Genomic DNA, 55,869 nt, shown 5'->3' with positions numbered 1-55,869 from the left:
GCCGGGCCGCTGTCGCCCGGAGCCGCCGCCACTGCCCGCTGCCCGCACCGCCGTTGCCCCACGCCACGCCGCCCCTCGCCGAAGCCCCGTCGTGCCGGACTTCGCCGGAGGTTAGCGTCGTTCGGTTTTTTTTAGAAAACCGGTTCGGTTTTCGTTAGAAAACCCTAGACATTTTTTTTTGGTTTGCCGGTTTTTCTTTTCAGTTTTTCTTTTTAGCGGACGTTCGTCCGGACGTTCGTTTTAATGAACGGTTTTCGCTTGTTAGTTACAGAAAACGAACGCTCGTTCGTTAGCCTGTTCGTCAGTTTTCTTTTATCGGATTAATCTGCGATTATTTCTGATCGCGATTTCTGGTCCGATTTTCATTTTAGTTTTCTTTTCGCTCATTAGTCGGAATCACGCGATTCAAGCACCTAGATCTTCGTCTTGAGACCCTCTTTTTGTTTAACCAACTTGCACAAGCTTTTGCTACTGTAAAATTTGACTTAGGTCCAGATTAGTAAACGGATCTTGTTTCTTTCGCCGTTTGAGTTTCATTGCTCCGTTTGATTTGATTCTTTTTGCAAACCGGAGTTCTTAAGTTGAACTTTCTGGTTAGATCTTCTTATTTGAGTTTTACCCGTGTTTCTTAGTTTGATTGCTTATGTATGCTATTGTTTGTTTGCGATAGAATTCCCGGAGTGCGAAGCGTGTTATTTGGAGTCTCTAGGTTACGCGGATCGTCAGCAAGGCAAGTAACACTTTGATCATATCCCTTTATCACCCAGTTTTTATGCATTAGTTCCAATCCTCAAACATTGCATGGTTAGGATGTCATTAACATGTGGGTTGGGAATTAGTTGATGAGGTAGAACCTATTGCCCTGTTATATTCAAACCCTTGGGAGTTACTTCTACGTGATGCTTATATTGCTATGGTATGCTCGTAGACGTGGTTTGGGTGAGTGAAATCCATGACAGATGTGAGATTGTTAATTAATGGTTCAACTTTAGGTGACAACTTACATACACATCTGGGTGGATTGAGGCACCTGGAGTACCCAGTGTTGCCTGTATTTTTGGAAATCCCGGAGTACCCGTGTGATTTTCCTATGGACCGCCACCCAGGCTCAAAGGGAACTGAGATTTTTCATGCTAGAAACTTTCGTGTGCAGCCACAAGATATTATGGGCTCTAGCATAGTTGAGTAAGTTACATGAAGCCCTTGAAGAGGTGGATCAGCAGGTAGTGTGTTTGTAGGTTTGGTATGGTCTGCCCGGAGTAGAGAGTTAATGTTTATGAAAGACTGTGTCTCGGTCATCCGTTTTTCAAACACCATGTAGTGCGAGAAAACCAACGGAGGAGATCGAGTCTTGTGGGGAAAAGTGCGCAAACCTCTACAGAGTGTATAAACTAATCATGGTTAGCCGTGTCCCCGGTTATGGACAATCTTGAGTATCTAGTACTTGGAGTATCTTAAGTATCTCATCACTCTAAAAATTAATATTGTTGGGTTGATAATTACTTTAATTGGGATTGAGTTGGAGGAACCTTCTCAATGATGTTTCAACTACCATGATAGTTAAAATTAAAATCTATCCCTTTGTTGTAGGGAAAATTGGCTTTTCACAAAACTGTAACCATAGAGCTTTCCACCAGCCAAATATGCATGTAGTGATAGCATTATTCTGTTTTTGCTCTACTGTGTTATTTTGCCAGCATATTCCATGTGTTGACCCGTTTTCGGGCTGCAACGTATTATGTTGCAGACTTTTCAGACGAGGAGTAAGGTTCGTTAGGTCGTTGCCGTGCAGCTCAGCTATGCCGTTGGAGTTGATGGACTCACTTTATCTTCCAAGGCTTCCGCCGTTATCGTATTAGATGGCCTTAAGCCATATTTATTGTAGTAAGTTCTCTTTGGAGACATTCGATGTAATAAGTGTGTGATTTCTACTCTATTATAAATCCTCGAGTACTGTGTGTGTCAGCATTACCAATCTAGGGATGACACTGAAGCATAGAGACTTGACCGTCTGAGGTCGGGTCGCTACATTTCTCATCTCTTCTGGGACTACAAAAATAAGCTTTTTTCCTCAGGTTGGTACCGGCCTAAGGCCTTCATCCATATTAGTTTGCTGTCATCCTTATTTTTATCGTGCTACTATCATGAGAAACTCCTTTATCTTTGCACGTTAAAGTTTTGCAACCTATGATACATGGCAATGCTTTGAGTGTTGAGATAATTGGCACTGATTAAATAAACTAATACCTCTCTTTAAGGAAGACTACTATGTTCCTAACTTTACCCATTAAGATAATGAGGGTGCTTCTATTTGTTAGTGTATGTTTCATCAACTAGTCCCACTATTACAGTAATCTCACTCTCTCAATATATGTGCCAACAGGGATGCTCGATTTTGGTGGAACTGCACAAAAACTTCGGGTGCTTCATTGCCTCGACTGCTTCCTTCCTTTCCTATCAGTCACTTATCTCGGCTTCCTTCCTTCCTTTGTTGTCAGTAGCTTCGCTTATCTCGGCTTCCAGTCAAAGGAAATAGTAATTGATATGCTACCTCACACAGGTTGGTACTGGTCTTTATCCTGATTATTGTGCTTGTCATATGTATTGGTAATTTGGTATTGTGCTACTGTTTGCCGATTTCATAAAGGAGTAACTTGGAGCATGAACTCGCTGGCAAATCATTACATTGGGCGATTTTAGTAGAACTGCACAAAAATATCAGATGGACAGATACTTATGTTGCTGCTATGTACTCCAAAGTTCACTCAGACAAGCATCGATGTTGACAAGAAGTGCATATATTCATTCGAGTATCAACCGGCGTCAACCAGTTGTCAAACTCCAAGTATTAGGAGTGAACCCCAAAAATATTGCTTGGCGCATAGCCCAGAAAAACGCAGTCCAGTCTTTGGTCCCAACTTGTGCCTTTTGGTTATCGGCACATATGGTAGCGAACAGTATGGCATGGAGTCTAAAGATTCCAGACAAGTTGGTTGACGTGTATATTCATCTGGCACTTAATCAGTCTGCATGCCAGGGATGCTCCATTTCAGTTGAACTGCACAAAAAATTAGGTGGTTCATTTTCTCAACCGCCTCCTTTCTTGTGTGCAATGTAGAATTTTGGCGAGCTACAGGAACAAGATGAGCCAGTAAACTAGTTGGATGAAAGTAGTGGCCAAGTTGCTCAAACCTCCCTCGGCACGAGGCCACTATTTGAGGATAAACCTACAAGCAAAGTTTAGATTCTCTGTGCTGCCTCTTATGTACTCGAAATTTTACTCGTACAAGCATTAATTTTAGCAAGAAGTACCTCCGACTGAACACCATTTATCAGTCTGTACCCTAGGTAATTAAAGTTCGTCCATGGATGATATTGGCTGTGATCGCAATCATTTGGATGCATAAACATACTAAACATGTGTATATCTGAATCCTTTTGTGAATTATCTATGAATATTGTCTTGTGATCTGTCAATCATTTGGATGCATAGACATGCTGAACTTGTGTATATATGAATCTTTTGAGTTGTTGATTGTGAATGTTAGCTATGAATATGAATGTGTCATGTGAACCTGAGTTTGATACGAATGTTTACCTTTTCTGTTGTACTTGTGTGTGAACTTGTTAGTATGTCTACTATGAGATTTGTGACGTGTGGGTGTCAACAGCACACCTTCTTCGTGAGAAGAATTGCACCTGCTTTGTTAGGGTAGTAATGGCGCATCAGCTCTTTTTAATCTTTTTGCTCTGTCTTCCCCCTCCCCCGCTCAACCCCTGTCGTAATGTTTTCGGCCTCAAAACAATCATAGTACTGCGTTGTTTTTTGGGGCTTGATGAAAAATCGAGTGCTGGTTTCTATAGGTTGGTCCACCCAGCAAATGTGATGTTGGTCCACCATGAACTGGGAGGCTAAAAATACAAGTTGTATGGTGCATAGGCAAGTAAAAAATGCCATCGAGAGCCATCCACTGGAAAAAAATTGCGTCTGATGTGCTTCTTCAGTCACGCCGCCGGCCCCCTCTTTAATCCAGTTTGCTCCATTCCCCAACCGGAAGCATGGGACGGAAGTTTATTTCCCCCTCACGCCTGCTGGGGGATTCAAGAAGCACGGCATCGAATCCAACATCGGTGATGGCTGCTTGTTCAAGTGATTTTTAGATAAGAAACTGCATGTTTCAGAGGCAGAGCATTTAAATCAACAGGCACTTTTCAAACATGGATAACAGAATGTTGGAAATTTTATTCATGGTAAAAAATGGAACTAACAACAAGTTAACATCATGCTGATCAACATTCATGTATAGCACATCTTCATATGATGCAAAGTCAAAAAGATATGCTATTTTCAAAATGGCAAGACAATGTCTTTTTTTGAAACTGGGAATGGCAAGACAATGTTGAATGTGTGAAAAACTGGGTAAACTAGGGACAAAATTTTGGCAAGTATTAGATATTTTTCAACTGCACCAGTTGGAATCGAACTCGGGCAGTACAGCTTTTGGGTGAGAGGGCTGCAGCCACCGGGCTAGTGCGGTTTGTTCGAAAGAATGAAGGCGTCTTCCCCAGCTCTGGTTCTTTCCCGTTTGTGTGCGCTCGCCGTGGCGCCGCCATATGTCGTTGTCAACATGCTCAACAAACGAGAGGAATCCAGAGAGGACAGTATGCCGAGAGACTGACAGTGGGGACCCACCAGGTCCAAGCTGTACCCAAGCAAGTGCCCCATTGGAAAAAAAACCTTCCTCCTAATTGTATACTAATGTTTGGGCCCATGGGTTTGTCAACCTTAGTCAATAAACGAAATAAATTTCCAATGATGACTATCATCGGGGAGCTTTTTTCAGGGGTATCGGGTATCTTTTTTTTTTGTTGTTGTTGTTGCGGGAAAGGGGTGTCGGGGATCTAGATGGTATCATTTTTTTTCCAGAGGGAAAACAAGTATCAGCTAGGCCTAGGTTTGTTTTTTAACATGCATAGCCCTTGACATACGGAGATAGTGGTTTCAACTTATTTTTTGAGGTCCATACCGGCCTATGGGCCTCCCAGCATAGGTTTTACTTTTTCTTAAAGATCGGCAGCCCAATGTATTTTTTTTAATAAAACGCAGATCTCTGTTCTGTTTACCTATATATAAGAATAATAATGTTGTGTCCAATTTATGTTTTCCCTAACCACATTATATATATATTTATATTATTACTATTATCGTATATTTTATAGAGACTTATATATAGATTATAAAACATCCCACGTGTTATTAACTTATAGAAGTAAATGTTTAACAGAAGTTGGCAAGGAAAATCCTGGTTCTTTCTGACTCACGGGCAAGGAAAATCCAGGTGATTGCCTACAAAAGCATGCGAAGATTTTAAGGACCAATGTAATAATAACATGCTCATTTTTGTTTTTGAGCAATAACTCGCTAATTTGTTAATTTTATACAGAAAAAATGTGTCACTCAGGTTTATTTTTTGATATTAATTGCTCCTTCTAACCTAACATTACATATAGAACGAGCCCAGCTAATTCGTGAATTTCAAGAAAGTGCAAATGGGTTGGGATTTCTTAAAAAATATTAAATGGGCCGCATTGACGCGAAATTATTGTTTCACCCAGCCCAGCAAATGGACTGTAAATTCTAGAAAACATGGGTTAAATATATGCCACATTTTTGCAGGCTGGCATGTGGGCCAATAGGTCGAACCGTACGCAAGGCGTTGTCAACTTGGTCAACAAATGATTATGACATCCACAGCCATTGTATTTATATCTAACGGCCAGTATGCACCTTCAATCTCTCGTCTTCTTCCTCCAGCGTCGCCGGGACCGCCTGGTCCGGCCTTCGGCGGCTAGCGGCTCTGCTTAGCACGCATCGCTGTGACACGCTACCCCACCGCCGGCCAGGCTATCCCTCCACACCTCCTGTTATTCTCCACCGACTGCAGCCCCACGCTGTACCAGAACCAGTTATAACCCTTGTACTCCTATCAATATGCGACTCCACTGCCGCGTCTTCCCATCTCCAGGTCGTTCCCGTCCGGGACCTCACCCTCGTCCACCGCCTCCCTGCGCTCGGCGCGGCGTGGTCAACAAACGAGAGTCATCGGAAGAGGACTGTACATGGAGAGCCTGACGACTGGGACCCACGAGGTCCATGGTCGCACGCAAGGAAAGTTCCTCCTTATTAAGCTGAAAAAAATGTTCCCCCCCTGACAGCTGGGACCCACCGGTTGTATCTTCGCACAGAAGGAAGTGCCTCCTTGTTATGCAAAAAAACTATTCCTCCCGTTGACAGCTGGAACCCGTCAGATTTGGTGGCTGACTTGTGGGCCTACTAAGCGGACGTGTAAGCAGGGCTTTGTCAACTTAATCAACAAATGATTCTAGCAGCTAGTCCGTTGGATGTTAATCCAACAGCTGTGTTCCTTCTTCAACCTCTGTTCTTACTCCTGTCTCCCGTGGGCGGCACCGTGGTAGTGCTGCCGCACACCCGAACCAGTCAAGTTTCCCACTCCTCTCCATCTGCGACTCCACTGCCGCGTCTTTCCCATCTCTGGGTCATTCCAGTCTGGGGCCTCGCCGTCGTCCACCGTCCTTGGTGCGCTCGGCACGGTGTGGTCAATGTGGTCAACAAACGAGAGTCATCGGAAGATGACTGTACGTGAGAGGCTGACAGTGGGGCCGCACCACGCCCATGGACGCATGCATGCAACTGCATACTTTTTACCCTAGAAAATAATGTTTTCTCCCCCTGACTGCTGGGACCCACCAGCTATATCTTCGCACGCAAGGAAATGTGTCCTTATTACAGGCAAAAAAATAGATTCACCCCTGACAGCTGGGACCCAGCAGCTATATCTTCGCACGCAAGGAAGTGCTCCTTATCCTCCCTGACAGCTGGGACCCACTCGGTCGAAGCGCACGTACTGTTGTCTGTCTTGTCGTGAACATGTACGTACATACTGGTCGATCGGTCGCTCTGCAACGATGAACCGTGGTCGAGTAAGTAGCAGCACATGTCATAGTAGAGCCCCCCACGTAGTAGTTCAGGTTGTCTCGTATAAACCGTGTACACGTACATACAGCTACACACCAAAAAATATGGCCACGCACGTACATATGGGCGGGGTCTCGAATGCCTACTCGCGCATACGTACGGCCAGGGCTCGTGTACATGGCTGGGTCAGAACAAAGAAACTGCGTCGTCGTGTTCATCGGGAGTCAACCGGTTTGGACGGAACCGACGATCGAAACAAGACCTGGCATACCGCAGAACGGAGGAAACGGCCTTGTGTTCGACCGGCCACGGTCAAAACGGGATCCTGTTCGTGGGAGGGGTCTGGCGTACCGCAAAATGGAGGAAACGGACTTCTCTTGGACCTCCTACGGTCGAAACGGGGTCCTATTGATCGGGAGGGGTGTGGCGTACCGCAAAAGGAGGAAACGGACTTGTGTTGGAGCGCTAAGGTCGAAACGGGGGTCCTGTTCATCGGGAAGGGTGTAGCGTACCGCAAAATGGGACTCCACGGGATACTGTTTATCTCCACCGCCGACTGCCTCCACGGGCTACTGTTCATCTACCATTGACCTCCTCCAGCCTCCACATGTGATTGTTCATCCACGGCGTCTCCCCTCTTGCCTCCACCAGCCACTGTTCATCCACGGGCTCCTGTTCATCCAGTCTCCACCGCTCCTCCACTGGCTACTGTTCAACCAGCCCTCTCCACGGGGTCCTGTTCAACCACCCCTCCACGGGCTACTATTCATCCAGCCCTCCACCGGCTACTGTTCAACCAGCCCTCCATGGGGTCCTGTTCATCCAGCCCTCCACGAGGTCCTGTTCATCCACCCCCAACCAGCTCGATCGGGGTCCTGTTCATCCAGCGGCAATGACCTCTACTACCACGGGGTCCTGTTCATCCACCCCCCACCGGAGACTGTTCATCCAACCCCCCTCCCCAGCAACGCTCACTGTTCATCAAGAGGCAGCATCGATCGGCTTCAGTCAGCAGCAGTAGCGAAGGAATCACTCGGGTTCAGTTAATAGCAAGGGATCGAACGGGGTTCAGTAACGTAGCTAGTGCAATCGCTCGGGTTCAGTTAGAGCGCAATGCCTCACACACACACGCATACGTGTACGAGAGAAACGCGCAAACCTCCATTCATCGCTCGGCCCCGACCACCCACTGTAACTGGGAACTTCTAGATATTTTCCTCGCCCTTGCTTCTACCATGTTTTTTCCATCATGGATGGCCCAAAGAATGTCATGCAGCTGCGTCTCCAGCCCGCCCAGGACGAAAAGCCCATTTTCTGTCATGATTTTTTGTCATAGAAGTAGGAGCCCACCACATCTATGATGATATCGGGTTTTGTCACAATTATCGTCATAGAAGTTTCATAAGGATGACAGGAAAAAAATTCATTTGGCCCAAAATCTCACGGGTGTGTCTTTTTTTGTAGTGTCACCAGCGACGGTTAAATCCTAAGATGAAAGAAGTGGTGAGAAATGAAATATTAAAGCTTCTGCAAGCAGGTATAATTTATCCTATTGCTGATAGTAGATGGGTAAGTCCTATTCATTATGTCCCTAAGAAGGGAGGTATTACTGTTGTTCCCAATGATAAGAATGAATTGATCCCACAAAGAATTGTTACAGGTTATAGAATGGTAATTGATTTTAGAAAACTAAATAAATCTACTAGGAAATATCGTTATCCTCTACCTTTCATTGATCAAATGCTAGAAAGACTATCAAAACATACACACTTTTGCTTTCTAGATGGTTATTCTAGTTTTTCTCAAATACCTGAAATCAGAAACTTTGGACACAGCTTGGTGGCACTAGAACTGTACAAAAAATCTAAGCAAAGCATGACTGCAGTACAAGATATTACAATGTTACACCAAAAAACCTGAGAAAATAATTGATGGTGTGTGATACATACAAGGACCAGTTGTACCAAATATATACATGATAATCAAATTTCTGGATATTTTTCCTCCTAAACGTATGACCATGAAATTTTACACGCCAGCATAGAGTTTAGTACTACATTGTTTCTAATTTGTCATTGAATTTTCCGTACACCTTGCAAAACCCTGTTTGTATTGAAATTGGAATTTGCTACCATATCTGTAAATATCTTGGTTGCATGCTTAGAGATCAAGCTAAAATATCCAGTTGGAACATATGAAGGACTGGTAAGCTGAAGGATACATATAAGCTAAAATATTGGACAACACATGCATACTATTTATATAAATCATTTGTGATGTAACTACCCAGATGTATACCATTTATGTCCGCCAACTTCAAATGTAGGAGAACTGACGAAGTGCTTCAAGTCCAATTCAAGAAAATTGTCCATGGTCCAAGTGTATGTCCCTTTAATGAACCCCTTCTTCTGGACAAAGATATTCTGAACTGTGGTAGCCTTCTTATGAACCACAACAGCCTTCTTTTCAGGAGAAGAGACATCAATTTTTAGTATCTCCACACCAAAAACACAGCTATCATCAACTAGGAAAGCAGATGATTTAAGTAGATCCTGAAGAGGAATCAAGCAATGTTGCTTCGAGTAGGTATTCTTGAAACCAAAGTTGTAGCTAGCTGCATTTAGGTAAAGGTTAGAACTTAGAAGATTAGAGAACGAAGAAACTAGCTGTGTTTAGGTAAAAGTTAGAAAATTAGAGAAAGAAGAACTTTTATGTAAGATGAAAATATCCCAAATAACATATAATCAACTTTTCCACGAAAAAAAACATGTAATCAGCTTTCACCCCAGTTAGCATTTAAGGAGAGATCAAAGTAGTTAAATCCATCAGAATAAAAAAACAAAGTAAAAGAGTACATGCATATGTACTCTGGAATATTGTTCGAATCAGAAGAGTCTCAAGTGTGACAACAATACAGAAGGTCGACGGACAAACTTAACAGCAAAAAAATATCAAGCGACTTGTTAATGGGAAAGTAATTGATTATGTTACGAAATTTGTAGGTATTGATTTGTAATGATGGTATCTTGGTATCTATAGCTCAAATTTGTGATGCACACAAGACTTTGTATGGACTCCCAGCTAATAGGATGGATGCACCTTTTTGCAGTGAAATTGGATGGATGTAGTTGAAAAAACACATTCACGAGTCTACCTTTGCATCCACAGTACTCTTCTTTTGAATGGTTGAATATTGACAACTCAAACACTGCATGCACCGTGTGACCTAGCTCCAAGCATCCGTTTGATATCTTAAGAGAAAGAGCCACATATGGATTTCCCATAAGACCTTATTTGTGCTTTGGAGTCGCTTGCAGGAACCTGGGATGGGAATTAAAGGAATCCAGGTAAGTCTACAAGTCATAACTGAATCAAGCCTAATTTCTTCACTTCATGCATCCTATCAAGCTTCATGACTGACTGAAACATGATTTCTGAGCACTTCCAACACTCTAAATTACTCCATCAGACAAACCAGGCAGTTACTTTATACGCTAGAAAAAACCGGATGATATTTATACATCTAATATGTTAATTTTGCTACAGCGGTTATGATGCGTACCACTTGTACCCAGAGCAGTCAAAAGTGTGTGATAGCTGGAAACGTCTTAGCCTGTTGAGGCCGACAGGTTCGTGTTATATAGAGTTGGGGCGCACCTCCCAACCATAGCGCATACATTGTTGAGATCACATAAGAGAGGGAGATATTCAAGGAAGAGATAGAACTTGGAGAGAAAGGAAAATAATCTATCTCTATCTACCTGTCTATCCTAACTACCTCATGCGCCGGGTGCACCATAGCATGTTTAACACCCTCCCTTAATCCCAGCTTCATTAAGTTGATATTATACTTGAATTCTTCAAAACTCCTTGTGGGCAAAGGCTTTGTAAATCCATGTGCAGTCTGATCCTTTGAATGCACAAAGCGAATGTCAAGTTGCTTTTGAGCAACTCTCTCTCTCTCTGACAAAATGAAAGTCTATCTCTATTTGCTTTGTTCTGGCATGGAACACAGGATTAGCAGAAAGATAAGTAGCACCGAGGTTGTCACACCACAGGCATGGAGCTTGTTTACTCTTCACCCCAAGCTCTTTCAACATAAACTGAACCCATATGATTTCAGCTGTAGCATTTGCTAATGCTTTGTACTCTGCCTTAGTGCTTGACCTAGATACAGTAGCCTGTTTGCGTGCACACCATGATATTAAGTTAGGCCCAAAAAAGACTGCAAAACCACCTGTTGAGCGCCTGTCATCCAGGCATCCTGCCCAGTCAGAATCAGAAAAGGCACCGATAAGGGTAGAAGATGACTTGCTGAAATTTAGACCTATGTTGAGAGTATGTTTAACATATCTGACTATATGCTTGGCAGCTGTCAAGTGAACATCAGTAGGTGCATGCAAAAACTGGCAGACTTTGTTGACAGCAAAAGATAGATCGGGCCTGGTAAGAGTTAGATACTGAAGAGCTCCTACGAGGCTTCTATATTTTGTGCTATCTTCCTGACTCAAAGGTTTACCTTTTGCAAGAGACAATTTTTCTGAGCTGGATAATGGAGTGAGTGAGGGTGTGCAACCTTGCAATCCTGCCTTTTTAATCAGATCAGTTGCATATTTTGCTTGAGAGAGATGAAGTCCATTATGATGCTTCTTTACGTCAATCCCAAGAAAGAAGTGCAAGTCTCCAAGATCCTTTAACGCAAACTCTGCACTCAAGTCTTTTAAGAGACCTCTGATTGCTTCATCGGATGAGCTGGTCACAATAATATCATCAACATAGATGAGAACAAATATGCATGTATTGGATCTGTTATAAATAAATAATGATGTGTCTGATCTAGAAGGAACAAATCCAAGTTTTTGCATCTTGTAACAGAGACGAGAGTACCACGCCCTTGGAGCTTGTTTTAATCCATATAGAGCTTTATCAAGCTTGCACACATAAGAGGGAGCATTCTTACTTTCAAACCCAGGAGGTTGTTTCATGTACACATCCTCTTCCAGAACACCATGAAGAAACGCGTTCTGTACATCAAGCTGCCTGAGACTCCAACCTCTGGAAACAACAATGGACAAGACAAGGCGAATAGTGGCAGCTTTTACCACAGGACTAAAAGTATCCTCATAGTCTATGCCATATCGCTGTTTCAAGCCTTTTGCAACGAGCCTAGCCTTATAGCGATCAATGGTTCCATCAGATCTCCTCTTAATTTTGAAAACCCACTTGCAATCAATTAAATTTTTACCTTGCTGTGGGGGAACTAGGTGCCATGTTTTGTTTTTCTTTAGTGCCATGTACTCCTCATTCATTGCCTCCTTCCACTTATCATCACAAAGTGCTGCATCAAGGATTTTGGGCTCATCTGGTTCTCCTGTGCAACAGACCAAACCATATTTAGTTATATGTTTGTAATTTACGGGTTGAGTTACCCCTTGTTGCAGCCGTGTACGTCGCGATGGTGGAGCAGCAGAATCTGTGGCCGCAGAGGATCCAGGAAGCTGCACAGGATCATCAGCTGCAGCTGCAACTGATCCCGAGGAGGATCCTGTCGCAGCAGCAGTTTCGGCGCCCGCAGGGTTGACCGGATCTTCTGTGGCCAATGGCTGAAGCACTGCGTCTACGGTTGGCGCAGAGAATCCCGAGCCCCGCGCCTCTGCGTGCGCACCGGTCGGTCGACCGCTCGTGGGGGGACCCACTGGGTCCGCGTCCTCCCTGGCGCGTGCCGCGTCCCGCCGCTTGTACGTGACTGGTTGGGCACCGTACCGCGCGCCACTCGGAGGAGCCCGCGTGTCAGGCGCGGAGACATCGCGGCGTGAGTCCGGCGCAGAGGCGCGTGCGCCTGCGCCTGTCCCCTCTGCGGTGGCTGATCCCGAGGACGATCCAATCTCCTGCGCCGTTAGCGATCCCGAGGCGGATCCGATCGTCTGCGATCCCGAGACTGAATTATTTGTATATACAGTGCAATCACAGAGACTGATTTGACTGGAGTACGACATTCCCAAATATGCAAGGGGAGCCCACTGATTCAAATGGAGTAACATCGACCACTTCTGAGAATCTTGCTCCATTGAAATTTGTGCATAATATTCAGAACAAGTGCTCTTTGTATGCAAGGCACGACAGATAGTATCAAGGCAAATATGTTCATGACGCTCACCCGTATATTGGTCTCACAAGAGGCCTTGAGGTGGATACCATGACTTTCGCTTGTCAGTTCTAAATGTGCATGGCCACTTAGTCTGTCCAGGAAAATGCAATTGGCGAACCTGATGTCGCATGCATTGTGTCAACCTGTGATGAAGCCTCATTGACTCATGGCTGGAGAAGACTGTACATGACACAGGAATAGCAGCAGCAAATGACACCAAATGGTCAAACCGAGTATACACACCGAGAAATTCTAACTCAATTAATCCTTTAATATCAGATGGTGCCTGATCCAGTGGACGCCCGGACTGCAATTGTGCGCCTAAGAAACAACTGAAAGGATAGCCTGCAACTGAATGGACAGAGAGTTCCTCCAAGGATGTCTGACTGAAATCTACAGAAATATCCAACACCCATTGCTGCACGGATGAGGTGAAGTGTTTCTCGGTGTTCTGTACTAGTGCACGTTTGGTTGCACAATCCGGTCGATATGAAGACTTGTTTGATTGAGGGGATGCCATTTTTCTGATCAGGGACAGAACAAGCCCATAGCTGACCCAATTTTACACTCAAGCTGCATCTCTGGAGCTGGAAAACAATGGCTAGGCTCCTCCAGGGGAACATCTCTGAACATCAACCTAATTAACCAAGGACTGAAGCAGGGACCTCCATGTGATTGACGATGTATACCTGAACATGGTCTTTCCGGGTAGGTTGTGTTTGACAGAGGTGTGAACGACGGCCACGGACTTGGCCTGAAGAGGTGTCCCGCGTGATTGATCTGCACTTGTATAGGCGGTGGCCATGGTCGATGTTCGAAGGAAGGCGGGTGCAGGTGTTCGGTGGTGGTGTCATATGTCTCGTCGACACTATCGATGGTGGCGATCAGAGGCTGCACCCAGACACTCGCATGGGCAGGAGCTTCTGCCGAGCACTTGGTTGGAGCTGGTTTGGTTGCCATGGGGATGGTGTCGGTGGTGGTTGCCGTTGAGGAAATGACCTCGGCAGAGCAGGTGCTGATGTCGATGGAGAGCGTTGCCTGCACCGGTATGAGCTGCGTGACCTTCGTGTAGTTGACGATGTCCGCGTGCTCGTGGTGGACGGTGGTGGCGGCGTCTTGGGTCTCATCGACATTGGCGACGGCGTCGACCTGGGTCGAGCCATTCGTCGAACAGGTCATGGGCATCGGGTTGATGGAGTCCAAAAATGCACCATGGGGGGACGCCATGAACCCCTTGGAATTGGTGGTGGAGGAGAAGGCGTCGGGGATGACCGTGGGGACTTTTGCGTCGTCGGTGAGGCCGCCATCGGCTGCCGTGCCCATGGGACGCACCGGCTGTGGAGTCAAGACGCCCGCGAGGACTTGGTTCGAGCAATCTGTCGAACAGGTGACGGGCGCCCTCGCGATGCACGCGGGGGACGCATCGGTGATGAGCTCGAGGACCTCCTGGGCTTTGCTGGTGGAAGAGGGGGCGGAGAAGACGTCGAGGACGACACCGGGAACAAGGGTATTGTGGATGAGGCCGCCATCGGAGGCCATGACCTCGGAGCGCGCCGGCTGAGGGGTCGAAGCTCCCGTGATGAGCTTGCAGAACAACGCGTCGAACAGCCTGGCACTGGCGTCGTGGCGTGCCTGGGCCTTCGCCTCGAACTCGTCAAGGTAAGCTTTCAACTCAGGATGCATGGTTGGGGAAAAAAATGGCAAAAATTGAACGAACTCGAGAGGATTTGTGGCAAGTCAGAAGGATGGAGGAAGGCTTTGATACCACGATGTTAGGTTCCACTCATGGATTACTTCATTACAGGGGAATCAAGGTCTGATACAAGGCAATTTGGAAGGGGAGGAAGAAGGAAGTACAAGAGGTAGGAGAAGGAGGGAGCCGCCGTGCCGTTTGCCTGATCCAAGCCCGGATGAATCTTCACTGTGCTCTACGTTGATACTTGTAGTCAGGCCCCCCTTGGTGTGGCACTCAGCCAGGCCAGGCCCATGGCCTGCTGTGGCTGTAATTGGGTCGCTGACAGTGAGGGTTTATGCTTTTATCGAGACTACCTATCCTAACGACTAAGGACATGTACAATGATGTTATTTTAGAAGTGCCACGTAGGATAAATGATGATGTAGAAGAAAGAGAACTCATAAGAAAAAAATTGTCTTCTCTTATTTAAGATAAGACAAGAGATGATCTCTTAGCACAATTTGTCTCACCATATTTTAAGGAATTGCTAGTTATTGAAGATAAGGCCAAGATATAACTCATTATAGACATATTTTTTTGTCATCTCTAAATTGCATGCAATACTTAAGATAAGATTATTTTATCAACTATTGTACATGCCCTAACCAAAACTCGTGGACTCCGGGATTTTAGGGAACTATATGTCCAGGGGGAGAGGACTCGAATAGAAAGAAAAAAAACAGACAACTAGCAATCTCCAATACGTAGAGGGAGGACTTTTGACTAACTAATCAATTTTACCCCAAAAAAAAAACTAACTAATCAACCTAGCCCTGATTACTCTGCGACTCAAACTTGGCAGAGCTTGCGACGGTGTGTTGGAGTTCATAGGGCAGACGATGATGTTTTCCTTGGAGGACAGGACCTGGAGCAGAGGATCGTCGACCACTTCGTCAAGCTGATCAAGCATGACTTGTTCCTTAAAGGCATGGCATTGGTGGAGAGTGCCATGAGAGAGGCTCAACTAGACAGGAGCAAGGAGCTGATTGATGACGTTGTGCTACTTGGTGGAAGCACCATGATCCCCAAGATTCAGAGACTCCTCACCGATTTTTTCATCGGAGGAAACTAAGAAATACCAATGCCTTGGTCGGTGATGCCAGCACAAACTGTCACTCTCGGAGCTGCGCTTCTTACGGCAAATGGTTAGAGCATCTTCAACAGGCGCTGAACGTGCCGCGCGCAAAAAATAGCTTTGTCACGCGCCTATCGTCTGGTTTGGCGCGGCGCGCAGCGCTCCAGCAGCGCGCAAAAATGCAGCGCGCGCGATTCTCGCACAAACAACATATGCATTCCAGAACAGAAAAGATCAAACACAAACAAAAATAAATCAAAATAAATAGTTAAATTTCGTTATTACAACTCAAACAAACAGTTTATCGTTCAATACAACAAATAGTGCAATTCAACACAACAAATAGTTCAACAATACAATATCGAACGCACAAATCATGATGCTCTTTGTCGTCCATTCCATGCCCACCACTCCTCAATGAGATCTTTCTGAAGATCATTATGTGCTGTGGGGCGTCGAATGGCATGATAGGAGGCAACAAAACGGGCCACCCTTTCAGCCCTCCGTCGCACTCGCACGGGATATCCCAAGAGCTCATACTGAGAGTAGTCTACATCTTGGCCACGCTCATTCTCGATGATCATGTTATGCATGATCACACAAGCGTGCATGATGTACCAAAGCATTTTCTGATTCCAAAATCTAGCCGGTCCTCTCACAATAGCAAATTGGGCTTGCAAAATTCCAGAAGTTCTCTCCACATCTTTTTTAGCCGCCGCCTAAGCATTGTGGAAATCAAGTTCTTTCTTACCTTCTGGCTTTTTCAACGGCTTGACAAAGGTTTGCCACTTTGGATAGATGTCGTCCACTAGATAATAGCCATAGTTATATGTACGGCCATTTGCTACAAACTGCACCGGTGGCAACTCACCATTTGCAATCTTATTCATCAATGGTGACCGGTTGACAACATTGATGTCATTCAAAGATCCAGGCATTCCAAAGAATGCATGCCAAATCCAACTCTCTTGATCGGCCACCGCTTCAAGGATTATAGTGGAACCCTTTTTTTGACCGTGGAATTGCCCATGTCATGCTTTTGGACAATTCTTCCAACTCCAATGCATGCAATGTATTGAGCCAAGTATGCCAGGAAAGCCGCGAGCTCTGTTCATCGCCAATAGCCTTGCGACGTCTTCAGCATTGGGAGATCTCAAATACTCCTCGCCAAACACTTGCACAATTCCGACTGCGAAGCGCTTGACACACATGATGACTTGGCTCTCGCCCATAGCCAAGTGATCATCAACTATATCAGCCGGTATACCGTATGCCAACATACGCAAAGCGGCTGTCACCTTCTGAAAGGTGCTATGCCCGAGCTCTCCGGCGGCATTCCTCCTTTGCTGAAAAAAGCGGTCATGGCTCGCTAGTTTCTCTGCAATGCGCCTGAACAACTCGGTGCTCATCCTAAACCGGCGACGAAAATACGACTCGGGGTATGTGGGATTCTCCGCAAAATAATGCCTGATCAATCTGTTGTGGGCATCGATCCTATCCCTCCAAATTTTCTGCCGACCCATAACTGAACCACCGTGCTTCCGTTTTTTATTGATATGCATAGCTAGGATCATTGCAAGATCCTCCTCCTCTTCCATATCAAATTCTTCTTCGGAAGAATCATACGACGAACTCATCTACAATGTTCAATACTATACTATAAAAAACTACAATCAACATGCACGAAATTCATGGCTTTTGAGCAATACATACCTTCTAGGCGTTTTGTCGAACACCTTGCGGGCGCCGAGCGGCAGCGAGCGCGCGCGCTGTTCGTCGGAGGACGGACGCGCGCGAGGGGCGGCGGGACTAGAGGGGGGTCGGAGAAGCCGCCGCGGGGCGGGGATAGGCCGGGGAAGCGCCGGAACGGTCGCCGGGTGGCGCGGTCGGCGGCGGCGGCGCGGCTGGATGGGGGGTGGGAGGTGCAAGCGAGCGCGCGAGAGTCCAGCGCGCGGGAGCGGGCGCAGCAAATAAGCGACGCGTGATTGAGTTTCGGCCCGCGCGCTGAACTACATATGCCGCACGCGCGCCCGCTGAAGCAACTATTCCGGTTGTGCGTGCGCTAAAACGGGAAATTTTATGGCGCGGCGCTAGTTTGGTGCGGTTGTTGGAGATGCTCTTACCCATACATGGGAGGCGATAGGCTTCTGCAGGGATACCCCACTGGTGTTTTGCTTACCCAACTTCGGGTTAACCTAAGCATGGCCTTGAATGCTTGCAGTGAGCAAATCATACTCCTAAGTATCAAGGAAAATTCATAGATGTTGACATTTTCCTCGGAAACTATCAACGTTAGAATAGTTTGACTTAGGACAACATCAAGAATTGGTGGCCATGGGAGAATCAACACCATGGTATGCCTTGTGCTACGCTCCATCTGGCTTGAGCGCAATAAACGAGTGTTTGATAAAGTTGCTACCATGCCTCATGTGGTAATTCGGCGTGTCCAAGAGGAATTTCAAATGTGGATTAGAGCCAAGCTAGGTGGGCTATCGAGAGGAGTGACTTAGCGTTTAATAGTTTCTATCCGTGAATTGTGCTGTTTCGTCAGCGCTGCTGTAACATCTTGTAAATGTTTTCCCTCTCCTTAATATAAAAAACACGCAATTCTCTTGTGTGTGCTTGAAAAAAAGGACAACAAAATATGCCTTCTAAACCCAGCCCAAGGGAATACCAAAAATGCTGCAGAGTATTGGTTTTAGGCCCCAATAACACTTTCCTATATGATAATTTTGTCATTGAACATTTGCTTGTCTCTAAGCAACTTCTTTTTTTATTCATTTTGATGACAAGTATTTTCGGATGGAGGAGTACGAATTGCCTGGTGAAGTTCTACCAAGAAAATTTTCTACGGACACACTACCGTAACCGGAGGTCCAATGCGACTTTGAAACCTCCAGGACCAGGACTCCTAGAACACCAGGAACAAGGCAGCAGCACGACCAGGCCATCCTGTCTGTCACAGTGAGATCCAAGCGGAACATGTATATAAATTCAAAAAATCTGCCACTTTAGTTACGGAATGAATACAATGCAACTCGAAATCACCCTTCTACTTCTTCGCCCTTTTCATATGTGCCCGAATAGTGCTGCTGGTTATGTTTTGATACTGAGTAACAACTGACTATGTCAGATACGGAGTACTACAAAGCAAAGAATGTATACTTCAAACTATCCATTGGATGTTTTTTTATACAACAATACAACACGCAAAATCTGCCCCTCTAAACAAGATCCAAAAATGGGACGACATAGATACTATTTTTCCACTTAACTAAGCAGAATATTCTGCACCGCGCCACGCCACGGCTAGATGCATATGCTTCTCCTTTCCTTGTTCCTGCTAGCAAGATTCGTTGCTCGGAGGAGCTTCTCTCCTGTTGCTGAGCCGTAGATCCAACTTTATGTTCATAGCCGCCAGCTCGGCCGCCAGATACCTGAAGACGTACGGCATCGCCACCGTCTCCATCCCTTTGTTTGTCTGGCAGGCCTGGCACGCAAAGTTCTTCGCGGGCCTCACCGTGTTGAGGCCCAGCATGTGGCGCTTGGATTTCTTCTGCGTGTCCGAATTTATTACCGTCGCCGACAGGAGACTCCCGCAAAGGGAGCACACGTCCGCCACGTGATAGTCCGAGCAGGTATGGAGCCTGTCGTGCAAGAGATATGAAGCGCCGTGAGCAAGGAGCGCGTCACGCTCCATCTCACCGAACCGAATCCCTCCGCCGTGTTTCCTTCCTCCTATTGGCTGTTTCGTTACTTGGTCTATACGACCTGTGGTGCGAACCTACAAAAAAATAGCACGTCAGTGACAGTCTACAAAAGGAATGGCAACGAAACCGTTATGAAGGTAAACACTTGTCAGGTTATGCTTGAGAACCATGTGTTATTTTCAGTATAAAACAGTTGCACACCTGAAATTTGTCTGAGACCATATGACGAAGGCGTTGGTAGTAAACAGGTCCAATGAAAATCTCAAATTGAAGTTCGGTGCCAAAAAGCCCACTGTACAGGACCTCGGTTCCATGATGATTAAATCCATAAGATGCTAGCATGGGACCTAGTTCATCCACAATAGAATCATATTTACAACGATTTTCACCGTCCTCTTTGACTGAGCTTGCAAAAGGTGTGGCATCAATGAACTTCCCATGTGCACTTCCAGCCTATGGAGAGACAAATGTCAGTCACTGAAGGTGCAACGACGCATTCTCTACTAAAATAGTCAAGCTAACATGTTATCCATCATTATACGAAGTTTATTCTTAGACAAAAAGTAATCCCAGCATCAGATATGTACTTCTCTTAATACTCTATCAGAAATCAGAACAACGATTTTGTAGGACATGTGAATTTTCTTACTGGCAACGACGAAATTTATTTCGAAGTGTTTCAATGTGTCAAAGTAAGTAGGGGCATTTTCGCAGCAAAACAAGGGCCTGATTAGAAACAACCCATCACCCCAAATATTAATACGGTTATTTCTGCATTGATGCAATTTCGAGTTTGGTGGCACAGAAGCATTACTCTTCTTTAGGGAACTCCAAATAGATGAAAAGCTAAAGTTGCCACAAAGTGATAAAACACAAGGCCTGCAGGGATACATAATAATTCAAAGCACCAAACATGCCAAGCATTATCATTATAGAAGGTACATCAATACACCAAACTCATTCTATAGTTTTGTGTGTATCAGGAGGGGAATAATTTAGATATGAAAAGCAAAGCTTACGTGGCATCAGTTCTACTTGATTTTAGCAATTCATTTTCCCTATGGATTAACCCAGTTGTTATTTATTTAAACATGCAATACGATATTGGGTTATCTCAATCTAAGAACACAAAGCAAATATCACCTTTGCTGCTATGGACTCTATAAGCATTGCAATTGTCATTCTTGAAGGAAAAGCATGAGGATTAATGATGAGATCTGGTCTCATGCCGGTATTTGCAGAGAACGGCATATCAATGTCAGGCCACAACTGTGAACAAACTCCCTTTTGCCCATGTCTACTGCTGAACTTGTCACCAATTATAGGATTCCTCTTGCGACGCAGACGAATATTTACCTGATAAACACATAAAGGAGAAAAGCACGCGAGATAAGAAAAAACAACTCTGAACACTTCTCAGAAACTATTTTCATGTAAGCATTTGAGAAATTCAATGTACAAAATACTACTCCCTCCGATCCATAATAAGTGTCGCAATTTTGAACTAAGGTTGAACTAACCTTAGTTCAAAACTGTGACGCTTGTTTTGGATCAGAGGGAGTACTGAAGTTCATTGGTTCATAAGAAGTCATAGGTTTTAAGTGGTCTGGAGAAACTAAGAGTTTTTCCTCTTGTAGCATTTAAGCATACACAAAGTGCCACTGTCATACAAGCGTTTGAGAAATCCATTGGTTTACAAAATCTAATCCTAGAAATAATTTAAGCAACAGCTTTTTTAACTTGAGGTGGAGGTGCACTCACCTTCTGCAGGGAACCTTTTGAATTTGTTCCGTTGAGAGCAACATAGTCAATAACTGCTGGCTCTGTCCCCTTTAGTCTGACTGGCCTTATTGCACCGGTGAGTGTATTATAGATACTGTAGTACTGCTCATATGGAACTACTGTCTGTTCACAGAAAATACATCTCAGAGTAAGGACAATACCATAAGAAGAAACTTGACCACTTCTCCTTCCTCTTGAAACGGGAAAGACTTAATTCATACAAATAGATCATTACCTCTCCAACCCGAGGAAGGCCATCTGAATCAATTACATTGTTCGTGTCCCTCGAAAGAGGGCTTTTGGCAAAGATTTCTGGGACATTTTCTGTCCTTTTTGCTGACAAGTCAATGCACTCTGTCTGCAGGAAGAGTTCGCAGAAAAGTACTTACAAAATTTTGAGAAGTCAAGGCTCATACTTTCGAATTCTCCTACGATCTATTTGTATATGCAATTAAAATAGCATTAAATAATCTCAATGTAGCTCATCTAAATATAAATATACAACAAGATACACTGTGTATGCTAAGAAAACTACAATTGTTCTTAGTGAAAATAAGGTGTATACAACATGTACAATTTCAAGTTCTACACGTTTCACACTGAAAATAAGGTGGAATAAGAGTACAGCACTTATGTTCTAGTTTTTCAGAGTCTAGAAGATGAAATGAGAGTGGTAATTTTGTTCCACTTTCTTCAGAGTTTACTGTATGATGTCTAAAATTTGGAGTTCATTCTATGTTACTTCAAAGGAGACAAATCTGATAAATTACCAGAGAAAAAAGGAAAACCAAAGGACAAACGCTACTATTCACAGCAAACTGATCGTTTGTGATTCTTCAAACACATGACGAATCTGAGGTTGTAATTATAAAAGGGAGCCAGACAAACATTCCACAGAGAAAATCAGAATTTTTCTTATGTATATAGCGGCACAACTAAAGTAGACTTTGTTAGTGGACTACTCATATGTTGCCAGAGAGAACCATTGACTGGTCATAGAAAAAAAAAAACTACATCCCATACATTGCGAAAGGTGGGGAAAGCAAAAACTGCTTACAGCTGTTTAGGCTCTATAAAGCATGCTTTGAGACTCCATAGATATTGTATGAAAGAAAAGGTTCTAAACTAGACAGCACGAATTTATGCATGACTAGTGAAGTTCTTGTAGATAAAAGAACAGCTCACAGCCTCACAGGCCATAATTACCTGGAAGATATCTCCACGGAACATCCCACGGTCAACGGCTGATTTATTTAAAATCATGGCATCCTCCATGTCATAACTAGATTACAAGAACAATTTATCATGTCCAGAAAATTTTCACAAATAATCATACTGCCGTAGCATGATAGAAGGCTTACCCTGTATATGATAGCACCGCAACAATGGCATTTGTTCCTGATGGAAATTCATCCATATGATATTTTTTATATGTAGCTGTTCGAACAATTGGTGACTGAGGAGTCTGCAAGCCAAGAAAGATGGTTTATAAGGAGACAATAATTTACAACAAGTGGTGTTAATTGTGTATGCAGGGAAGGGGCAGGGGAGCAGACGAAGTGTAAGCAAGAGAAAAATTAATAGAGTTACTCGGAAATCTATCCTATTGTAATAATAGAGATAGATAGATGACATCATATTGGTAGAGCGGCGCATGAAGGCTGTGTGTGTTCATGCTTAATTTTCCTTTTTTAGCTCTTTCATGGCAAATTCTCAATCACAAAGAGATGAACCTTCTGTCATCCATGGAAAATATTAACCCTTCAACTTGGTCTCAAGAAATCCCGACAAAACTTAATTCTGTATTTGAACAACGAGCCACTTGAGGAGCTCCGAAGTCTGAGTGATTTTTACTCTACCTACTTTTACCAACTATTTCATACTCCCTCCGTTCCCAAATATTTGTCTTTCTAGACATTTCAAATGGTAACAATATACGGATGTATGTAGACATATTTTAGAGTGTAGATTCACTCATTTTGCTTCATATGTAATACAACAACAACAACAACAACAAAGCCTTTAGTCCCAAACAAGTTGGGGTAGGCTAGAGGTGAAACCCATAAGATCTCGCAACCAACTTTGCTTCATATGTAGTCATTTGTTGAAATCTCTAGAAAGACAAATATTTGGGAACAGAGGGAGTATATTTTAAGAAAACTATTGAAGGCTTTAGAAAGGCACTGGATCACCAAATTCTGCTGGGGCCTGGATGAGATACAGTTGGTGCGGATACATGACCAAATATTACGTTATGCACTAGAGTAATAAACAGCCAAATTATAGCTCTACCTAGTGACATCTGATAACTGTCTGCTACAAATTCACAAAACCCAGGCTTTAGATGTATGCTCATAGGCAGTTCAAATTATCATTTCCTTAAGAAACATATAAAGCTGATTAAGCAAGTATAATACATGTATAAAATTTAAACAAAGACAACTCATGAATGCACTGGTCATTTGAATATGAAACAGGCAAAACAAACCTGTAGATGGAATGCCTTGACATCTGTACGATATTTTAAAGCTTGGCCACAAAAACCCATAGTTTGCTTTGCCATCTACAGAGAATAGGCAGGAGGGTTAGTCAGTCCAAAAGAGAAGAGCCTCGCCCTTATTTAATCATTATGCATGATCAATTGATCATCACATAGGCAATATAAGACTATTGACCTGGCATTGGTACATGTTCCGAGGACTTTGGTTGTGATCAGACCAAGGAGTCAGATTTGCAACTACACTGAGAATGGCAGTAGGGTGAATTTCTTCATGAGTCGCAGGAAACTCCTTTTTTCTCCCACCGTCCCCACCATCAGGACATCGTATCTCCATAAATGCCTAAAATATAATTAAAAATCAGTTCTCATAATATTAGTGGCAAGTGAACTGATATGAGATTGAAAGAATTGATCAAAGGAGACCTGTTCAAATGGTCCAATAAGCTCAATACGTGGCTCTCCATCAGGTAGGCTAACCAGATTTTTCACTGGTCGAACAAATCTTGCAGGACTTGTAAAAAGATAGAGCCCAGGATAAGCCCCACCAAGACTTAAGGGAACATAGCCCACTTCTAAATCCTCCGGAGTCTAATGCAGAATTTGGAACATGATCCTCTGAGTTAGTGCTTTACAACAAAATATGTCGCTCACATGAAAAAACAAAAAAACTACAAATATGTAAGAGAACAAACCGCTGGGTGTGCCAGTAGCTTTAATCTTCGAAGATAGTTAACTACTTCCTCAATCTTAGCAGAAGCAATAGAACCGACAATGCATCCATCCAAATGGACATGTAGGATCTCCGGGGGACCAGTATGCTCCATCTTCGGCAACAATGGGATCATTCCACCACGAACCAATTCAACTAAAAGCTTATCCTTTATTTTCTGAAAATCTTTAATTGCCCCTTCTGAGTTGTAGCAGGATGAAATACCTGGAAGTACCGACGATTAACTAATGGTAAAAAGTATAATACGCTGACATTCTTAGCAGCACTACTCCCAATCCCAAGAAGCTTTGCACACGCATGCATCATGTTGGCAAAGACAACAGAGAAGATACAAAATTCAATCCAAAAGAATGACAACTTGTGAATATCTTACGGCATATGGAAGTCATATGGTTCAGTAAGCCACAAGGCTCTCCATCCGGTGTATGAACTGGACACAGGAAACCCCAGGACCTACATAGAAATTCTCAGAACAAGCAATGTTGGATGCAAGAAAACAATAATATAATAACGCGTGAGGATCACATACTCTGGAAGTAACTTTCTAACAGTTGTTGTACGCATTTTAGCAAAAGAAGAACCCCTATGAACAGAACGAAAATGTGAGATATAGCGATGAAAGTTGAGTCGCTCAGCTTGAATGGTCATCCCTTCTCTCTGAAATTTAACAAAGAAATGCATATTATTTCTCAAAGTGGCATGGAATAAACATATAAACACTGACAACATAAGAACAGAAGCGGCTTGGAAAAGATCGATGCCGTCAGCATTGACATCAAAATTCCAACAGAAAAATGGATCAGAATTCATAATCTTTGTCAAGTACCGTCTTTCTCATAATCAGAAGAAAAGGAATCAATTGCGTCAATAAAATTCCAGGGAAATGATGTCTTACAAGCTAAAACTATTATGTGTCCTATAATAAATGAAGTAAATGAAGTAGGCGCTGCGTTTTCTTTTTAAGCAAAGAAGTAGGCATCCCAAGGGGCACACCTGTGGAAGATCCAACATTGATTGTGAATTCGCTCTGCCAACCTTTATCAAGGTCTCAATAGCTCTGCCTACAGATGTTGTATATTTACTAAGAAATTTCCTAATCTCCAGTGCTGCACAAATCAACACATACGATTAGTGAAACATAAAACATGCCAATGTACTGAAAAAATAACTCAGCTAACAAAATCCAACAACCACATCTCAACCTAAAAACTGGTGCAAAAGGGCCATTAAATGGTGAGTAAATGTAAATATACTAGAGAAATGAACACCAATTGACCCAAATCTGGCCAATTTAGACTGCTTTATTGAGCTAGTTTTTTGTTTGCTGAGTGCAATCATGCTACTTCATTATTCGGTGTTCAGCTTGTCTGGCTTGTGGTATTATCTAACTGGTCAGAATAACCAAAACATACAACAGTGTTCATCTCCTTTAAGCCCTAGGATCCAAATCCAAAGTACATCACCATGTCGGCACACATCCTTAACAATATTTTATAAGCTGGGGCCATTTCACAATTTTAGTGCATGCATTAGTGATTTATAAATTGCGATCTGTCCTAATTAAAAAATGCCCCGCCTACACTCACATCCAGATTCCCCGGCCTTCCAAAATAGGACTTCTCGATACCACTGAAAAGGTACATGATAAAATTGTCGATTTGGTCTATAAAGCAGCTACCAATTGACTAAAAGGAAGATTCTCTTCTCCATACCAATCATATTTCAACAGAAGGGATAAAAGAGTGAAGACAGAATTCACATGCTTGTGTTACCCTGAAGTTATCTCCATGGCATTTTATATACTCACGAGAAATAGTATTAGATTATCTCTCAATAACTTGAAGCTAACTAGAGATCCTCATTACAGAGTTCAAGCAAGCATCACCATGAGATCTTGAACTGAATATACTTAAACAATTCAAGGATATGCAACACACCCTCCATTCCAACATATAAGGTGTAATTAGTTTTTTCAAAAGTCAAACATGTGCATGTTTGACCAAGTTTCTAGAAAAATATATCAATATCTACAATACCAAATTTATATCATTTGATCCATCATGTAAAGTATCTTCGTAGTTTATCTATTAGTTGCAGATGTTGATGTTTTATTCTCTAATCTTTGTCAAACATACAAATGTTTGACTTGCACAAAAATTGATACACCTTATATTCTTTAATGGAGGGAGTATTATTTATAGCTGTGAGTGCAAATTCCAGTTGCTATCCCAGCCCTCTGAAATGGTTATTTTCGTGGTCCGGTTAAACATTATTCTAGATATTGGTCAATGAATTGTGTGGTTTCACCTCAGAGCACAACTCCAGAGAATTAGGATACTTGCAGCAGATCACACTTCCCTTAAGAGAGCTAGTTGGGCGAGTGTGTCAGGCAAGGTGTGCTTGTTATTGCATGATCATTAATGCATCAGTAGAAAATTCATTGTACTCCTCTGAAAAAGAACCAAAAGAAGAATCTCGGAAATGAACCAAACTAAATTAAGTGCACACAACACATGCTTCATATTGTAACCAGTAAATAAAATAAATTTATAATTCAAAAAATGTTTCATATATCAACCTATATATTATCACGACAGGATCTTGATATTCCAAGAGATCAAAATAACTATGGTACACTTCTACACAGATCCAAGTGTTATGGAACCATACGATCAGCAATTAGATCCTCATGTGGAAAAAAATTGCAGGCATATACACATAAACTAATGCTTTTTGGTATAAAACTTGAGTAGAATAAACATACAGTTATTGAGTTGAAAGCTTTTATTCTTCGTAATCTCTTCCATAATTAAACGCTTAGACTTTTGCAACCAATCTTGAATCCTATCCTGCAGATATAAAAGAAAACTTCAAGAAATATGGGAGATAGAAGAATCAAAAATTGCCCCAAGGAATTAATGGCACTAACATCAACATAAGACACACCAAAACAACAACATAAATCATGTGTAACACTTTTGTGTTGTATAAAAGTGTTGTTATGGGCATGTGAGACGCAAGTATGGACCTCTAAACTCTGGTAAATATGGTTTTGCTCCTCCTCTTAATGAAGGATGTGCAAAATATGCTTGTTTGCACCTTCTGAGAAAAAAATTCCAGTCTATTTTCTCAATATTGTATTTATATAAGGAGCGATGTTGAAATAAATTCAACATCACGGTAGACAAATAAAATACCATTGCAAATGTGGAGTGACGAAGAAGAATAAAATAGGAATTTAGAACATCGTAACGGTGCACTGTTATACTCCCTCCGTCCCATAATATAAGAGCGTTTTTTACGCTAGTGTAGTGTCCGAAAGGCTCTTATATTATGGGACGGAGGGAGTAGTTCTATAGAACCGCTTTTCCAAAAGAAATAAACAAGGGAAGCTCCGTAACCTTAAGAAAAACTGTGATCAGGTGCCCAGGCAAGAGTGCTTCTTGGAATTGAAGTGCGTCAGGATTATCAGGTGACGTAGTTTGATCAACAAGAGCATAAAGTTTCTGCAGCATAAATCTAATGCAAGAAAAAGAAAGAAACACACGTGGTTAAAAGTAATCGAAAGGACAGAAATTTCATGATATGGTAACAAAAAAATTAACTCACATTAAAAGATTAAACTTTGCGTGGTTGTCATTTTGCAGGTGCACGAGAATATAGTCCTTGATAACCGCCTCAGCAACCTAAACAGTGTGGAATGGCCAAAGTGAAGAAAGATCCAAATATTAACACATGCAAACAAAAACAAAGAAAACACCTACGGTTTCATAATCATCTTTTTCAAAACCTTCCATTGCAGACCGAAAGTACTTGCCTGCATTTGAGAGATCATTAACGATGTCAACAAATAAGAGGGCTTGAAGATACTATAATGCAAAATAAATATATCAAACTACCAAAAAGTACCAATATGCACTAAGCATTGCGTGCGCGTGAAAAGGGACAGAGCTCTGACTTCGTCAAGAATTATTTGTGTCCTTTCACCAATTAGCTGAGTGCTGACAACTCCCTTTCCTCTTTCACGCTTATCACTGTAGCAGCATGTCAGGCTTGCAAATATTTCCCGGTCACTTGTATCAATAAGGGCCTGCATTGGTAGATCCAAAATCCAGTAAAGGCAGTGTACTTGGAACCAATGGTAAGGATACTGAGAACGTACCCTGGATATATTATCTATAAGATAAAAGCATGATCATTTGATAACCCAGTAAAAAGCTAAATACTAATACAAAAGGGGCACAGTACCTATTTAAACCAAAGGATACTTAGCTTTGCAAAAGATGAGGATGGAACTATTAAAATAAGCTGAATAGTGACTTTACAGCATAGAATTAGTTCGTGATGTTAAGAATCATTAATAGAACACAGCTTAACAAACTGGAACACAGCAAATGTCCAACATTCTAAGTACTTTCAGGACTCCTTTGATTGAAAGGATTTTCATAGGAATTTTGGAGGATTAGAATCCTTAGGAATTTTCCTATGTTGGTTGTTTGATTCATAGGATTGAATCCTATAGGAGTTTTTCCTAAGGATTTCTTTGTACTACTTCCCATAGGATTTCTATAGTACCCACTCAAACCTCTTGAAAGAATCCTTTGTTTTAACTATGATGCAATCAAACAACCCAAAATCCTGTAGGATTGAGATGACCACGCCATTCCAATCATATGTTTTTTCTATTTCCGTGTTTCTAGAATCCTGCGAATCAAAGAGGCCCTCAACGTAATACAATGCCTGTCCCGGGGATCTACGATGAAGAAATGGAGATGAAAGTAAACAGATGTTGTTTTTACTCACATAAACCATGGCACTGTACACAAAATGAACGTTGATGGATTATAATTCTAGGTATGAAATGGTAAGCATCAGCAAATGATGATAGTATTCTACCTTGAGAACAATCCCAACTGGAAGGAGAATTTCTCTGCCTGCAAACCTATTTTGACCACAAATTCAAAAAGGTCAATTTGGGGGAAAAACCTTCCTCCTCTTCGACTCGCTATGTACCAACACAAACTTACCAAAACCCTAGCCTTGCACTTCCATTTTGTAGGTAATACAACTTTACAGTCACGCTGGACTGGTCGTGATGAACACATCTGTTGGAGGGAAAATAAATGGCAATATCAAGTAACACAGTAAAAGCATACAGAAGAAACTTGATGCTTAATATAGACACCTCATCCATCCGAGGTTCCTGCTTAATATACAGAAAACCAGACAAAAGATCTTTTTATCTCTTCAGTGTCCAATTTTTTTAGTAAGTGCCCAACCCTGGTTAAAACGAGGTTTTAGAAAAACAAAGATATGTAAGAGAAGGTGGAGGGACTTTAAGTCAGTAAAACCAAGGCCCTGTCCAGTATTTTGTCCCCACCATCCCATTAGCGCTTACTAGTGCTTGTGTACAAGAGACGCTGAAACAAAACTTGGTGACAACTTTCCAGCAAACTTTCCGAGTTCTAAACCATACCATCTCAATGGTGGAAACTATGAACAAAGTTATTGTATAGTGGTATCTCACAGTGAATCCATACATTTCTGCTGCCACATGTCAGCTTAAGGTGATGCTCATCCTATAATCCCTAATTCAAATGACAGCTTGAAACTTTAAAGTTATAAAGTATAAAGCATCTCAAAAAAGAACAGGGTGCAGGTTTTGCATCCAGCTGGTCTGGACACGAAAAGGTAGATTTTGAAGAAAATATCAGGCAGAAATCATGTCCATTTCCCATTAAGTGGCAAACAACCGAAGATACCATGGTCTCAAGTTGATAACATCACCCCTATTTCTTTCCAGTGCAGTGATGGACTCCCAAACTATAATGTGATCCAGATATAAGAGATGTCAAGCTGTTTCCAATCATTATCCAGTTCTGTGTGCAATATACAGTTATATTGTAGTAATGGACAGCTTATTTGTATTTTAATGCTTTAAAGTTAGTCTGCCGTGACCATCTAGTATAAGCAGAAAGTATATAAGCAGTTGGAAACTTAAAGAAGCAAGCAGACAATACCTCATCACCACTGCTTTGTCAGTGTATCCCGCGCCACGTTTAATAAAAGCACCACGGACCATGCCCATAGGCTGAAAATTGACATAGCAAATTCCTCATCAGAAATGATGTTGTCTACTTTTTTTTATCTAACAAATAGTAGCCTACTGATATAAAGCTCCAAGCAATGGTGTGCCTGCCTTACATAATTACGCTTCTGTAAAATAAGAATTCGGATAAGTCTCTCCAAGCCACCACTTATAAAGTACCTAAAAGAAAATAGAACATGCATCAGAATAGTGAAATAATAAAAAGAGGGAACAATATGAACAGCATAATTCAGGACCAACAAAGAAGTATGAATAGTTTGACACTGTACTAAATACCGAAATCATTTTTATTTACCACAAGTACGATGCTATTAGAAAAAATTATAAGCCTTGGAACGGTGCAAAGATGAGAACACAACTTCAACAAAGTTGAAGAGTTCCATTTGGTAGTGCAGTTGCCTGCCCCAGAGAAGAAGTATAAAACACACTAGTGCATGCAGTCCGTACAATATCTTATTATTTGATTTTCAAACAAGCCAAAGATGACAGGTAGAGGAAGGAGTTGACAACACAGAAAAGAGAATGTAAACTGAAAGGGGAAAGTAAATGAACATGCAAGTACATAACAAACTCACCCGCCCATTTCTGTGGCCTCTTCACCGTGGTAGATCAATTTACGTGGATCAGCGCCTCTTAGGTGGCAAAGTTTTGACTGGAATAGCAAGAGCATAAAGTTCAGGGAAAAGAATCAATGAATGCACACAGAGGTTGAAACAAAATAATTTAGCACCCATAAATAAATAGTTAAAAAGATATTAAGCAACAACAACAGTTCTTTACACTGGCATAAAGAAGTAGTATATATACTACCTACATAAACCTTATACACTCCCAAACTACAGCTACATACTCCCTTTACACTAGATATTTGTGCACGATACGTGGGTGTAATTACACCAGTTGTAAGACAAATAACTCCTAATTTTATACTATTGTACAGTATGCTATTTTTCATCTGTCTGAAGAATAAGATAAATGCATAACAGTTGTCACAAGAACCCACAACAACAAAGCCTTTTAGTCACAAACAAGTAGGGGTAGGCTATAGTTGAAAGCCATAACATCTCGAAACCTAGTCAAGGTTCTGGCACGTGGATGATCAGAGCTTACTTCAAATGAGACAACATAACAAACTTCACGGCATAACGTGGACATTTTAATCACTTGCGACCAACTGAGCTTATAATATAGTAATGGCTATTTTGAGAAGTATTTAAGGCCAAATGTTGGGAGGAACTCCTGACTTGCTAGTTCGGTTTGCAACTGTTGAACTTATGTGGGACCATATGTGGGATCATAGAAGGCCAAGCTCAAAAAGACACACAATGCACACTGATATGTTGACCGCAGTACGATAGACGAAGTAGACCATAGAAGGCCAAGCTCAAAAAGACACACAATGCATACTGACATGTTGACCGCAGTACAATAGACGAAGTACCAAAGCAACTTGGGTTACTTGTCTTTCAAACTTGCAAATTATAGGTTCCTAACATAACATCTACTCCCTCCATTCCAATGAATAAGGCATGCATGCATTTCAAAATTGAACTTTCACCATAAATTAGACCAGCCAGATGTGGGTTATATGTGACCAAATTTGTACCGTTGAATTCATATTCGAAAGAAGTTCTCAAGGTATGATCTTCAAGTCACAAAATATATATTATTGGTCTAATTTATGGTCAAAGTTTGATTTAAGAATGTGTGCGCGCTTTATTCATTGGAATGGAGGGAGTACCAAGAGCAAAAGAAATTACTTCAGCACATGAATCAAAAAGTGAAATTAGAAGAGTAGTCAAGAATAGGTAACAACCATCAACATAATCGGCAAATGACCAAAATTGAAGGTTTGTCTGATTGGCGCCCCATCATTAAATTGGAAGACAGCCTCCACTTTGAATTCGCCACTATATGAAATTCTACCTTGCCTGCACTGCTCCGACAAAATGAAAATGGGAAAAATGAGTCAGACCTACAAACACCAGTATACATTTACAAAGTAAACTCCAATAACATAGCAAATCAGTACGGACTATGATATATTCATATGTGTCAATGCTTAAGATAAAAATGGATAAAATATTGCGAGGAAAGGAAATATATAAACCTCTTGCGGGTAGAGCGGTTGTTCCAACCGACCATCCTTCATCGGTGGGAGCACATGACCCTTCTCTAAGGACAGTACAGACAATTGTTAAGGAGAAGACACAAGGAGAGCATTAACCATGCTGTTTTATGCATCATTCACTGTAATATCCAAGTATCCATTAATTTAGCATGCCTTATAAACTGTACTGGAAATTAATTGGTTTCATGGTAATTAAGTATCCGCGTCCAAAGAAGCAATAGACGAAAGCTTAATGTGTACTTTAGTAGTTCTGAGTTGGCACCAAGTACTATTTAGAACGACTCTCCGAGTTCTTATCCTAAAGCTCCCTCCGTCCGAAAAAACTTGTCCCTCAAATGGATGTATCTAGCACAAAGTTAGTGCGAGATACATCCATTTGAGGAACAAGCTTGGGACAAACTTTTTCGGACGGAGGAAGTATTAACTTAGCTACAGTCCACTGGGGTGGGTAACAAATGCAAATCCACATAAAAAAAGGGGGCCTGCGACCAGAAATACTGGTGTCGTGCTCCAGAAAGTCTACCACTATGTCTTTTTGTTCACTTCCTGCTCTGAATACAGATGAAAGTGACTGTGTCCTGCAACAGCTGCTAACCAGGCAAGCAACGGGAAATTGGACACTGATAGCGGGTACTACTTGCTCCAAGTCGCGATTGCTAAAATCCTATAGCTAACATAGCAAGTGCAATGACGAACAAAGCATAAATCCGTAAAATAAACATTTTTCTGGGCGAGTGAAAACAAAACGAAGTGAAGCACAAAGGATATTTCTGAGGGTAGCGTTGGAGGAGGGGTCGGTGATCTCCATGGGGCGGATGGAGAGGAGCATCTTGTCGAGCCCCTCGTCGAGGAAGTAGTCGAACGACTCGATGTGCGGCCGGTACAGCTCCCGCAGCGTCGCGTAGTCCTCCTCCTTACCCGCCGCCGCCGCCGCGGCGGCGGACGATTTCCCGGCCGCCGTCTGCATGCCCGTAGGAGGGATACGGTGCGCTGGGGTATGGCACGAAGAAGTAGGGCTCCGACGAGTGGCGGCGGCGTTCGGCTTTCGGCGGGAAGGGTAAAACCCTAGAGAGGGAGGGGAGAGGGGAGGAGGCGGCGGGCGCGTGGGGGTTTAAGGCTGCAGAGAAGAAGACCCACGAGTCCACCGGCGCGTATTGGTTTTTCATAAAACCGGGCCCAATCTAATCTAAGCTGCAGAACACACACCGCTTTTTTTTATCCAAAATGATAAATGCCCCACGTTTGGCACTTATCAATTTGGTCCAAACGCGAATCAACCTGTAGTTGAGTTGGTTAGGTGTACAGTGGTATCCCCAACCCATCAGGGTTCAAATCCTGGTGCTCGCATTATTTCAGGATTTCCGGCGATACGCTTTCAGTGGGAGGAGACGCTCCCGTCGACGACGAGGCGCCTATGGTGACTTCGTAAATCTCAAGATGATCTCTCGGAGGTGCTCATAGGGGTAGGGTGTGTGTGTGTGCGTTCATAGGGGTGAGTGTATGCGCGTGTATATGAGCGCTTGTGTCTGTACCGATGCTCAAAAAATTTGGTCCAAACGCAGTTATTTACGTTTATTTTGCGTGCACGAATCTTGCAGCTATTTTCTGAGTTAAGCGTCGCATCATCATGCTCGCACGATCGCCACCTCGCGGTTATTTCAACACGAATATGTTTTAATCATCCAGTTGCCTTCACTTCTCATCCACCCCGCATTCTACTTCATTTTCCCCATCTTTGTGGCAGTTGGGGCGACGCAGAGGCGATTCCATGGCGACTCTCCGGCGAAACCGCGTCAGAAGTGTCACGTAGGCCGGCTCCCGTCGTCGGGAGTCCATGCAGTCGCTGCATCGCCGGGAAACTTTGAAGCCGCGCATATGTTTTAATCATATGCGCCATCTCGCGGTTATTTCAACACGAATATGTTTTAATCATCCAGTTGCCTTCACTTCTCATCCACCCCGCATTCTACTTCATTTTTCCCATCTTTGTGGCAGTTGGGGCGACGCAGAGGCGATTCCATGGCGACTCTCCGGCGAAACCGCGTCAGAAGTGTCACGTAGGCCGGCTCCCGTCGTCGGGAGTCCATGCAGCCGCTGCATCGCCGGGAAACTTTGAAGCCGCGCAAGGTAACCGTGAACCCCTCGATGCTTCCCCATTTCTTCTTTGTGCTCCGGTGGCAGTTTCATGGCGAATCCGTGGTGCAATGGTACGGGGTCTCGTTTCCCGTCACCGGGGAGTCGCTGCCGCATAGATAGGTTCGTCATGGAGTTGGCATTCCACCCGCGGAAAGCTCCACCCGCAGTGTCGCGCGAACACTCACTTTCTCCATATTGCTCCTTTGTTTTTCCGTGTTGGTTCCTTGACGAATCCACGACAGAATGGTACGGGCGGCCGGTTACGGTCGCCGGGGGGAGGGCAGTCCCTGCGGTGTAGCTAGCCTAGCCTCATCGTTGAAGTTTATGACAGTGTAAATCTACAGACACAGTGCATGCTTTGTTCAGTTTGTATGAGCCCTATATTTAAATTGCTTTTTTTGGTGCAAACATTCGATTGAGATTCCATAGAAAACTGTTTTTGATCGTCACAATTGGTACAAGAACATGGCATTTTTCTTTTAATCACATCCCATCTAATTGTCATGTTACTAAATGCAAACATGGCGACTTCCTCTGAATTGGTACCTGAACACTTTGTCATGTTGCTTAGGTAGAACATGGCAACTTCGTCCTAACCACAACCACTTACTTGTCATGTTTCTGTAGAAAAATATGACAACTATCTTTGTGCCAGAACCTGGAACATATACTCATTGTCATACTTCTAATTGAAAACATGGCAACTTTGTCTAAACCACATAACCATCACTAGCCATGCTACTGAATATAATCATGGCATCTTTCTCTATTTTTCCAACACTTGACATGTTGTTTTCAACTAAATTACCATGTTATTTTCTAGTCTTGGGCATGCCACATTACCTGCATTTTTGTTGTAATTTAGAGGTTCCTTGCAATTTTTGTATAAGAACATGGCAACTTTTGCTCAACTACAACTCATCAGTTTGACTTGTTACTCACTACACACATGGCAACTCTCCCTGTGCCATAAGCTGAACACTTGTCGTACTCCTTTTATAAGAACATGGCAAATTTTTTAAACTGCAGCCAATCATTTTTTCATACTACTGAATAATAAACATGGCAACTTTCTCTGGACCAGGATCCATCAACTACCATGCCACTGAATATGAACATGGCAACTTTGGCAACTCTCCATGTGCCATAACCTAAACACTTGTCGTAGTCCTACACTAAGAACATGGCAACTTCCTATGGACCATAATCCATCAAATGTCATGCCAGTGAACATAAACATGGGTACTGTAGCTGATTTTTAATTTTTGTCATGTTGTTTCTCAACAAAATTGCCATGTTATTTAGTCATATTGGGCATGCCACATTTCCTGCTATTATGATGGGTTATTTAGTGTGAATGTCCAAGTTTTGGTGGCTTTCATGATGTCAACGTGTAAATAGATCTGAGGGTCTCCATGGTTGTTTTGCCATGTCAGTGTACACGATCACAACAACTGTTTTTTTTTTTCATCACAATGTGTGTATGACGAACACGACAACTTCCTCTTAACAACCCAATACTTGCCATGTGTGTACTCTCCGCTTCAGCCCAAGCCTACCGGCGACGGGCCTCGCTCTGCTTGCTCGTAAGAAGTTAGTCTTTCTCTTTATACTTGAATTTGGAGCATAACATAACAATACTACTAAAAAAACCATGGCAACTTTCTCTAAACCACGGTCCGTCACTTACCATGGTACTGCATAAATACATGGCATCTTTTCTCTGACTTTCAACATTTTCATGATGTTTTCAAACAAAGTTACCATGTTATTTAGTTATCATGGGCATGACACAGTACCTACATTTCATTCAGCGGCCTTCTTCAATCTTTGCAATCCACGCTCCATCAGGTCCCCCCCCCCTTACATCCTACTACTTTTTTGTGTTTATCACTCTGATTTTCTGTCATGCCTAATGATTAAGCAAGACATATGAACTACGTATTTATTCATTTGCGTACTCAAAAATTTCCAATGGAGATGAAGTTGATATTGCAAAACGAGGAAGAACATGTAAATAGTTGCCATGGCAAATACATTATACATTATTTTCCATACTGGTGTACTTCTTGTGCAACGTAGTTGCACTGTTTGAACAGTTTTCTAACATTTTTTTCCTTTTCTCTTTTAGTGCATTTGTTCTTTTTTACAGCATCATGATTCGCAACCATCAGGAAGATGAAGATGATGACTTCATGCCGCTGCCACCAGATGATGCGGCTGGTTGCAAAAAAAGACAAGAAGGAGGTTTATTCTTGCTTTTCATCTTCCCTTTGACGGTTTGTGCCTTTATTATGGCAAAAAAATATCAAAGTGAACATGGCAACATTCAGTTATTGCACATGGCAATTACAACACATTGCATACGGTAACTACCTTTCCAGACTTCATGCTTTCTCTGCAGTAGCTGCCACATGGCAAGTTTAGCACATTGCACCTGGTTACCACAGTTTACTTCATACGGCAATACCAGCACACGAAACATGTCAACCTCAGCACCCTAAATTTAAAAAAAAAACACCCATATACATTGTATATTCCAAGTGGAACAAAGATTCTATTTATTTTTTCAGATGCACATTTGACAAGTTTTAAGTTTTTCTTTCTTATTACCTTCATTTTTTATTCTTGTTGAATTGTTTCCAGAAGAAGAAACCACGCAAGAACGATTGACTGAACTGAACAAGGGATTCAGTTCTGACTAGAAGGCAGTTGTTGCCGAGATGAGGATGCAGGCATTGATGGATGTCCGATGCACAAACTTAGTGAATACTGTGTGCGATTGGCTCGGGAGATTTATGACCCTGCTTCTAGGGAATTTGTCATTCCGGGACATGGAAGGCTCCTTTTGAACGAGTACTCTATTTTCACCACCTTGGGTGTCCCCCATGGAGGAATGGAAGTCCCTTACCAGGTGGACAGCAAAGTTGAGGAAGATTTGTTCCCTCGATTGTTTCCCAGCGAGCAATCCATGTCTGCCATGACTGCCCTTGTGAATTCGTTGGCTGCTATGAAAATCCACGGCAATGTCTTCAAGATGAAGCTCCTCACGTACCTGATCTCGTCCGTCTTTGCGCCTACCATGTCCCTTCGCCCAAGCAACATATGCTTACCTATCCTGGTACATTTTCATCACTTTTTGTTTTGCTTTCTTCTTTCTGTTGTCTCGTACTAACATGCTTTTTCAATTTGTTTTTTAACCGTGCATGCTGTCCTTTTTGAATTTGCAGGACAAGCTGAAATATGTTTAAAACATGAATTGGTATAATTTTATTGATGACTTCCTTCATGATGCCTTTGCCAAAAAGATGTACTACAAGGGTTGTTGCCTTCTCCTAATGGTCAGTGTTTTCCGAAATGTTTACACATGGCATTTTTTTCACAATCTAGCAAATCCCACATGGCTAATCTAGCGGATACCACATGACAAATCTAGTGGATCAGACGTGGCAACTATAGTAGTGTATATATGGCAAATACAGTAGCTCAGACATGGCATTTTTAGTCATGTCCACATGTCAAACAAATCACCTTTCAGATGGCAACTCTATTATTTCCCACATGGTGATTATAACATTGTTTAAGTGGAAATCTAGTGTGTTGCACATGACAATTATAGTATTACATACATGGCAAACATAGCATATCAGACATGGCAAGTATGGTAGTTCATGCGTGGCAACTACATCATTTTGAGAAAATTCCTTCTATAACACTACTTTAAATTTTGTTTCCCTATTTGACACTAGAAAACTTTTCTGCCTTATTTAACACCCTGTCTAAATTTTATGCCCTTTATAACATTTTCGTCCATTTTTAAGTCTTAGCAGTGTTAAATGACGCATGAAATGACCTATTTGCACCTCATGGGTATGTGGCCAATTTTTCAAGTAAAATGCATGTGTGGTCTCTAACGTTGTTGACGCTGTTTTGTCCTCAAACTAATGATCTGTCTCAATACGGTCCTCAAACTTGATGTGTCAGACTTGCAATACACGTCGCGAACGCCACATCAGCTGTGGGCCCATTTGTCATGGGCCAAAAAATAGATAAAATTTCCATCAACCATGGCGCTCGTGTGGCGCGCGTGAGGGCTGAAACAGAGCAACGGTGATCAGACCATGTTCACGTACGCAAGTTTGTTGGCAGTGCACAGCTAGAGTTAGCCCATGCCATGTTCACGTACATAGGTCTACGGTAAAATGCACATGTACTACTAGTTGTGTATGATCGATCAAGTTACTTCTTTAGCTAGCTTTGCATGTACATATATTTATTTACTGCTCATAGGCGATTGATCCCCAACAGTGATAAGGGCATGAATGACGTACGTATATGCACTCGCGACTCGTGAGGCATACGCAGAGGCGCGGACACGCCGGTGAAAGACTGAAAGTGAAGATGCGGTCTAAGCTGCAAATTTCTGTCTGGTCGGAGCTCTAAAAAAATAATTCTAAGTCTCTATATAGACATGGACACCACAAGTAATGGGTGGGCTGGTTCATAGGTGCAGCAAGACCAACATATGTCAATTGATTTTGCTTGGGAATTGGTTCACACACCTAGCAAAACGAGTTGGCTGGATACAAGCATACACGTAAATTTCTGGTCACATGTCACATGTCACATGAAGGGCAAATAGGTTTTTTCAGGTGTCATTTGACATCGTTAAGGCTCAAACTGGTTGAAAGTGTTATAAAGGGCATAAAATTTAGAAACAATGTTATATAAGGAAGGGGGGAAATCCAGTGTCAGATAAGGCAATAAATTTTAAGACAGTGTTAAATAAGGAATTCTCTCCATCATTTTAGACATGTGAAATTTGTTGGAGATATGCCCTAGAAGCAATCATGTATGATGATATTTCCTATGTGTTTATGAATAAAGACAATCCTTGAACATTATCAATGATGTGCATCAGTAAGTACGTGACTTGTTTGTGTGACTATGCATTGTATAATGAGTGTCCTAAAAGGTCCCTAGTCGAAAGGGTTGTGTGGACGTGCAACCGACTAGACTATTATATGACACAATGGATCGCTTGATCTCACTAGCCATGGAGCATTGAATGCTAACCGGATAATATGTGCCCGGAAGGATCTGGTCGGATTCGACGTAGTCAGATCCGAGTCAGACAGACCCAACTATGAGACGCAAGAATACATCATCTGTGAGTCTCTAGTACAACATACATTCTATGTCCTAAGACCTGAGCTGCCGCATGTACTCAGGTTGGTGACATACCTGCTTTGGGCCGACCAAACACTACTATGTGACTGGGTAGTTACAAAGGCAGGTTCTGAAGGAAATATGCCCTAGAGGCAATAATACAGTTGTTATTTATATTTTCGTATATCATGATAAATGTTTATTATTCATGCTAGAATTGTATTAGCCGGAAACTTAGTACATGTGTGAATACATAGACAAACAGAGTGTCACTAATATGCCTCTACTTGACTAGCTCGTTGATCAAAGATGGTTAAATTTCTTAGCCATGGTCAAAGAGTTGTCATTTGATGAATGGGATCACATCATTATAGAATGATGTTATTGACTTGACCCATCCGTTAGCTTAGCACGATGATCGTTTAGTTTACTGCTATTGATTTCTCCATAACTTATACATGTTCCTATGACTATGAGATTATGCAACTCCCGAATACCGGAGGAACACTTAGTGTGCTATCAAACGTCACAACGTAACTAGGTGACTATAAAGATGCTCTACAGGTGTCTCCGATGATATTTGTTGAGTTGGCATAGATCGAGATTATGATTTGTCACTCCATGTATCGGAGAGGTATCTCTGGGCCCTCTTAGTAATGCACATCACTACAAGCCTTGCAATCAATGTGACTAATGAGTTAGTTACGGGATGTAGCATTACGGAACGAGTAAAGAGACTTGCCGGTAACGAGATTGGACTAGGTATGATGATACCGACGATCGAATCTTGGGCAAGTAACATACTGATGACAAAGGGAACAACGTATGTTGTTATGCGGTTTGACTGATAAAGACGTTCGTAGAATATGTAGGAACCAATATGAGCATCCAGGTTCCGCTATTGGTTATTGACAGAAGATGAGTCTCGGTCATGTCTACATAGTTCTCGAACCCGTAGGGTCCGCACGCTTAACGTTCGGTGACGATCGGTATTATGAGTTTATGTGTTTTGATGTACCGAAGGTAGTTCGGAGTCCTGAATGTGATCACAGGCATGACGAGGAGTCTCAAAATGGTCGAGACATAAAGATCGATATATTGGAAGCTTATGTTTGGACATCGGAATGATTTCGAGTGAAATCGGGAATATACCGGAGTACCAGGAGGTTACCGGAACCCCCCCGGGAAGTATATGGTCCGTATTGGGCCATAGTGGGAGAGAGGAGAAGGAAGCCTAGGGGGGGCGCACCCCCAAGCCCAATCCGAATTGGGTGGGGGGCCGGCCCCCCTTTCCTTCCTCCTTCCTTCCCCTTCCTTCCTCTCCTAGTCCAACTAGGGAAGGGGGGATCCTACTCCGGTGGGAGTAGGACTCCTCCAGGGCGTGCCATAGAGGGTCGGCCCTCCCCCTCCTCCACTCCTTTATATACGAGGGAGGGGGCACCCCATAGACACACAAGTTGACAATTGTCTTAGCCGTGTACGGTGCCCCCCTCCACCATAATCCACCTTGGTCATATCGTAGCGGTGCTTAGGCGAAGCCCTGTTCCGATAGCTTCATCATCATCGTCATCACGCCGTCGTGCTGACGAAACTCTCCCTCGACACTCAGCTAGATCTAGAGTTCGTGGGATGTCGCCGATCTGAACATGTGCAGAACGCGGAGGTGCCATACCTTCGGTGCTAGGATCAGTCGGATCGTGAAGACGTTCGACTACATCAACCGCGTTTTCATAACGCTTCCGCTTACGGTCTACGAGGGTACGTAGACAACACTCTTCCCCTCTCGTTGCTATGCATCACCATGATAGATCTTGCGTGTGCGTAGGAATTTTTTAAAATTACTGCGTTCCCCAACAGTGGCATCCGAGCCAGGTTTATGCGTAGATGTTATATGCATGAGTAGAACACAAAGGAGTTGTGGGCGTGGGTATATACATATTGCTTGCCGTCACTAGTTGATTCTTGATTCAGCGGTATTGTTGGATGAAGCGGTCCTGACCGACATTACACGTACGCTTATGCAAGACTGGTTCTACCGACGTGCTTCGCACACAGGTGGCTAGTGGGTGTCTGTTTCTCCAGCTTTAGTTGAATCGGATTCAATGAACAGGGTTCTTTCGGAAGATCAAAAAGCAATCACTATACCGCGTTGTGGTTTTTTATGCGTAGGTAAGAACGGTTCTTGCTCAGCCCGTAGCAGCCACGTAAAACTTGCAACAACAAAGTAGAGGATGTCTAACTTGTTTTTGCAGGGCATGTCGTGATGTGATATGGTCAAGACATGATGCTAAATTTTATTGTATGAGATGATCATGTTTTGTAACAGAGTTATCAGCAACTGGCAGGAGCCATGTGGTTGTCACTTTATTGTATGAAATGCAATCGCCATGTAATTGCTTTACTTTATCACTAAGAGGTAGCGATAGTCGTAGAAGCAATAGTTGGCGAGATGACAATGATGCTTCGATGGAGATCAAGGTGTCAAGCCGGTGACGATGGTGATCATGACGGTGCTTTGAAGATGGAGATCAAAGGCACAAGATGATGATGGCCATATCATATCAATTATATTGATCGCATGTGATGTTTATCCTTTATGCATCTTATTTTGCTTAGTTCGGCGGTAGCATTATAAGATGACCTCTCACTAAATTTCAAGGTATAAGTGTTCTCCCTGAGTACGCACCGTTGCTACAGTTCGTCGTGCCGAGACACTACGTGATGATCGGGTGTGATAAGCTCTACGTTCACATACAACGGGTGCAAGCTAGTTTTGCACACGCAGAATACTCGGGTTAAACTTGATGAGGCTAGCATATGCAGATATGGCCTTGGAACACTGAGACCGAAAGGTCGAGCGTGAATCATATAGTAGATATGATCAACATAGTGATGTTCACCATTGAAAACTACTCCATCTCACGTGATGATCAGACATGGTTTAGTTGATATGGATCACGTGATCACTTAGATGATTAGAGGGATGTCTATCTAAGTGGGAGTTCTTAAGTAATTTGATTAATTGAACTTTAATTTATCATGAACTTAGTACCTGATAGTATTTTGCATGTCTATGTTGTTGTAGATAGATGGCCCGTGTTGTTGTTCCGTTGAATTTTAATGCGTTCCTAGAGAAAGCTAAGTTGAAAGATGATGGTAGCAACTACGCGGACTAGGTCTGTAACTTGAGGATTATCCTCATTGTTGCACAAAAGAATTACGTCATGGAAGCACCGCTAGGTGACAAACCTGCTGCGGGAGCAACGCCAGATGTTATGAACACCTGGCAGAGCAAAGCTGATGACTACTCGATAGTTCAGTGTGCCATGCTTTACGGCTTAGAACCGGGACTTCAACGACGTTTTGAATGCCATGGAGCATATGAGATGTTCCAGGAGTTGAAATTAATATTTCAAGAAAATGCCCGGATTGAGAGATATGAAGTATCCAATAAGTTCTACAGCTGCAAAATGGAGGAGAATAGTTTTGTCAGTGAACATATACTCAGAATGTCCGGGTACCACAACCACTTGACTCCGCTGGGAGTTAATCTTCCTGATGATAGTGTCATTAATAGAGTTCTTCAATCACTCCACCAAGCCATAAGAGCTTCGTGGTGAACTATAATATGCAAGGGATGGATAAGACGATTCCTGAGCTCTTCGCAATGCTAAAGGTTGCGGAGGTAGAAATCAAGAAGGAGCATCAAGTGTTGATGGTCAACAAGACCACCAGTTTCAAGAAAAAGGGTAAAGAGAAGAAGGGGAACTTCAAGAGAAGAACAAGCCAGTTGCCACTCAAGTGAAGAAACCCAAGTCTGGACCTAAGCCTGAGACTGAGTGCTTCTACTGCAAAGGAACTAGTCACTGGAAGCGGAACTGCCCCAAGTATTTGGCGGAGAAGAAGGATGGCAAAGTGAAAGGTATATTTGATATACATGTTATTGATGTGTACCTTACTAATGCTCGCAATAGTGCATGGGTATTTGATACTGGTTCAGTTGCTAACATTTGCAATTTGAAATAGGGGCTACAGATTAAGCGAAGATTGGCTAAGGACGAGGTGACAATGCGCGTGGGAAATGGTTCCAAAGTCGATGTGATCGACGTCAGCACGCTACCTCTACATCTACCTTCAGGATTAGTTTTAGACCTAAATAATTGTTATTTGGTGCCAGCGCTGAGCATGGACATTATGTCTGGATCTTGTTTGATGCGAGACGTTTATTCATTTAAATCAAAGAATAATGGTTGTTCTATTTATATGAGTAATATCTTTTATGGTCATGCACCCTTGACGAGTGGTTTATTTTTACTAAATCTTGATAGTAGTGATACACATATTCATAGTATTGAAGCCACAAGACGCAGAGTTGATAATGATAGTGCAACTTATTTGTGGCACTGCCGTTTAGGTCATATTGGTGTAAAGCGCATGAAGAAACTCCATTCTGATGAACTTCTGGAATCACTTGGTACTTGCGAACCATGCCTCATGGGCAAGATGACTAAAACTCCGTTCTCCGAAACAATGGAGCGAGCAACAGAGTTATTGAAAATCATACATACTGATGTATGTGGTCCAATGAATATTGAAGCTCGCGGCGGATATCGTTATTTTCTCACCTTCACAGATGATTTGAGCAGATATGGGTATATCTACTTAATGAAACATAAGTCTGAAACATTTGAAAAGTTCAAAGAATTTCAGAGTGAAGTGGAAAATCACCGTAACAAGAAAATCAAGTTTCTACGATCTGATCGTGGATGTGAATATTTGTGTTATGAGTTTGGACTTCTTTTGAAACAATGCGGAATAGTTTCGCAACTCACGCCACCTGGAACACCACAACGTAATAGTGTGTCTGAACGTCGTAACCGCACTTTATTAAATATGGTGCGATCTATGATATCTCTCACTGATTTACCGCTATCGTTTTGGGGTTATGCTTTAGAGATGGCTGCATTCATGTTAAATAGGGCACCATCTAAATCCGTTGAGACGACACCTTATGAACTGTGGTTTGGCAAGAAACCCAAGTTATCATTTCTTAAAGTTTGGGGCTGCGGTGCTTATGTGAAAAAGTTTCAACCTGATAAGCTCGAACCCAAATCGGAGAAATGTGTCTTCATAGGATACCCAAAGGAGACTGTTGGGTACACCTTCTATCACAGATCCGAAGGCAAGATATTCGTTGCTAAGAATGGATCCTTTCTAAAGAAGGAGTTTCTCTCGAAAGAAGTGAGTGGGAGGAAAGTAGAACTTGACGAGGTAATTGTACCTTCTTCCTTGTTGGAAAGTAGTTCATCACTGAAATCAGTTCCAGTAATTCCTACACCAGTAAGTGAGGAAGCTAATGATGATGATCATGAAACTTTTGATCAAGTTACTACCGAACCTTGTAGGTCAACCAGAATAAGATCCGCACTAGAGTGGTACGGTAATCATGTTCTGGAAGTCATGTTACTTGACCATGACGAACCTACAAACTATGAGGAAGCGATGATGAGCCCAGATTCCGCAAAATGGCTTGAGGCCATGAAATCTGAGATGGGATCCATGTATGAGAACAAAGTATGGACTTTGGTTGACTTGCCCGATGATCGGCAGGCCATAGAGAATAAATGGATCTTCAAGAAGAAGACTGACGCTAACGGTAATGTTACTATCTACAAAGCTCGACTTGCTGCGAAAGGTTTTTGACAAGTTCAAGGAGTTGAGACCTTCTCACCCATAGCGATGCTTAAGTCCGTTCGAATCATGTTAGCAATTGCCGCATTTTATGATTATAAAATTTGGCAAATGGCTGTCAAAACTGCATTCCTTAATGGATATCTTAAAAAAGAGTTGTATATGATGCAACCAGAAGGTTTTGTCGATCCAAAACGTGCTAACAAAGTGTGCAAGCTCTAGCGATCCATTTATGGACTGGTGCAAGCCTCTCGGAGTTGGAATATATGCTTTGATAGTGTGATCAAAGTATATAGTTTTATACAGACTTTTGGAGAAGTATGTATTTACAAGAAAGTGAGTGGGAGCTCCGTAGCATTTCTGATATTATATGTAGATGACATATTGTTGATCGAAAATGATACTGAGTTTCTGAATAGCATAAAAGGATTCTTGAATAAGAATTTTTCAATGAAAGACCTCGGTGAAGCTGCTTATATATTGGCATCGAGATCTATAGAGATAGATCAAGACGCTTAATTGGACTTTCACAAAGCACATACTTTGATAAAGTTTTGTAGAAGTTCAAAATGGATCAGGCAAAGAAATGGTTCTTGCATATATTACAAGGTGTGAAGTTGAGTCAGACTCAATGCCTGACCACTGTAGAAGATAGAGAGAAAATGAAAGGTGTTCCCTATGCTTCAGCCATATGCTCTATCATGTATGCAATGCTGTGTACCAGACCTGATGTGTGCCTTGCTATCTGTTTAGTAGGGAGGTATCAAAGTAATCTAAGAGTGGATATGTGACGCCCGGATAATTAGGCTATAGTAAAGCTCTGCTAATGATGCCATGACACCTTTGTTGCTGTTGCAAATCATGTGCTTGGTCAAAACGTTTCAAATTCAATAATTAAATATTGTCACACATCAAAACTTTTCAAACAATAAAATAAAAATGTTCAGGATGTGCAAATTAATGCCTAGAAAATTATAGTGCAAAAGACACTTATTTAGAAAATGCATAAACATTTTAAGATGAATTAAAACAGAAAAGAATAAATGAAAAGAATTAAAAAACTAACTAAAAAGAAAAAAAGGGAACCCCCCTGCTGGGCCGTGGCCCAGCTGGCCACGTGACCAGGCCAACCGGCCTAGCCGCCCCGTATAACTCCCCCAACCCCCGACCTAACCTAGAGCCCACTACCCCGACTCCCCCATGTCTCTCCCTCGCATCTCCTCTTTCCCCGACCCTCTTCTGGATCGGGCACCGAATCCTGCCGCCGCCCGTCGTCGGCGCTCCGACGCTCGCCGACGCCCGTGGCCCCCCGACCCCGACGCCGCGCCTCGATGGACCGCCGTCGCCAGAGCCACCCACCGGACCGCACCCGATCGTCATCGCCGTGCGCCACCACCACCGCCGAAGGCCCCGCCGTCGCCGCCCGGATCGACCGCCTCCTTGCCGGACCTCGCGTCCTCGTCCTCCTTCCTGAGCCCGCGTACGCACATCTGCAGGGCCCGGTGAGCCGCCGCCCCTCCTTTTCCTCTCTACCCGGCGTCGTTCGCTGCGCGCGCGACACGCCCACGTGCTCGACACCGTGCCCGCCCGATCCTGCTCGCCGTTGCCCCGGCGCAGCTTTGCCCCGCCAGCCACCGCGACCCCCTTGCTCCCGCGCTCGCACGCCTCGTCGCTCACCGCGCCCGTTCCCCATGCTGCTGCTCCTCCGCCTACCTCTTTGCTGCAACCGCACCAGCGCGCCACCACGGCCTCCTCCCGCTCGCGCCCGCTACCATGGTCGCGCGCGCCCTGCGCTGCGCGTGCCTGCCCCCGATGCCCTTGCCCCTCACGTCGCCGCCCCCTTGTAGCTAGACCACACGCCCGCGCCGTTCCGTCGCCTCCCGCGCCGTCCCGCGCTCAGCGCTGCTCCGCTAGCGCCCGCAGCTTGCCCCGCCACCCACGTGCACCCCGCTCTGGCAGCGCCCCTCGTGCAACGCCACCGCCCGCTGTCGTGGCCTTACCCCGCCGCTTGTCGCCGAACACACCCGCGCCGGCCGGCTGCGCCAGTCGCGCCCGCTCGGCCCCGCCCCGCTTCGCGCCTCGCCGGCAGCTCCGGGGCGCCATGTAGGGCGCCGACTATTGCGCCCGCATGCCCGTGTCCGGTAACCGCACGCCCGCACCCGATTTGGCCCTATGGGCCACTGCCAAGTGCCCCCCCACGCCCAGAACGTTGCAAAAAAAAGAAATTAAAAATAAATAATAAATAAATAAATAAATAAAAATATTAATTAATTAATTAATTAACTTAATTAATTTTGATTAATTAAACTAATCAATTAACTAAACTAATTAAACTGTTAGTTAATTAACTAATCAGTCAATGACAGTGGGGCCCACCCTCCTAATTAATTCTGATTAGGTTAATTAAGGTGTTTAATTAAAATGGGTCACTGACAGATGGGACCCACCTGTCAGGTTGACTAGGTCAACTGCTGACGTCATGATGACGTCAGCAAACACTATTCTGGATAATGTTGATTTAAATAATTAAATAAATCCTAAAAATGATTTAAATCTTTTAAAATTAATACAAAATAAACCGTAGCTCGGATGGAAAAACTTTGTACATGAAAGTTGCTCAGAACGACGAGACGAATCCGGATACGCAGCCCGTTCGTCCGCAACGCATCCCTAGCATAGAGAACATGCAACTTTGCCCCTTCGGTTCATCTATCCGAAAACGCGAAACACCGGGGATATTTTCCCGGATGTTTCCCCCTTCACCGATACCACCTCATACCGCGTTAGGGCACCCATAGCACTGATACTTGTCATGTCATGCATCGCTAAGCATCTGTTTGCTTAATATTTATTGTTTCTTCCCCTCTTCTCTCCGATAGACTATGAGACCAACACCGCTGCTACCCAGTACGACTATGGTGTTGACGACCCCTCTCTCTTGCCAGAGCAACCAGTCAAGCCCCCCCTTGATCACCAGATATCGCCTACTCTTCTCTATACTACTTGCATTAGAGTAGTGTAGCATGTTACTGCTTTCCGTTAATCCTATCCTGATGCATAGCCTGTCATTGTTACTGCAAATGTTGATACCTTACCTGCAATCCTACATGCCTAGTATAGGTTGCTAGTACTTCATTAGTGGCCCTACATTCTTGTCCGTCCGCCATGCTATACTATCGGGTCGTGATCACTCGGGAGGTGATCACGGGTATATACATACTATTATACATGCTATACAGGTGGTGACTAAAGTCGGGTCGGCTCGTTGAGTACCCGTAAGTGATTCCGATGCGGGGACTGAAGGGGCAGGTGGTTCCATCTAGGTAGTGGTGGGCCTGAGTTCCCGATGGCCCCCGACTAATACTTTGAGGCAGAGCGACAGGGCATGTTGAGACCACCTAGGAGAGAGGTGGGCCTGGCCCTGGTCGGCGTTCGCGGTTACTTCAAGATAACACGCTTAACAAGATCTTGGTAATTGATCTAAGTCTGGCTACTGGCCTATACGCACTAACCAACTACGCGGGAACAGTTATGGGCACTCGACGTCGTGGTATCAGCCGAAGCCTTCGTGACATCAGCGACTGAGCGGCGCGCGCCGGATTGGACCGTAAGCCTGCTCTTGTATTAAGGGGGCTAGGTCTGCTTCCGGTCGCCCTCGAAAACGTGCAGGTGTGCAATGGGCGATGGCCCCAGACCCCTGCGCAATAGGATTTAGACCGGCGTGCTGACCTCTCTATTGTGCCTAGGTAGGGCTGCGACGTGTTGATCTTCCGAGGCCGGGCATGAATCAGGAAAGTGTGTCCGGACAAAGGGGTCCGAGCATGTTGGGAAATGTGGTGCACCCCTGCAGGGAAGTTAATCTATTCGAATAGCCGTGATCTTCGGTAACAGGACGACTTGGAGTTGTACCTTGAACTTATGACAACTAGAATCATATACTTAATAAAGCACACCCTTCCAAGTGCCAGATACAACCGGTGATCGCTCTCTCACAGGGCGACGAGGGGAGGATCATCGGTTAGGATTATGGTATGCGATGTTACTTGGTGAACTTACCATCTACTCTCTTCTTCTGCTGCAAGATGGAGGTTACCAGAAGCGTAGTCTTCGAAAGGACTAGCTATCCCCCTCTTATTCCGGCATTCTGCAGTTCAGTCCACATATGATACCCCCTTTTCCATTTGATACCAATGCATACATATGTAGTGTAGCTCCTTGCTTGCGAGTACTTTGGATGAGTACTCATGGTTGCTTTGCTCCCCCTTTTCCCCCTTTTCTATACTCGATTGCTGCGACCAGACGATGGAGCCCAGGAGCCAGACGCCACTGTCGATGATGACTACTACTACTCGAGAGGTGCCTACTACTACGCGCAGCCCGCTGACAATGACCAGGAGTAGTTTAGGAGGATCCCAGGCAGGAGGCCTGCGTCTCTTTCGATTTGTATCCCAGTTTGTGCTAGCCTTCTTAAGGCAAACTTGTTTACTTATGTCTGTACTCAGATATTTGTTGTTTCCGCTAACTCGTCTATGATCGAGCTCTTGTATTCAAGCCCTCGAGGCCCCTGGCTTGTAATATGATGCTTGTATGACTTATTTTATTTGTAGAGTTGTGTTGTGATATCTTCCCGTGAGTCCCTGATCTTGATCGTACACGTTTGCGTGTATGATTAGTGTATGATTGAATCAGGGGCATCACAAGTTGGTATCAGAGCCGACTGCCTGCAGGAATCCCCCTTCCACACTCCTTGGCCGAAGTTAAGTCTAGTCTTTGAAAAACTTTTACTAACATGGTTGTGCGGCTTACGGCCCCACGTCGCCATTGGGTGGTATTAGGATCTTTTACTCCTCGTCTATACTCTGGGACTGTGATCTCTCTTCTATTCGGGTTAAATGATTTTACTAAATCTGACTCTAGGTTCTTGTAACTACTTTCTCCCGGAGAGCCCCTTATCACAGATGATCGCATGCTGCACCAGAAGATTCCGAAGATACTCTCCAATGTTCTCTTGAGACTTTGTGCCCGTCGCCTTTGCAATTCCCTACCACCGAAATATCCCTATGGATAAATACATACACCAGCCGTCCTTACTTTTATTCCTAGCTGATCTTGTTATTGCAAGATACCCCGAAATTCTCTCTATTGTTCCGAGAATACTTTGTGCCTACTGCCTTGCAGTTCTTTGCCGCCTGAATGCCCGTATGGATAATTTCTCGCACCTACCGAGTATCCACTCATCCCTAGTTGTTTATGTGTTTCACTAAGGTCTTCAAAATAATATTCAATCTTCCGAAAATCCTTAGCAGCTTATTGCCCTTGAAATTCTTGCTTGATTGCATTATGGTTAATCCCATAAGTCTCGTAATCATTATTGGCATCCCTTGTCATTGTCATTTTGAGTCTTTGATCCAATATGGTTGTGAATGCTCACAATCCTCAATCAGATCCTAGATTCACCATTTCGGCTCAGACGTCATTTTAAACGCGAGCTAAATCTCGACCAATCAAATTGTTGTCGATTTTACCCCTAAGTTTACTCAACTTATCCATCCTTAATCAAAGCATTTGCTTCTGATCGTCTGATTTGGAAATCATAATTCCTTTACATGAGGGCTTTGAATTAGCCAATTGCTTCTATAATCCAATGCCTTCGCATTGTTTCTTCCTCTGGTTGTGTGCCGATACTCACATCAGCTTCGCTATGGACCGTCGGATCCTTTGTTGAAATATCATTCGACAGTGTCCTTCGTATACAAAAACCTCGAGAAGTTCTTTCCCTGATATATAATGCCTTTGGGAATTTGTATCCTCTGCTTTGATAACCATACTCTACTTTCGAGCTTGTACTATTTACTCCAAAGTTTGTGGTATCGGTTCCTAAGATGCCCCAATGGGTTGAACCTATGCCTTCCTTAATCTGTGTGAACCCGAAAGATTTCAGGGGTCATACTTATCTGGTATTGCACCAGGTAAAACTTTCAACAACTAATGTCATTTTCGAAAAGCGAGAGGTGAATGGGAGGCTATACATTGAAGAAGTGGGAGTCGACCTTGAACTTTGTGTTCATGCCCATGGACACGATGTATATCCTATCGTGGAAGCTTCTTGTAATAATAACTATTTTGTTAATATAATATCATCTGGTATCTGTGAATTGATCCTATGCAATCGTGGTTCCGACCATGATTTCTCTTTGATCCCATTTCTCAGACAAGTTAAAGCACTTGTCTTTTGCAAGTCAACACCCTAGCCCAACCTCTACTTTGATCCGTCGCCGAGTATTGCACACTGGTATCTCTAGATTATCACGGAACTGCATAACTTCTTATGAGTTCTCCATCAAGTACTACATTCTCATTGATTCAATTTTTTCATGGGCTCTGGGTCATTAAACGCTCAAGGACACCGATAACTGAATCGAGTCTGCATCGTGATTAAACAACTATTAGTAATCTTCTTTACTTACGAGTTTGTACTTGATCACGTCAATTCTAGCCTAATCGGCTATATCAGTATCGTGATGATTTTAACTGTGCTACCTGGTTCTTAATCCCGGAGCACAACTTTCGACGATGAGCTAAGCTTACGTCGATCTTCGTCATCATATCATTTCGCTTTGGACAACAAGCTTGGTTTGGAGTTTGTGTCATACCCTTGGATCCATTAACCTCTCGCTTCATCATTCCTTTGACTTGATGTCATCGCCGATCGATTACATCTTCGTCGAGCCTCTCGACAAAATTTGTCATGATCATCATCAACATTTTTGACTCCTTCCAGAATATCAATCGAATTCATGATGAAAAGTACCATCCTTGCCCCTCGATGAATTGTGTTATCACCGACAACATTATTGCTTCCCCTCCAACACAAGCTTGTTCATGTTTTGTGTTATACCTGGAGATCCGTGCTATCCAGCAATTATTCTTCTTTACCTTGGAGCATTACCATCTTTTATGTCAAGAATGTCATGAGAATTTCACCACCTCCTAAGAATTCTTGATACAAGTAATACTTATCACCATCACCATTCCTTCTTGGTCCTCGTGTTGTTCCTAACCGGAATACCGACAAATGAACTATGATGTGTGAATTCAAAACTTCCAGCAACCCTATTGCTTTGAACCAATGTTTAATTGTGTATGTTTTCCTCGCGCATACATCATTATACCATTTTGATTTGACAAATGTTATCTCCTTGTTCACATAATTGGGGAGATCCATCTTTTGAAAATCTCGATGGATTGTCACCGAGTCCATCAGCCATCTTCTCACCCTCTCCCTGTTTTAATGATGAACTCTTGTTTTGGAACTCGTTTCCATAGTTCATTTCCCTAAGAACCTTACAATGTCATCTCAACAATTTGTGTTGCACCTTTCTTCTCAGGCATCCCGAGTCTCAGGTATCATGTCACCAATCAGATCTGAATCTCGGTCAGACATGATGGTTGGAACATAATTCTAGGAGTTATAACATTAGTCTTTGACCCGATAAGGTGATGTCATGCCTAGCACACCTGGCCGAAGGACCTATTGTTATAGTTTCCGTTTTAGTAAGGTTATCCATTCTTCCATGAGGAAATTGTAAGACTTATTCTATAAGTTGTTCCTGATGGATCCTTTGTGTATCCATAGCCTGATCTTTACCTGTTGGCCATGTCAATGCTATCTCGAAGCATGTCTATGGTACTCCGATTTTCAACAAGAACATTTGAATCCCAATGTTAAATGTTTCCTGCTCATTTACCCAGACACCATTGAATGGTTAATGTCATGAAATTTCTCTCACCTTACCTAAAGAGTTTTCTACATTATATCCGGTCATGGATATCATGCTCTGCTTGTCCTTGGGAAGGATATACCCTTGAAATATGTGTTTAAACACATTTTCCTTTCCATTGTTCTGTTTAAATCTGATAATCATAATTACCTTTCCATGGTTTGTTTAAACCTTCTTGTGATCTATATTATATAAGCAGTAATATATCCCTGCTTATGTAAACACCTCGTTGTACCACTCGGTCAGAAAGACCCTATTACTTATGTTGATGACATTTTGGTAACCACCGATGGACGAGAACTTTGCCTACTAGTCCGCCTCGTTCAACGAGCAGGAAAATGGTTATCTTCGTCCCTCGCCCTTGGTACCAATGGTGTTGCCAACATAACTGACAGGCTATCCTTTGCCATGCCTTGCTACCATGACCGTGCAATATGTCGGCGTCCTTCCTACTTTTGAACCACATGGTGGGCCCATGACCCACAGTTCCACAGGATCGAAACCTGACTCTCCTGTAACCCCGGTTTCCAAGGTTATTCCTCGTGCTTGACTCCGTATGCATCCATAGGTCACCTTCCTAGAGATGACCTATTCTAGTATCAGACACAATACTTATTCGCGTTGCCCTGAAACCCTTTCATCTTTTGTCTAGGCATTGAACGATTGCCTGGCTGCTTGAAACTTCTTATTGTACCTTCGAACTTTACTCTCGATGTGTTTTATTTGTTCAACTCGAGAGGTACTCGTATGCTCATTCATGGGTTAATCCCAGATTATTACTCTTATAGCATTCTGTCGTTGCCGATCTGCCCCGTTACCTATTTGTAAGAACGATGGAACCCCCGAAGAAAGGATGAAGACTTCATAATGATGACCTGAAGCAGTGGAATGAAGACATCAATGTAATGGATTGACCTCTTCGAGAAAAGCAACCAAGACCGAGGAGATCTGTTAGAATTTCGTAACCAGACTTTCCCCCCTTACTCCATCTCTTAAAATCTTGGGACGAGATTTCTTGTAGTAGAGGAGAATTGTGACGCCCGGATAATTAGGCTACAATAAAACTCCGCTAATGATGCCATGACACCTTTGTTACTGTTGCAAATCACATGCTTGGTTAAAACGTTTCAAATTCAAAAATTAAATATTGTCACACATCAAAACTTTTCAAACAATAAAATAAAAATGTCCGGGATGTGCAAATTAATGCCTAGAAAATTATAGTGCAGAAGGCACTTATTTAGAAAATGCCTAAACATTTTAAGATGAATTAAAACAGAAAAGAAAAATGAAAAGAATAAAAAAACTAACTAAAAAGAAAATAGGGACCCCCCTGCTGGGTCGTGGCCCAGCTGGCCACCTGACCAGGCCAACCGGCCCAGTAGCCAACCGGCCCAGACGCCCCGTATAACTCCCCCAGCCCCCAACCTAACCTAGAGCCCACTACCCCCACTACCCCCACTCCCCCACGTCTCTCCCTCGCATCTCCTCTTTCCCCGACCCCCTTCTGGATCGGGCACCGAATCCCGCCGCCGCCCGTCGTCGGTGCTCCGACGCTCGCCGACGCCCGTGGCCCCTGACCCCGATGCCGCGCCTTGATGGACCGCCGTCGCCAGAGCCACCCACCGAACCGCACCCGCTTGTCATCGCCGTGCGCCACCACCACCGCCAAAGGCCCCGCCGTCGCCGCCCGGATCGACCGCCTCCTTGCCGGACCTCGCGTCCTTGTCCTCCTCCCCGAGCCCGCGTACGCACATCTGTAGGGCCCGGTGAGCCACTGCCCCTCCTTTTCCTCTCTGCCTGGCGTCGTTCACTGCGTGCGCGACACACCCACGTGCTCGACACCGTGCCCGCCCGATCCTGCTCGCTGTTGCCCCGGCGCGGCTTTGCCCCGCCGGCCACCGCGACCCCCTTGCTCCCATGCCCGCATGCCTCGTCGCTCACCGCGCCCGTTCCTCGTGCTGCTGCTCCTCCGCCTACCTCTCTCCTGCAACCGCACCAGTGCGCCACCACGACCTCCTCCCGCTCGCGCCCGCTGCCTGCGCCGCGCGTGCCTACCCCCGATGCCCTTGCCCCTCGCGTCGCCGCCCCCTGTAGCTAGACCGCACGCCCGCGCCGTTCCGTCGCCTCCCGCGCCGTCCCGCGCTCAGCGCTGCTCCGCCAGCGCCCGCAGCT

The 55,869-nt window shown here is 43.6% G+C and overlaps 1 protein-coding gene across 1 annotated transcript; it reads right to left on the bottom strand.

Moving 5' to 3' along the window:
- Window positions 1-18,987: 18,987 nt before the first annotated feature.
- Window positions 18,988-34,042, bottom strand: LOC119269970 (DNA-directed RNA polymerase I subunit 2-like). Its single transcript, XM_037551919.1, has 27 exons — window positions 33,686-34,042; window positions 32,897-32,970; window positions 32,603-32,722; window positions 31,362-31,438; window positions 30,882-30,945; window positions 30,698-30,768; window positions 29,705-29,782; window positions 29,574-29,619; window positions 28,587-28,767; window positions 28,442-28,494; window positions 28,287-28,363; window positions 28,079-28,196; window positions 27,442-27,526; window positions 25,671-25,783; window positions 25,207-25,334; window positions 25,051-25,130; window positions 24,640-24,881; window positions 24,371-24,535; window positions 24,123-24,287; window positions 23,936-24,010; window positions 22,809-22,912; window positions 22,654-22,729; window positions 21,683-21,805; window positions 21,427-21,570; window positions 20,809-21,021; window positions 19,867-20,118; window positions 18,988-19,739 (listed from the first exon to the last, which is right to left on the bottom strand). Exons 1-27 carry the CDS (start codon window positions 33,882-33,884, stop codon window positions 19,299-19,301), a joined length of 3,564 nt encoding a protein of 1,187 aa, XP_037407816.1. The 5' UTR covers window positions 33,885-34,042; the 3' UTR covers window positions 18,988-19,298.
- Window positions 34,043-55,869: the final 21,827 nt, after the last annotated feature.

This window comes from Triticum dicoccoides, chromosome 1A (assembly GCF_002162155.2).
Source record: "Triticum dicoccoides isolate Atlit2015 ecotype Zavitan chromosome 1A, WEW_v2.0, whole genome shotgun sequence".
Lineage (NCBI taxonomy): Eukaryota > Viridiplantae > Streptophyta > Magnoliopsida > Poales > Poaceae > Triticum > Triticum dicoccoides.
The sequence above is the reverse complement of the archived record's forward strand: the minus strand, read 5'-3'. Positions and strand labels throughout refer to the sequence as shown.

Excerpts from the sequence above, each read along its gene's own strand:
- LOC119269970 (XM_037551919.1), bottom strand. The coding sequence starts at position 33,884 with ATGCAGACGGCGGCCGGGAAATCGTCCGCCGCCGCGGCGGCGGCGGCG. Across the intron at positions 32,723-32,896 it reads AACCGCTCTACCCGCAAGAG|TGCAGGCAAGGTAGAATTTC; the intron begins GTTTATATATTT and ends TTGTCGGAGCAG. Across the intron at positions 25,784-27,441 it reads AAGCTTTCAACTCAATAACT|CACTGGAGATTAGGAAATTT; the intron begins GTATGTTTATTC and ends TGATTTGTGCAG.